The 63682-nt window shown below is 42.4% G+C and overlaps 1 protein-coding gene across 2 annotated transcripts; it reads right to left on the bottom strand.

Moving 5' to 3' along the window:
* Nucleotides 1–9614: 9614 nt before the first annotated feature.
* Tra2b (transformer 2 beta homolog) lies at nt 9615–28248 on the bottom strand. Of its 2 annotated transcripts, none has more exons than XM_028779677.1 (9): nt 28066–28248; nt 17479–17612; nt 16868–17030; nt 15096–15284; nt 14037–14152; nt 12384–12467; nt 11749–11808; nt 10899–10972; nt 9615–10632 (listed from the first exon to the last, which is right to left on the bottom strand). In XM_028779677.1, the coding sequence occupies exons 1-9, from the start codon at nt 28099–28101 to the stop codon at nt 10622–10624; spliced, it is 867 nt and encodes a 288-aa protein (XP_028635510.1). In that variant the 5' UTR covers nt 28102–28248; the 3' UTR covers nt 9615–10621. The 2 variants fall into 2 exon arrangements, with proteins under 2 accessions (XP_028635510.1, XP_028635511.1); XM_028779678.1 differs by having other exon boundaries at nt 10899–10969.
* Nucleotides 28249–63682: the final 35434 nt, after the last annotated feature.

Raw genomic sequence — 63682 nt, 5'->3', positions numbered from 1 at the left:
TTTTTTGGTTTTTTGAGACGGGGTTTCTCTGTGTAGTCCTGGCTGTCCTGGAACTCACTCTGTAGACCAGGCTGGCCTCGAACTCAGAAATCCGCCTGCCTCTGCCTCCCAAGTGCTGGGATTAAAGGCGTGCGCCACCACTGCCCAGCTTTTTTTTTTTTTTTTTGCCTATATGTATGTTTGTTCAAAGGTGTCTATCCCCTGGAACTGGAGTTACAGACAGCTGTGAGCTGCAATGTGGGTGTTGGGAATTGAACTCAGGACCTCTGGAAGAGCAACCAGGGCTCTTAATCACTGGAGCCATCTCTCCAGCCCCCAAATTACACTTTTTTGTTTTTCTTTTTTTTTCTTTTTTTCTTTTCTTTTCTTTTTTTTTTTTTTTTAAGACAGGGTTTCTCTGTGTAGCCCTGGCTGTCCTGGAACTCACTCTGTAGACCAGGCTGGCCTCAAACTCAGAAATCCGCCTGCCTCTGCCTCCCAAGTGCTGGGATTAAAGGTGTGCGCCACCACTGCCTGGCTGAAGATTCTTAATATAGTTTCTTACATAGTTTAATCGGTTTTCCTTCTTTAAATTTCCTTTTTATGTATGTGTATGTATTCCCCTCTGTGTGTAAGGGGCCATTCACGTGCATGTGTGTGTGCACGTGTGTGTTTGTGTATGTGTACATTTGTGTACCCAGAGAAGCCAGAATCCCCTGGATCTGTAGTTACAGGTGGATTTGAACTATCAGATGTAGTTCCTCTGAAAACAGAGGGCAAGCACTAACCAACGAAGCCCTGTCCAGCTCCAGGATTTATTTTTCTTCTGTCACGTTCCATGCATGTTCCTGGGTGTTCTAACTCATTGTTTCTCATGAGACGTTCCAGGATATTTTCCCACCATTTCCCCATGGGATGCATACCTCCTTCTCTGGCTGCTTCTCAACTGTCTTCCTGTGGCTTAAGTAGCTCACTCCCATGTCTCTGGCATGTTTCATTTTACTATTTTCTTTTTTAGGGCTCCTGGAGCTGCTCAGATTTGTGGGTTTATGTTTTGGCAAATTTGGGGTGTGTGGGGTGGTGGCAATGTTTATTCATGCTGTGACATCATTCAAGTGCTTTTCTTTTTTTTTTTTTTTGTTTGGTTTTGGTTTTTCCAGACAGGGTTTCTCTGTGTAGCCCTGGCTGTCCAGGAACTCACTCTGTAGACCAGGCTGGCCTCAAACTCAGAAATCCGCCTGCCTCTGCCTCCCAAGCGCTGGGATTAAAGGCATGCACCATCACCGCCCGGCTTCAAGTGCTTTTCTACCAAGAGCTTCTCACCTATTTTCCTCAGATCTGAACTAAAAGTGCAGTAGCTGAGTCGACTCTCAGCACAGAGAGGCCATGTGTGATATTTGGATAGGATGACCCCCCACAGACTCCTATATTTGAATGTCTGACCCCTAGTTGGTGGACTGTTTAGGAAGGATAAAGAGTGTGGCCTTGTTGGGAGAAGTGTGTAACTGGGGTTACGTTCTGAGGTTTCAAAAGCCCATGCCAGGCCTAGTGTCTGTCTCCTCTCCCCTTCCCTCACCTTCCACCCCTCCTTCTTTGGATCAAGATGTAAAACACTCAGCAACTGCTCCAGCTCCATGCCTGTCTGCTTCCCACCATGATAATGAACTAACCCTCTGAAACTGAAGTCATCCAATTAAATGCTGTCTTTTATAACAGTTACTGTGGCTGGGGGTGGGGTGGGGGGTGCATGCCTTTAATCTTTGCCCTTGGGAGACAGAGGCAGGAAGATTTCTGAGTCTGAGAGCAGCTTAGTCTACAAAGTGAGTTCCAGGACAGCCAGAGCTAGAGAGAAACCCTGTCTCCAAAAAAAAAAAAAAAAAAAAAAAAAAGAGTTGTCTTGGTCATAGTGTCGCCTTATAGCAACAGAACAGTGACTATGTTAGCAATTCAGGCTTTTTGTCATTTTGGATCTAAAGCCACATGTTCAGTTTGATGATTTTTCTTGTGGTTTAGTGTTTTATCAAATCTATCTGGTGAAATTTTTTTTTTTTTTTCGAGGCAGGGTTTCTCTGTGTAGCCCTGGCTGTCCTGGAACTCACTCTGTAGACTAGGCTGGCCTCGAACTCAGAAATCCACCTGCCTCTGCCTCCCAAGTGCTGGGATTAAAGGCATGTGCCACCACTGCCCAGCCAGTGAAATCTTTAATTCATACATTTTTGGTTTTGGTTGCTAGAATTTCCATTTAAAATTTTTTATATTTTGGATCTTTCAATTCTTTCCCACATTTCCTTTCACAATATTGGTCTTTTCCTTACAACAGCTAAATGTAACTAGAACAGTAGGTTTTTATGGTGTTGAGACAGGGTCTCAAAGGCTGGCCTTTGACCTCTGTGTGGGAATGACCGTTACCTTGAACTTCTGATCTTTCCTCCTCCACCTCCAGTGCATCAGGATGCAGATTTGTGCATCCCAGCTGGCTTGTGTGATGCTGGGAATAGAATGGAGGACTTTGTACACACGGAGCACTCTACTAAACCACACCCTCAGCCTCTCGATCATTTTGATGTGTTTCTATTGATTTTCTTCTTGGCTATATAGACCACACTTCCTTGTCATATCTATTATTTTAAAATTACATGCCAGACATTATAGGCACTACAGTGTTTGTGGTATGTGTAGGATTTTCTTTTATTGCTGTTTGCTTTTTGGTTTTCTGAGATGTGGTTTCTCTGTGTAGTCCTGGCTGTCCTGGAACTAACTCTATAGACCAGGCTGGCTGTCTTCGAACTCAGATATTTGTCTGCCTCTGCCTCCAAAGTGCTAGGGTTAAAGGCAATGAGTGGCCACTGCCTGGCTGCTGTTGTTTATTTTTAATAATTTTTAAAAAGTTTGAGTGTTTTGCCTGCATGCAGGTAAATGCACCGCATGCATGCTGGTATCTGAGGAGGTCAGAATTGGGCATCTTATCTCATAAAACTGGGGTTATAGATGACTGAGACAGGATGTGGGGACCAAACCAGAGTTTTCTACAGGTATAACAAGTGCTCTTAAGTGCCACCTAGCCAACTCTCCTCCCGCCCCTTGCTTGTTTTATTATATATATATATATATGCATGCATGCATGTTGGTGTGTGTGCAAGTGAGTGAAGGTAAGGTAAAATTAGTTAATGTTACAGGAACTTCTAAGGTACCCAATATAGGTGCTGGGAACCAAATTTGGGGCTTCTGTAAAAGCAGCAAGCACTCTTCTACTGAGCCCTTCAGCCTGTTTGTTTTTGTTTTTTAAAAATCTAGTTATAATAAATCAGCCTATTTAAGACTTTTTGGGCCAGGCAGTGGTGGCACACGCCTTTAATCCCAGCACTTGGGAGGCAGAGGCAGGCGGATTTCTGAGTTCGAGGCCAGCCTGGTCTACAGAGTGAGATCCAGGACAGCCAGGGCTACAGAGAAACCCTGTCTCGAAAAACCAAAATCAGAAAAAAAAAAAAAAAAAAAAAAGTTTTTGGTATATAGCCATATAAGCCCAGGCTAGTGCTTAACTCCTGGGCTCAGTTGATCTTCATGCCCTGGTCTCAGATGTAGACAATTTTGGGTACTTGTCACTCTGATTGCCTTTAACTCTCTTGGTGGGCTAGATTTTGTTTTAAGAAATAAGTTTATGGCTGGAGAGATATCTTGGCGGTTAAGAGTAGTGACTGCTCTTCCACAAGTCCTGAGTTCAATTCCCAGCAACCACATGACAATTATCTGATGCCCTCTTCTGGTGTGTCTGAAGACAGCTACGGTGTGCTTACATACATTAAATATTAGGAAGTAGAATTCTTCATTTTGAGACTTTTAAACTATTTAAGAGTGAATACAGAAAGAAAACCTTTCATTCATTAGTTGCCCCACAGGTTCTAGAAAGCATAGGGTTCAGCAGAGCTCTGTACCAAGGAGGGCCGCCACCTGAGAAGGGAGGGCTATGTGGGGGAAGGGACTGTGTGTGTGGTGACCATTAGTGGGGGCAGCAACTGGGATGTAAAGTGAATGAACGAATGAATGCATAAATGGATAAGCTGGAGGATGGCTCACTAGTGAGAGTGGTTGTTGCCCTTAGAGGCACCACATTCCCAGCACATACACTGGGCAGCTTCGTACTGCTAGATTAGGGCTAGACTAGTCCTTCCCATAAAGTGAGGTTGTGGAGACATCAGCCACAAGGTACTTCCAGTCTAGGGGATTAAAGTGTGAACATCTACCAGCCCTGAATGAGACTGGGTAGTTCTTCAGCTCACTTCGTTCTTGACCCAGCCTGCTGGGAGTCTTAATCTGTGTACACAGTTTAGCCAATGACTTGAGAGGTTCTCAAGCTCATTTTCTTGTTAACTTCCTTCTCCTTGGTTTACCTTTCCATGGTTTCTAGAGAGCCCAAGGACCCTGAACAGTCTGTCTTAAGCCTAGGAGTCGGCTGTGCTCAGAGGATGGCACCAACACCAGTCCAGAAGCTGGAATAGTCCAAGGCTTATGGGCCACCTTGCCTACTTCCTTTTCTTGAGGGCCACGGTTCTGCACTATCAGCACAATTAATTATGTAATTTCCAGTTGGATAGTTGTTTATGATGAGTTTATATCAGATGTGTAACTTTTAGATGATAGAAATATACTAAATTATAACACAGAGATTATAGGGGATCAAACCCAGGGCTTCACTCATGCTGGGCCATTCCACTCCACCTCCAGGCCTAACTTCTTATTAGTGTTTACATTGTACCTCATTAAACTTACTAAGAGCAAAATAAGGTATTTTGTGACATAGCAGCGTTATTAAATATTTCAGACACATATAAGAAACTCCTTTCTGATGATCATCTAGACCACAATACAACCAGAAGCCCCGTGTCTTGCTTACCCTCAGGCTTACGTCCATCAGCTTACTTGCTATATGAATTTAACATACATGGTGTTGGCTTTCCTGTTTTCAAGCTCTACACAGATGTCCCAACCATTTACAGTGGTAATAAGCAAACCCACAGACTGAGTTACATTTATATGACTTCTAGCCTTGGGGCTGCACAATGAAAATTTACTGCTGTCTACCCCTTTACTGTACTCGCCCCAGGAGAAAATACAAAAGAAACCACTGCTTTCTCTGTCTGGCATTGGGTTGAGGGTCACAGGAGAAGGGATGGAGACAGGGGATTACTGAACACTTCAATTGGCAAGTGACATGAAAGGCAGTTTGTAAGCCTGGTCCTGCCCCAACAGCCGCAGTAGACTCATGCATGCACAGGGTGACAGGGTTTGGATGCTCATACTGGCCTGAGTCAGCAGGACTGCTGGTGCCTGGTGTCATTGGTTCCTGGACAGTCTTTTTACCTTCTGCTGAATGGAGGTGACCTTGCCAGGAATAGTGGTTCCAGCTCCCAGACCTACTCTGGACCATTAACTCTACACCTTATTATTGCCACAGGAGTCAGAAACATGTCCAATTCCACTCCTCTGAAGCAACTTTTGATTAAATTTGACCCAAGTGCTGTTTCAAGAGGTGAAGACTCATGACATCCTTCCTGACACTGGTTCCGATCCCACAATTCAAAATTCACTTGGTTTGTAATCTGTGCCTCTTATCACTGTTAACTTCACCCTTTCTGTAGTTCCCCTTTCTCATTAGATGATGTTTTCCACTTAAAGCTACCAATCTCTGTATTGTCATACTAACCTCCCATGGCAAGTTACAGTGAAACATCCGACATCCTAACTGCATATTGAATACATGAGTAAAAGATACTAGGTTTTGTTGCATCAGATTTAAAATAAAATACCCAATCTATAAAACATACAACTATAGCCAGACACGGTAGTGCATGCCTCTAACCTTACACTCTGGAGACAAGAGTAGGCAGAGCTAAAATTCCACGGTCAGTCTGCTGTACACAATATACTTTCCTCCTCATACCCTTTCCTTGCTCTTTTCATTTTCTTGTTTTCAATAACCTCCTCTTCCCATCATTCCTTCGCTCCCTCCCCCAGTCTGCTTTGATCATTGCTGGAGTCAATCTTCAACATGCTGCAGGACAGAGGCAGACCACTTGGAACTCAGAAGCACCAGCTGGCTCCATTCTATCCCCTTTTGAGGTGCTTGGGCTCAGGGACCCAAGCTAGTAAGCATGCTACCAGAGCTGTACCCCAATCCCTTTAAAGACTTCAGAAAAATTGTACTATGGAGTGATAGGTATGATAGCTCACACCTGTGAATCCTAGCATTTGTGTTTCGCCTTTTGCTTCAAGCAAAACAGGATACTTTAACTTTCAAGAAAATCATTTCCTTTCATGGCATGGTGCTGTATGCCTAAACCCCCAGTGCTGAGAGATCCTTCCCTGACTACCCCATCTAGCCAAAACAGCAAGCTTCTAGTTCAATGAAAGTATAAAGGCAGCTGTCCCCTTCTCTGGCCTCTGAATGCTCATGTGCATTACATATTCATTGGTCTGCAACCCCCCAAACCCAAGGAGCCAAACTCTTCAGAAAAGGAGAGACACAAAACTGTTTACATTAAAAAAAAATATTTACTGGATGGTGGCAGCACATACCTTTAATCCCAGCACTCGGGAGGCAGAGGCAAATCTACAATGCGAATTATAGGACACCTAAGTCTGTTACAGAAACCCTGTCTCAAAAAATTCACCTAAACAGTAGCATCCAGTATTAAAAGTTCATGCTCATGTTCACAAAACTCTCTCACCTTCTGGTTAAGCTGTCAAGACCCTAGTTTCTTTTCCTATAACTCTTGTACCTAACATCAAGCATCAAATTATTGTACCGCTTTTACATGTGAATTAACTTCTCTTGCCCACAACAGCATGTATATGTTTTATAGCCACTCTTGCCTGACCTCAGACTTTTTGTAATTTTACCAAGGCAATAAAGCTGCTCTTAAGAAAAAACATGTGTTGTATGCATGTGTATCTGTGTGCTGCTATGTGTTGTATGCATTGTGTATCTGTGTGCTGCTATGTGTAACCTCAAGAGTCCTTAGTGTCAGGTCCTCTGTAAGAGCAAGTCTCTCCAGCCATGAAAATCTAGTATTCTTGATTCTGAGTGGTTACACACGGGGAGGTTTACATTGGTTAAACATGTCATACATGTTTATGGACACAGAACCAATTCAGAACCCATGCCCCCAAAGCATTCTAGTCATTAAATTCAGGCTTAAAATAAACCAATCAGCTCAAACAAAATTGTTACAGGTACTAACAAATGATGGTCTCTAGTCCAACTAGCTGTTAGAAGCCAGCCATAGCTAAGTGGCCATCACAATATACGCCGCCACCTCTGCAAACTAACATTTTAGTAAACTAGAACCTTTCTCTCTAGTATGGAACATCTCTGCACTACTCCAGTCTGCAATATTCCTGGCTGGGTTAAACAGCTTTCACAAGATCCTACTGATAACTATTTTAATTCAGCATTCCTTTACCAAACTACATTTTAGTCTCAGCCTGCAGTTTTCTTTTTGTTTTGTTTTTCGAGACAGGGTTTCTCTGTGTAGTTCTGGCTGTCCTGGAACTCACTCTCTAGACCAGGCTGGCCTCGAACTCAGAAATCCGCCTGCCTCTGCCTCCCAAATGCTGGGATTAAAGGCGTGCGCCATCACCGCCCGGCTGAGCCTGCAGTTTTAAGAGACAAAATCTTCCATTAATACTTGAGAATTGCTCAGGCACTTACAAGCGCACACTCAGGTTCATCAAGAAGAGGGAGGGCATGTACATCCTCGCCAAGAGAAAGTGGGAGGAGCTGAACAATGTGCTGACAGCCAAGTAAGACTGATGCACCCTCCCCCCAATAAAAGATCATTGTTCCTATTTTTAAAAAGTTTGTCAAAGCTGAGCAGTGGTGCACACTTTTAATCCCAGCACTCAGGAGGCAAAGGCAGGTGGACCTGAGGTAGAAGCCAGCCCAGTCTACAAAGTGAGTTCTAGGATAGCCAGGGCTATACAGAGAAACTGAGAGGTAGTTGGGTAGGTGTGCTGGGCATGATGGTACACGCCTTTAATCATAACAGTTAGAAGCCAAACAGGATGAATGCTGAATTTGACCCTGGTCTAGACAGCAAGACCCAGATTAGATCTTTGAGATCAGATCTCAAAGACAAAAAAAAAAAAAAAAAAAAAAAAAAAACCCCACAAAACCCCTAAAATTTCTTGAGGGGGCAAAGATGACATTTTGTAAACTGGGTAAGAGTATTGATTAGCAGATGAAATTTGAGGCTTTAAGGCTTACTAAATACCCACCCCAATTCAGTATGTACTTATACTAAAACTGCAGTAATTTTGTTCACTGAATACCCTGCATCTATTATTATCGGACACAAGAATGTTTAAACAGTTCTCAAAGCATGAGTGAACTGGGGCTCCTTTGGTAAGCAAAGGACCTGAAAATGTTTAGAAAATGAGCAGTCTTCATTCATGACACATGACATCTCACTCCATATTCTGAAGAGTTTGTTGCTCTTGAAAGACCTGGGTTTGACTTTCAGAATTAACATATTATTTCCAGGAGATCCAGGGCTTCTGAGCTCTGCTGACTCCTAGTCTGCATACATGCACAAGTTCATGCCACTCACTACCTTTTATTGTGTAGCTAAGAAAACCTAAGTTAAAACTGTGATCTAGAATTTGAATAGCATTATCTCATCTCGATGCCCAATTAGAAATTTAGTTCAATTTGTTATTTTACATTTAAAACTAATCTGAAGTTCAAGTACATTCATTACAGGCAACAACCTTGTGTCTTCCTTTCAAAGTATTAACTAGTTTTCCCTGGTAACAAGAAACAATACAGTAAGTAGAAGTGAAAAGCTACCTCATAAAATGGTCTAAATGAAACCTAGTTATCAAACATCAGCCTGTGCTTTCTGAGATGCGTTCACTGTTAAGTTTGGCTGTCCAAAAAGAAACTTGTGATCCTGAGCTCCGACAGAAGTCTGGAAAGGCCACTTTTAAGCCCTACTATTTCCTGTAGCTCCCCTACCGCCAAACTGGAGTTCCTCATTAGTTCAGTGAGATTTATACGGGGGACTTCCAGACATTCCCACAGTACAGTGCAAGTTTTCTTTAAACAAGACTGCAGTAGGTAGCACTGTGTTCCCTGTGCTTATACCAACCATGAAACCAAGATCAGTGCTGGGGCTGTAGTTCAGAGTGCTTACATGCTTGAAGCTCTCTAGGTTGACCCCATAATTAACAGGGTATCAGGGGAACTATAAGATAACAAAGTCCCCACATAGGTTTGAATTCTGGCACTGTATCAAATTAATCTAAGCCAAACTTCCTCTGCACATGGATACTACAGTAATATGTAGCACTTATGAAACACCTGTATATACTAAAAGCCCATGAGTAAGCCCTACATGTAACAGGCTTAAACAGAAGGAAACTGGTACCAAAACAAGCTTGTAAAATACCCAGAGATGTGGAGAGGTTAGTTATTTAATAAAACCTCAGCACCAAACAGAAATGTTCATTCCAGTATCTACTTGGCCAATATATTTGAGAAACACATTTAATGTTATCTTGAAGCAAGAACAATATTGCACCAGGCACTAAATAAACTACAGGACTTTAATTATAACAGTTAAAAAGAAAATCAACACTTCTTTGTAAAACAAGTTGCATCAGCAATTTTTCTTGCCTTTATTTAAACAGTTCTCAAAACATTTGAGTGAATTGGGCCTCCTTTGGTAAGCAAAGGACCTGAAAATCATATTTAAAAAATGAACAGGCAGTCTTTATCCATGACACAGGTGTGCTGATCCCTTCTCTCATTCCATACTTTGAAGCACCCAGTATTTTCATATAGTCTAAAAGCTAGAAGAACAAGAGTACATTTGTGGTGGAATGTATTGTCATTTGCTGATAATTAGTTGAAATACCATTATCTCCTTGTAACAGCTGTAAGAAACAGCCTTTTAAAGGCATGTATCTGTCTGCAGCTCTTATTCCCTGCTATATATAATACAGATTACACAAAGGCCGACAAATCCACATCAATGTAAGCATTAAGCATTTGCTGTATGGAAAGATTTTTGTTCTAATACTAGCAGTACAGAGTTACAGCGTATTTTTAACACTTATTTGCAGGTATATTGAATATGGCAAGTTTCATGGACTCCTGAAAGAAAATTATTTTTATTTAATTTTTAAATTTCTTACTGATAACTTAAGAATGTTTCTGGTTAAGCATTGATATTTAGGAAGAAAAGTAAAAATCAAACTTGTTTATTGTTGCTTTTTGCCATCTGGTAGCATTTTACACACAGGCTTCGATCTTCAGAATACCCTGAATTCAGTAGAAAAACCTTTTTTAAATGAAGTTTTGTACAATAGAAACTTCTCAGCAGTCAAAATTTGGACTGTAAAAAAATACATGCAAAACATACTTTTCTGAAAACACTTAACTTTGAACAAAGCACCGAACTACACAAATGCAGAATGAAAACAGCATTTCAACTCCACCAAAAGTAGTCATCATAAAAGGTGTAAAAGTCACCTAACTTCACTAGGCACTGTTCACTTTTTAAACAGGAGACAATAGAAAATATTGTCCACAAACAATATCCCAGCTCTATGGCAGGTTTCAGAAAGTCTTCAACTTCATGCTTTAATAGCGACCTGGAATGAAAACAAACCATCTATTAAAATGGGAGGTTTTTTTGCCCCATAACCTGAAAAATCTCTCACTCAAGCATTAATAGATTAGTTTATAAATGGTTAATAATTAAAATTCAATTTAGTAAGTTTATATTTAAACCATTTATGTATATCACATATGAAACTATACACAGACATAACCAGTGGGGATGGAACAGCATGGACTTGCAAATTGTAAGATTCAGCAAATCAGGTTACAACAGATAAAACCCATCCAGGTAACTTACGAGGTGAGTAGGATCGTGATCGAGAACGTGACCTGTATCCTCCACGACTGTAGTAAGGAGAAGGTGACCGCCTTCTGTAAATAAATTAAGATTGCATCTACATCTAGATGATACTGGGCTAATAATAATAATATAAAGACCAATTTTTGCCAGTTCCCAAGCTAGAAGATTCTGATCCTTTAAAATGCAGCATATTAGGTTCAAATACCAAATAAACATTTTAAGTAAAATATCTGTTTACTTTTAAAAATGATGTTTCACAACAAAAAACCATTCATTCAAGCCATTTTCATGAACACCCAAAAGAAAATCCACTAGTGGATAAGCTTTAGTTTCCTGTTTTCATTTTCTTGTTGTGTAAATTAGAAACAAAAGAAACCTTAAGAGAACAGGGACCTAAAAAGCACAAAGTTTTAAACATGATTCCTCATGTGATTCAAACTTACAAAATGTACTATCTAAAAAATGGTATTATCAACTAATTATTAAATCCTGTGGCCAGAAAGACAGGTAGGAGGAATGGCTACTCTAGCAGTGTGATTTCCAAAACCTACAAGCCAACTCACAAAACGTGGAGACCCAATGTTCTCTCCTCCAAGGACACATCCAAGCATGAATGTAGTAGAAATAAATACAGGCAAAATACAGAAATAAATTAATCTTTAAAAATGTAAGAAGCTAGTTATGATAGGGGAACACATGGGAAACAGAACAGAGACAGGTAGATTTCTATGAGTTCCAGGACCCTCCCCTCCCTGTCTCACACTAATAGGAAAGCTGTCTAAGTATCAAGCAAACATTTTTTACAAGTTTTCTACTGTATCCAGATTTAAAAACCCTTTTAGCACACCTGTAAATCTGATCCCTGTCTTGAGCTGCTCTCCATCCACCTCCTCCTCCACCACCTCCTCTGTAAAGAGAATTGTTTAGTTAAAACAATTGCCACAAACAATGAACAACAACAACAACAAGAAAAACCAGTTTCTTATAGTTAACATGCTAAAAAGCCCTTTCTGAAATAGCACAATTGTTCTCAACAGAGACCTTTAACTTTGCAGTCCCAAGTACCACTAAACAGAGTAATGATTATGGGGGTGGGGAGATGTCATTTTGGTAGAAGGAAGTCTGGACTTTAAATACTAGTGTCTTCCATAGAAAACAGTATAGTATGCATACCACACCAATAAGAAAGCCAAGAGTTGTGACCCATACACCTAATTACACAAGTTTACACTAAAGGTTTAGCATCACTGTTTGGTGACTGATTGATGCCATACTCATATAAAACAGAGAAACAAAATTAAGTTTCACTTTTGTACTGGCTAAATTTTTCTTCATCTTTAAAAATTAACGAGACATCCAACTATATACCAAATTAGACAGAACTATTAAATTTTGCCCCAAATTCTGGCTATTTCTTATATTCTAAAAGCTTAGGTTTTTTTTGTAATGCTTTCAGTGTCAAGTGACTTCTATACAGCTTACCTGTATGATCTGCTATAATAGTCCCGGTCATCATAACCTCGATCATATCCTCTGTCATAATAGTCTCGGCGACGTGAACTGCCACTATAAACGACAACATGTATCTTTTAGTAATTTCCCTCTTGCTAAAATTGGTCCTCATAGGCAGCAGCAGAGAACTCAACCTAATACCTTGTATATGATTAAATGTGCCTTTGGCTTTCCTGCACAAAAACTAAAGATGTCTACTAATAGACCCCCTCTTTAAGTATGTTAACTGAAAAATATCTCTATATTAACTTATCAGTGTCAATACCACGTTCTCTTTTCCCTTGTTACACTTTATCTGTGTGTGTATAATCATGTGCAATGTTCTGATTTTAGGAGCACACATCCAACAGACTTATTTAAAAAAGTCAATCAACTGCTGGGCACAGTGGCACACATTTCTCTCCACCACCAAGAAGGCAGAGGAAGGCAGATGCCTGTGTGTTTGAGACCAGCCAGGGTTGTATGGTATGGTGAGGATCCTGCCTTTGTTGTTTTGAGACAGTTTTCTCTGTGTAGCCCTGGCTGTCTTGAATTCAGAGATCTGCCTGCCTTTGCTGCCAAGTGCTGGAATTAATTAAAGGTTTGCATCACCAGGGCTCCATTATTATCCTACCTTAAAAACATCTTTAAAAAAAAAAATTGAAGCTGAGACTAAGTGAACTAAGATATTCTCTAACATCTGCAATTGAACCCCCCTCATGATTTTTAAAAATTAAATTTTATTTAAAGATTTTGAAGATGGATCACTGGGTAAACTGCTGCTCAAGTATGAGGTCTGAAATGGTTATCAGCACCCACATAATGTATGGTGACATATAGGAAGGTCACAGAAGCTCACTGCAGCCAGTCAGTAAACCCACTGAAACACTGTTTCAAAACTTAAGCCGAGACCTATGATTTGGAGCAACCCAACCCTAAGAGAAGCTTCTTTTGGCATTGGACAGCAGATTAAATGTATAGGAGTGATCAACCATAAACAATAAACAGGACATCAATATTGATTCCCTACTCCAGACTCAAACATCAGAGAAACAGGAGAAAGATTCTAAAGCTACAGATAGAGAACTGCACTCTTGAGTTAACAGTAACTGCAGTCTAGTTACCTGTATCAATTAACATTCCAGCATGTGGAGGTGAGGAGATGTTCCTACCAAGGCCCTACCCCTACCTAAGGAACCAGCTAGATGTAGCTGCTGGCTGCTGGTGAAGAGCCAGTTTTCTAGGAATATGTGAAGCATGGTAGGTTGAGCTTGATCCAGTAACATGAAGCATATGGATGTATTATTAATGACGCTCGGTGTATTTTTAAAAAAGGGAAAAGAGGACATGAGAATGGGAAGGGGAAATATCTGTGGGCTTGAGAGTTTTACATCTAGGGGAAGATGACATGAACAGCAAGGTTGAAAATGAGATCATCTCCAGAGCTCATGTATGTGTAAGGAAGGAATCATCTCCACAAAGTTGCCCCCCTGAACCTTACATGCATGTGTGGTTGTGCATACAAACATTATTTTCAAGAGATTGGTGATGGTGGTGGAGAAGAAGCATGGTAGAGGAAGATACCCAACATGAACCTCTAGACCATTCAAGTACCCACCCATCCTCACACCAAGTTAAACTTACTAAGTGGGTCTCCCCATATAAATTCCTGGTGTTGGGGTATGGGGTCTTTTGGTTATAGAGAAATCGACCCTAATTCGTCGTCCATCAAGCTCCATTCCATTGGCACGTTCTTTAGCCTTCAAAAGATAAAAATTGTCACATCCTGGGCAATAAATCTAATTATCCTAAAGCTATTTTTGGCCAGGAAATAAATAAAAACAGAGCTCAAATGTTCCCCTTCACACACCACTGTTTGGAATTAGAAGAGGTTGTTTATATGTTGTAGTACAATACAGGTTCACAACTACAAACACTGATACTGTCAAAGACTGCCAATTCTATTACCTATATCTTATATCTTTTGGCATATTAGAAGACTCTTTTTGAATTTTATTAAAACTTCAATGCCACTTTTTGTAATTATTTAGATTTAATTTAAAAAATAAATATTTGAGAACTCCCAATTTCATGAAGAACATTGTATTAAAACTCTAGCAAAAGCTTAATTCCTGGTCTCAACAGCAATCAATGGACCTGCTATTAGCTCTCTCTTTACACTAAAATGAGCATGGACTGGAGTTCAGGGCTGGCTGCATTTCCAGAGGACCTGGACTCAATCCCCATGAAGAGGTACAAAATGGTCTCTAGCTCCAGTTCCAGGAGCCCTGATATCCTGATGGCCTCCACAGATACTGCACACACTATACGAAGACACTCATGTAGGCAAAACACCTAGACATATAAAGCCTTTCTAAACAGACAGTACATTCTCATGTTCTACTGTGTCAGGCAAGAAATTCAAATAATGAAGTCACTTGTTTTCCACCATGTACCTTCTTAAAAAAAGAAAATAGCTTAGTGTATTCTTTACCAAACTTATCAAAAAATTTTGTACAAGGTTAAGAATGACTTCAGAATATCACTGAATCTAACATGTTCCAAGTAGAAGTTGTTTTTGACCCAAATCTATAATTGCGTGTCTTAAAACTTAAATTTATACTATAAAACAGAAATCACTTTGTTATCAGAACAGTTAACAGGATTGTTTTTTAACGAAAGTGCAAGTAAGAATTTACTTACTTCCTTGGCATCATCTACATTTTCAAAATATACAAAGGCAAATCCTCTTGAACGTCTAGACTGCTGGTCATACACAATAGACACATCCGCAATGGGGCCATATTTAGAGAACACTTCTCTTAGATCTCTTTCTGTGGTGTACAAGCTCAACCCAAATACCCCAAGACAACAGTTGGGGTCAGGATTTGCCTAGAAAACAGAAATAAGAGATTTTTAACCTTTGAAAATCTAACATAAGTCTGACTAGTATAGAAAAATGATAAACAATTAAATCAAGAACCATTGTATCGCCAGGCGGTGGTGGTGGCGCACGCCTTTAATCCCAGCACTTGGGAGGCAGAGGCAGACGGATTTCTCAGTTCGAGGCCAGCCTGGTCTACAGAGTGAGTTCCAGGACAGCCAGGGCTACACAGAGAAACCCTGTCTCGAAAAACCAAAAAACAAAACCAAACAAACAAAGAACTGAAAAAAAGAACCAAAAAAGAACCATTATATCTTATAAAAAGCCAACCAAACAAAAACCATTGTGGCATAGTGCAATAACCACAAAGGGTAGGAAACCCCACAAGAAAACGAATAAAAGCAGTTTATTCCCTATCAAGGGAAAAAAAAAGTGGACCATTTAGTTTATAGTCAGGGTCTCACACAACTCAGGCTGGCCCCAAACTCATGGCAACTCAATTCCCACCAACAAAATGAGTAAAACCCCTTGCTTCGTTTTTAAACCCCGCTAGCCCAACAAACCAACTCATTCACATTGGTTCTATGTGTGTAGCATACACCCACCTCAAAAAGGTGATAAAAAATAAACTTGAGCTGGGTGTAGTCATACACACCTTTATTCCATCATTCAGCAAGAAGCAGCAAGATCTTTTTAGAGGCCAACCTGGTTTCAGGACAGCAAGAGTGAAATACTACAGTGAAACCTTGTCTTACAATGGGAACCAGCTGTGTGGTGGCAGCATACACCTATATCTCAGCACTCAGAAGACACAGGCATGCTGATCTACAGAGGACAAGAGCTGTACAGCATATGCAACAACTGCTTAAAGATCATTTTAAATGATCAGATATTGTAAAAGTTGATTTGCAAACTAAGGACATTAAGAGTAAAACCAGAGCCAGGCAGTGGTGGCACACGTCTTTAATCCCAGCTCTTGGGAGGCAGACAGGCGATTTCTGAGTTCGAGGCCAGCCTGGTCTACAGAGTTGAGTTCCAGGACAGCCAGGGCTACACAGAGAGACCCTGTCTCGGAAAAAAAAAAAAGATTAAAAGCAGCAATGCTGCTGCTACTACTAATAAATGAGGGTGACAGTGTGGAACAAGAAGTAAGGATGAACCAAACATTAAGCTTCATAAATTATTTGTATGCTTTTCCATTATTCCTTCAGAATGTCTAGCAGCTGAAGTCAGAGAGGGAAATTATGTTGTATATTAATTATCATTGTATATTAAGCAATCATAGATGAAATCCACTAGAAAATGTAACATATTAAACAGCTATTATCAGTAAAATTAAACCCCCATATTACAAGCATTCCAGCCAAAATGAATGTCCAAAGGTTCCAGTCATTTTACATGGGAGATGGGATCAGAGTTATTAGGGAAAGTACATCCCAATATAAACACTCAGTTGTTAAACTCCACTGGCAAAACAAAGATCAGCTAGTACAAAGTTCCAAAATAGTCTTCAGACTGGGGTCTGCATCTCAGTGGTAGAATACTGATTTGCTCAGTGTGCACACAGTTCCCAGCACTTCAGAAATCTTACCCGGTTCCCAACATGACGCCTTCGAGTAGACATGGGAGAATGGCTGTGGCTGTGTCGCCTGCGATAATCTCGGCTGTAAGACCTGCTCCGGGATCGTCTATGGGAGCGAGATCGTGATCGTGACCTTGTATAATGCCTTCTAGAACTTCTTCTGGATCTAGATCTGCAAGACAGAAGTCTTTGGAATTATGACTGAATAACAAACAGATATGATGTTAAAAAAATTCTTTTGAAAATCAGACCACCATGGCACATTCCTAGTTTGGTGTCAACACCTCAATGCTTATCCTTTATTCTGTATTTCTTATTATGCCCACTAAGAATTTAGGCCATCACAAGTAGTTCATGGCTTTTGACTAGAGTGTTTGCTTCTGTATAAAGTGGTCACTAAACCACAACACAGTGAGAGAAGAGTGCTGGTGCTGCAAGCATCAAGTTCAAAAGGTTAAGTGAGCAAAAATAGGGGAAAGATCTGAACCCCAACTCTAAAAGCACAAGTTGTTTCAGTCTTTTGGCTCCCACTGCTAATACCAACATGTAACAGACCTTCGCTAGTTTTTAAACTCTACCACATCAGCAGAGTTAACAGATCTCAAAATGCCCTTTCTTACCTAGATTCAGATCTGGACCTTGACTTTGATCTAGAACGCCTCGAATCTTCCTTGGAGCGAGATCTTGCAGGTGTATGCCGTGCAGATTTCCCCGATCCGTGAGCACTTCCACTTCGGGAAGCAGAACGGGATTCCTACACGCAGATGTCAAAAGTTTTAATTTGTATACTGTTTTGAAAACTTTAAAAAACAAATAAGCTTCTGTGAGATAAATGGCCAAGGAGAGCAATCCTTTTCCAAAGAAAACATTTGTGAGGGCAGGAATTGAGTATACCTGGTATAATGGTTTCATTGCTTCAACTGACATGAATCAATTGGTTGTCTTCCACCTTTCTGGAGCAGGGATAAGTAGTAACTAACTCTACTCCCTTAAAAGGTGTCCAAGTCAGATTGCTAAAGAACTGCCCAAGGATTATATTTGGAGAACGATACTACATAGACTGGGAACAAACTTTAATCATGAAATTTATTCTACTCCAACAGCAATGAAAACACCCTAAAAAACTTATGAAATTCCAAGTTTCAGTTTGTTGAATGAGAGCTTGAGTTTCACGCTCTGAAAGTAGAAGAAATCTAGCTAGGTTTTAGTTTTAATGTTCATGGGGACCTCCTACAAATTCAAGAGCAACCAAAAGGAGCTAAGAACAGAGAAAGGCAGCAAACAGTATTTAAGAGTAGAGAAAAGTAGCAAAGATCTAGCGTTATTGACTAAACTGACAAGAACCAAGACAAAATACAACAGGTAACTGAAAAAAAGTAGAAATATGTCAAAGGCACATTCAAACAAGAATAAAATAAGAAGCTCACTGTCTAGGAGCCCAGAAGAAAAATTCTGAAGATGCCTATGCAAGTATCATACTCCAATCAATTGCCAGTTAGCCAACACAAATGAAATCTCAAAAAAACAAAACAAAAAAGAAATGGCTAAACAGAATAACCATTTCATAAGCCAAAGGCTTGTGTCAATTAGTAGAAAAAAAAACCATGCATATATATAGCAATAGAATGCAAAGAAAAACTCACAAAAGAATTAAAATAATAACCCTAAATGGGTAGACAGTACTAACTCTACTAGACAGCTAAGCTTTAACCACGCAGAACTTTTTAGAGCAAAACTAAAACAAAGGACATGAATCTAAACAGACACTTATAAATAAAAGTAACCACAAGAGCTCTCCCTTGACAGAATAGTGTGGCCATTTTCAAAAGGATAAAGATACAGAATTAATTTATATACAGAATAAGGGAGACAATTTAGAACATTCCTCTCTCTGTGCTTAGGACATAAAAATATGTATCAGTATACAACACAGAAGAGAGGGGACCTCAAATAAAAGATATAAACAACTAGAGGAATGAGTTCAGCTTTCAAGGCCCCAAATCATCTAGAAAATACCTGAATGAAACTGAAACACAGTGTGATGTCACATGTCATAGATAGCATCACCTATCAGACCTTCCTTAATCCCCAAGGAGTGACTAAAAATTAAAATAAGCTGTGTGAGAGAACAGCTGCCTTTAATACCAAGATATAGTTTAACACTCATTGCTGCTGGTGGGAGACTACTCCAATTACCCAGCCCCTGGATTTCTGTATCAAATGCTCAAGCAAACATTCAGCAAGGCAATAGAGTAGTGGTTTTTTCACCTTTACTATAGGGAAAAATACCTGATAGGCTAATAAAAATACCTTTATTTTAATCCTTTAAGAATGCTTCACAGAACAATTAGAAGCTTTAAGAGAAAGCAAATGAAGCATCTTCCCAGAAAGAACATAGTATACTGCCACATAGAATAAAACAAAAGGTGAATTTGGCTAACAGAAATTTGTCTAGAAATAAAGAGGTAGAAAATAAAAATTTCCTCCTTCAGACTTGCTGCTGTTAGCTAAAAGGAAAAAAAAATTTCTAGTATGAAAAATTAGCCGCAGTAAGGATTCTCCTTAAAACTCGAGTAAGCTAAAGGGGTCTAAACAGATGGCTTAGAATGCTCCCAAGCCTCCACTCAACCTCCCTATAGGCTATGTCACAGATGTACTTCTTGAGCAACTATTTCTTCTATTAGAAATGAGGGGATTCCCCAGAATACAAAAGATTTCACTTGTCTGTATACTGTCACCTTGCTGGACTAACAGGGGTGGGGACAACAAAAAAACACTTCTAAACATTCTTAGAGTTTAAAGATGTTAAATCCTTCCAGTTACATTGACCACCTTTAATCGGTTAAAAAAAAGGGGGGGGGCGGTTTGTGTGTGTGAAGAAATGAGACTTGGATTAGCTAAATCCAAAGCTCTATGCTAATCTTAAACCTTAATGCACAAACAACTCTGAAACCAACTAGGAAAACCCTTTATACATAATACTTCTAATTCAACTGTGTGAGAAAGCTATAAAAAAAAAACTATAAAGAATTACTCTCTGGAGAGTCAATGTTGAAAGGAAAGAGATCATGAACATAAAAGCATAAATAAAACAAAGCCAGAAATTCCCAGAAAAAATATAAAAAGGTTCTCAAATAAATCTTAGGTATTGGGCTGGCGAGATGGCTCAGTGGTTAAGAGCACTGACTGCACTTCCAGAGGTCACGAGTTCAAATCCCAGCAACCACATGGTGGCTAACAACCATCTGCAATGATATCTGATGCCCTCTTGTGGGGTGTCTGAAGACAGCTACAGTGTACTTACATATAATAAATAAATAAAAAAAAAATTAAAAAAAAAGAATCTTAGGTATTTTAACTAGTGCACAAGCTATAAGGAACAGGTCAAGTTTAAAAACAAAATCTCAAGCATTCTTTATCTCCTATAGAGAATAGCAGCTCAAAATATAAAGTCCTATATAGAGCTTTTAGTTAGGTATCCTAATCCTATGCTATTTAAGGCCTCATAAACTCTATTAAGAAGTTAAATCTTCTATGATTCTTTTGAATAGTAATCATCCCTGATTCCAAACCCCATTTCAGCCGATTTTAATTCCATTTCCCCTGTGAACAGACCTAAAAGCATCACCCTCAAAGGAGACACAAGGTTCAAAGAGGAAATAATAAAACAAATGGGAAATGCATACTAACATCAACATTATTTTTACTTTAAGTGTATCCAACTTGGGCTATAGAGTAAAATTCCAAATTCACATAAGCTTGAGTAATAACAAAAAATTAAAACCACTCAATTATCTTATTAGTTTTACAAAGCAACTGTCTTCTATAAGAGAGTATTGTGTTCTCTTTGCAAGATACAGAAATAATGTAAAAGGCACTGACAATAGGTTGAAGTGTACCAACACAACATGCAGACTTGACAGTCATTCAAGTCATTTTTGCCAGTAGCTCTAAAGACACTGACAACACTCAGAAAAAAATTTAAAGTTGCCATAGCTTTAAGATGATAATCTAATATTCTGCATTGAAGACAACTATTAGTTGTTTGTGGATTATGTGTGCTTTGTATTAACATATGCTAATCATCTAACTATATATACTCAGTCAAAACAGACAGGAATTTTGTGTTTATTTTTCTCAGTTGGAGTAGCACACTATAAGAAAACAATGTTTACTTTAGGATCATTATAATAAATAAGGATAAGAGAAAAGGCACAAAGTACCAGCTACTATCACTTTGAATTAGCTCTCATTTCACTTGTAACCCATTTCTTTTAGGGGAAACTACTATATACTTCAGCAAAAACCCTAATTCAGTTGGAACAGGCGTTAAACTGAAACAATATAAAGAACCATCCTTATTTGGCACATGTAGATCTCAACATTTGGACTTAAATAGTTGTAGCTTTACACAAATATGTGAAAACCTAATGCTTTCATCACAATATAAACAATGATGTCGGATGCTTTGCTTAGATTGTGGGGGTTTAGTCCCATTATCACCCTGGTAACAATCTTCAATTTTTCCAGTAGAAAATTGTACTATACACTTAAGCAGAAAATAAATATCAGTGCATGAGAGTCCAAAGGGCATTAAGTAAGAGACCACCAGTTCCAACTCATACTCACTTGTGCCCCAGAACCAGCAGAATATAATAGATGAAAGGCCTAAGGCAAAGTGGGAGGCCATTTACCCAGGATGGATAGCACAATGCTGCAGCCTATTTGACTACACAAATAGTTATTTTCAAAGAATTGCATTTCCATCATTTGACTAAGCAGTTAAAATTAGAATTATTACCTAATTTAAACGATTCCCTTGGAAGTCACTTCTTTACCCTGTATATACTTTCTTCTATTAAACAAATAATGCATGCATGTTTAGCAAAATATACAGGGACACATAAACAGACTAGTAATTACTTAGCGTAGTGCTTTCTGATTCCAGATTACTTCTTATCTTAACTTCATTTTTATTTCTTTTCTTCATTCTTCCGTTTCAAATTCTGACTTCTTTCATCTTCCCCACTTCACACAAATTGCTCAATATTCTACAAGTGGGACTTCTGGTCTGATAATTAGCATGCATTCTTTCTTTTATATTTTCAAATTTCAGCTTCACTTATTCCTGAGCTTCAAATACTCATTTATAAAACTTGTCAAATGACGACTTCCGCATTTTCCTTCTTCAACATTAACCTTAATAGAAAAAGAACAGGATGAAGAATATTTTAAAACTCCAGGATAAAATCCAGTGCCAAAACTGAAACTAGAAAAAAAATCCCTTTTTGTAGTTTTGGATTAAAAAAAAAAATACTAAATATGCAGCTCAAAAAACTGAAACTACATAGTTTCCTTTTGGTATATGGTAATCATTTGTCTATTCCAAATAAATTTATCATGCTTAATGTGAAGTGCGCCACTGAACATTTACTGTTCATTTAACATTTTTACAAACTGTAATCACATTTCACACTTCTTATTGTATTAAAGAGAAAATGCTAAGTGTCAAAAGCACATCTCTAGTCAAAAAAAAAAATGACACATTTCAGTACAAAAGTGCAAGAAAGAAAATCATGGACAACTCAACTGTGTAATAATGACAAAGGCTGGGGTTGAAGAGGTTTACATATTGTGACTTGTCTAGATAAGGAAATGGCTATTTAATGCCACATTACTGTGTATTTAAAAACAGCATTGTTAAACAATGTCAGCAAACCTGACTATTTGGATCTGTTCAACCCACCCTTGGGACATCTGCATTTGCAAAACTAAGAGCAGTTTAATTACTAAATTTAGAACTGAAATCCTGATACTAAGTAAAGTTAACCAACTATTACATGCCAAAGCTATAAAGAAAAACAGAGCAAACTTGATTCCAACAGTGGTTATGTCCAAAGAATTCTGTAAGTTTTCCCCTCTATTAACAAAATATTAGTCTTCTCGATGTCCAAAGGAGATATCCTACTTGAAAGGTTGGTTATGAGAAAATTATAGTTAATCTTCTCAAATTATTAAAAAGGCCCATTTTAGCAGATTAGTGAATTTTAATACAAACTGGAACACTGTTGGAACACTAAGCAAAATACTGTCCATGTAAAACAGTCTAATTTCCCCTGTTACCCTGCTAAATATTTATGCATGCTTACTATTTCCTTCTACATTTTCTTCTGATAAAAATGAAAAACAAATTTTTTCTTTAAAAAACAAAACAAGTCTTTATTTTTGGTATAGGCAATGGCTATAGTAGCATCTTTTTTAACTAAGGAAAAGCCTAATTTTATAGTCAATTAGCGCTTAACCTAGAAACATTTTAATGGCTTTTATTTTAAGGGAGTCACAATAATTCATTTCCTTGTAATATCCATCACTAAAATGCAATGGGAAATATTTACTAGAAACACAAATGTAATCATGGAATCAGAATGCCCAAGCACGTTTTCTTAGTGCCTGGCCTCCCTAAAGGTTATTTATGTATATATACACAGGGCTTAGATTCAGAAAACCCTAAAGCTTAGGTACTATGACTTTTCAACATTGAGGCCACTTTGGTATTGCTTCACTATCACTTTCTAAGTCTTTCTTCTCTTATACTCAAAAGAACAAAATCACTGCTAAACAATATTTGCATTTAGGATTATTTGAACTCAGCTAAACTGAAGCAGCCACTTCATAAAACTACCAGATCAACTACTACTGGGTTAACATACATTTGGTTGAAAAAGGATCCTACTTAGAAAAACATTTTACTGGGGGAGTAGATTATTAACAAAATGAGATGAACAAAGGAAAAACTCCACCTTGCTAAAGAAAGAAAAGCTCAACACAGAAATGAATAAAGGGCTTTTTTGGAGCCAGTCTCATGTAGCCCAGAATGGCCTCAAAGTCACCATATAGTTTTAGATGACCCAATTCTCCTGTCTCCACCTCCCAAATGCAGTAATTACAGGCTTCTACTTTTTTTCTGCAAGTATTAGAAGGATGGGAGAGAAAAAAACTCTCAAATGCTTAAGTAGTTTCTTTAAAGGGGGGGAGGGGCCTGACACACCTATACTAGCTGTAAAGTCTGTGCATTTTATAAACTTGCAAAAATACCAAAACTTTGTTGATAACAATTCTTTCCCTCAAAAGCACATATATGTTTTGGTTAGAAAGTTCTTATCCACTATCTAAGCACAAAAAATTTAATTTAATGCAGAAGAGGGCCCCATCCCATCCAAACTGCCACGTGGAAATCCATGCCAATAAGTAACCTGAAAATAGCATCCAAAACCCAAATCAAAGCAGTGATTTGGGGACTATAATTTGCTAGTCAATTGTGACCTGAAACTTAAAAAACAATAATAATTCTATATAGCCCACATCCTACAGTAATCTGTGTAAAAGCACCACTTTCTAAAATAAACACGACCTTCTTAGAAAACAATAGCTATGTATAAATACTAATCAACAATAAAATGCTGGACACATAAACCATAGCTCCAATCAGTGATGTGGCCAAATTACAAAGTCAAGGTTAAAAGTATTCATTTTTAGCATTTAGGTTTGTGGTCTTACTGAAAAGGAAAAAAAGGCTGTACAAACAAGACAAATTCCTCTTCGAGCTTTCAACAAAACCAGTAGTACTTACCTTGTAAAATCATTAACTTTGCCCTGAAAATACCACTTTCTATTTTGACCAATAGCCACATTAAAGCATTCTTATTTAAGCCAAAGGAAACAATTCAACAGTTTCAAGAGACTTATACCTGTCTAGTCAGCAATGAAAAAAGTATGCAAAAAATTTTCTTAAACTTGCCATTAATTCAACCCCTTCTCTCTTAATGAAAACTATGTGTGAAGGCTACAATTATTTTAGAAATGTTTTAGTTTTAAAATCGAGAATTTAGAGTTAAGGGATTAAAAAAGGAATATGCAAAGGTGTCACAGGATAAAAAAGATTGCAGAATCTGAAAGGCAATTTGATGGGGGTGGAATTCAAGCTACTACTTGATTCAGATGGCTTATTATGTTCCAAACACTACTTCTAAATAAACAGCTACTATCCTACCAGAATATTTGCTAATTCCAAACTTTTCTTTAGCCTCTTGGCTACTATTAACACAAAATAGCTTAATATAATTTTAAATTATCTAGCTTGTGCAATCCTTAGCTTCTGGGTTGTCAGGACAAAGACTTACATGCACAATCTCAAAGAAGTTAGAATTTTATGCTAAGTGGACGATCAAAATGAATAAATAAAAGCCTTACACCCTATACTGGAACTATTACTGGGTTTTCAAATATTAACACCAATTTACACTTCTAAGAGTGGCAGTGGTTTTCCTTCAAAGAAAAGTGCTTTACAAAATAATTTTTGAAAAGTACTAGAAGAGATTTTATCACATCAACTTTAAGTTAAAAAAATACCAAAACAACCCAACCCCAACTCAGTAAGTCCTACAGATAGTAAAGAATGAGAACATACAGCAATAGAGCTAAATGCTAACATCCATCCAATAAATTTTGTGACCAAACTAAACACTATTTCACACACTCAATTATAATCTGCTTAGGAAACAACTTTGAAAGAAGTGTGGGAGTGTCCACAGGAAGAGAAGTAGTCACTACTGAGCCTCCAGGGAGCTTAACAATTTATACCATTACAACATTAACTCCAAGAGTTTAAGGGTCTAGAAGTCAATGAAACTCATTTTCAGGTTCCAGAGATGGGTGGTTATACCAGGCATATCCAAGACTATTACTTTGAACATGATTTTTACACTTATAAAAGGGAAGGTGAATCAATCAGATCTGGCCATATTACTTTGCATTTACAGCTGTGACTGGTAAAATACAAGGGAGGATTTGAGCTACCTTGTACTATATTGTGTGAGCCTACATGGCAGGCAAGCATTCCGAGTTACATAACCAGTCTTTAAAGTATCCCTAATTCCTTTAGAGGAAAATGTCTAGTCTTGCTAAATAATTTCGGATATCTTGAACTCTGGATCCTATCCAGGATAAGTAGCTAGGATTTACAAACCTGCAACACTCTGCCCAACTTACCCTTAAGTATTTTTAAACCTCTGAACTTTGTTTTGGCAAGCCTTCTTGAAAAGTTTAGCTAAATGTTTCAGTTTTCCACTCATCCCAAGATTCCAATTAAAAAGTAAAAAAATGTAATTACAGGGCTGGAGAATTGGCTCAGCAGTTAAGAGCACCTACTGCTCTTTAGGGAGAGACCAGGTTTGTGCCCCAGCACCCACATCAGGTAGCTCAAAATTGTACACATAGGCTAAAAGGTATTTTAGGCCTTTAACTCCAGCATTCAGAAGTCAGAAGCAGGAGGATCTCAGGAGTTTGAGGCCAGCCTGCCTGGTATACATAATTTGAGTTCCAGACAGACAAAAAAAAATTTTGAGCTATAAGTATTCCACAACTTTCAAGTGTAGAAATAAACCAGAAAGTCGTTTTTTAATACTTTTCTTTCCAATTAAGTAGTTAGGTCAGCAGGATGTGGTGATTCACACCTTAAACCAGCATTAGGGAGGGAGGTAGAGGCAGGCAGAAGCCTGGTCTACCGAGCCAAGTTCCAAAACAGTCAGGGTCATAGAGTAACCCTACCTCAAATAAGATCACCAGAAGGTGCCCTCAAATTAACAAAAGCAATGATTTCTCAGCTCTTTCAAAATGGTACCCACTTTCATTCAATTGCTTTTTTCCTTGAGTAATGTGACCCACTGCTAATACTATGAAAAATTTCCTCGGGCATAATGATGCATACCTATCTAGTTCCAAAACAACAAAAACATTTGCTTTTAATTCTAAACAGACTAATTTCAACTTCAGGAGGCAAGGTTATGTGTGAGCTACAATTTAGTAGTAGAGGCTTGCCCATCACTGAGACTAGGTTCCATCTCCTTTATCCCGAAAACAACATTCTGTCCCATTCCCCCATCGGTTTCTTTCCTTAGGAAAGGCTAAAATGACAAGTCACTCATTGGTTGAGTATATTAAGGGACTCATCTGGGCAAGTAAAGATCAGATCCGTTCAAACTACTCTTTTTGGGTCCAAGTTCACCATGGAAAAGTCCCAGAATATTCTCTACCAAACCGTCAAAGGCCTTTTAGAGTTTACTAACCAAAAAAAAAATGTTTGACCAAAAAGTAAACTATGATCTTGTGGTTAGGAGTTCCTGTGAACTTTTTGTGAAAATAAAAACGTTAGTACCGAGGAGCATCATTCTTATGATGCTTCTAAGCAGTTTTTAAACTGTAATTACTTGTTCACTGTGCCCTTACTTCCGCATCTTCACGTGATAAATTTAATGCTCGCCACATGCGAGTGAGTTTTAAAGCCACGCCACATGCGCTTTATTTGTTAAGCTTCGGGACTGGGTCTAAACCAGGCCCGTTATATACAATCTAATCAACTTCCACCGATTTTCACTCTATGGAAGGTGGAAGTTTAAAAAATAAAACACGTCGATTTCAGAGTTTAATGGCGCCATAAATTGTCGCCACTGGTTTCTCCTTCACAAGTCCCCCCGGGGGTGGGGAGGGAGAATCCATACAACAACGTCTAATGACCTTGCCTTCTATTCCAGTAAGATCTCAACAATGAGAAAAACGCTACAGCACAAAGCCCTACAGCTAACCAGCACCAATTTCCCTCAGCGGTTTCCGTCTCCCAGATGCTCCAAGAGCATCCTAGAGCTGTCCCTTCCCGGGACCAGGTGCCCCCCCCCAATCAACCGAATGCTCCAGGCTCTTTGGGCTCCCGGTCACTTGTGGTCTTTCTCCGCTTCACCCTGGAGCCCCGGGGAGAGGCGGCAAAGCCGGCCTGTAGGGAGCGGCAACGGCTCCGCCATTTTGTGCCTCTGGCAGCGCGCCCGGCCCGCGAGCCCAAGATGGCTGCGGAGCGGCTTCGCAGGAGAGCAACGGCGAAATAAGATACCGTTCCCATCCCCCAACGCCGAGGGACGCCGCGGCCATTTTTAATCCCCCTCCCTCCCGTAACGGGAAGAAAAAAAAACGGTCGTGGCGGGTGCGAGGCACACATCCCACTGGCGGCCTCCCTCCGACCAGAGGCGCCGTCCACCAGGCCCTTAGGCGCCCCGGCTCCCTCTTGACGTCAGGCTCCCGACAGCCGGCCGGGGTGGACCGAGAGGCCTAGAAAGAGAAGCAGGGTGGGACCGCGGCCGCCCGCGCACCCCCGCGCTTACCCGCTCGCCGTAGTTCTGCTCGCCGCTGTCGCTCATGACTCCGGGTTTCTGTCACCACTGCTGGCCTTTACTGAAGCTGTCAAGCTCCCGCCTTCCTTACAGAGGCTCCGCCGCAGCCACGCGCGACGCCACACTTTGAGAGTAGCTGAAAGCCGACACGCTCCGCACCACCTCCGCACCGGTCTAACGCTACCGGATGTGACGCCACACTCTTTAACTTGGTCCCACCCACTCCCCCGAAGGCGCGCTTTCCTGGCTCCGCCTACTTCACCGGCCTTCGAGCCGCTTTCTCCTGCGGAGGCGCTTCCCAAACCGGACGTGACGTCTACCTTACCGCCCTGCGCTGACCCGCCCCTGGTTCCCTGCCACAGCGTGGCGGGAAAGTGTGTGCCTGCCTTTTGGCGTCTGTAATGGTCTCCATGGGACACCGTGATGTCGGTAGCCTTTCCACAGTTGTTTCTGGAACCTTTTAGGGAACCGTCCTGGGTGGGAGAAGAGAAGAGATGGTTGCACTTTCCTCCATGCCTTTGTTCTGCCTTACTAGTTTCCTCTTCTTTTGTTCTTTCTCTTGATCTAGGAGAGAACACAGCCACACACTGGATTCTCACCTCCCATTTATTTAGACTTAATTCTAGATCTTTCCTTAACAAATAAAACTTCCATTTAAAACTTTTGCAATTTAAACTGGGCATGGTGGTGCATACTTTTAATCTCAGCACTAAAGAGGCAGAGACAAGCAGATCTCTGAGTTTGAGCACAGCTTGGTCTACATAGAGAAACCCTGGCTCAAAGGAAACAAACAAGCTGGGCAGTGGTGGCTGAAAGATTTAGTGGTGCACGCCTTTAATCCCAGCACTTGGGAGGCAGAGGCAAGTGGATTTCTGAGTTCGAGGCCAGCCTGGTCTACAGAGTGAGTTCCAGGACGGCCAGGGATATACAGAGAAACCCTGTCTTGGAAAAAAAAAAAAAAAAGAAGAAGAAGAAGCAAACAAAAATTGAGGTTTGAGACAAAGCCTCACTGTGTGGGTTGACCTTGAACCCATCATGTATGTAGCCTAGGCTGATGTTAGGAATGTATTAACCCTTCTGGGTCAGCCTCCTAACCTGGGGTTACAGTTATGAACCATCAATCCTGTGGCCTGGCAAGGTAGTGCACGCCTTTAAGGCGGATCTCTGTGAGTTCCATATCAGCCTTATCTACAAAGTGAGTTCCTGGGTAATCAGGATTACACAGAGAAACCCTGTCTCATACCCCACCCCCACCCCTACCCAGGAAAGGAAGGAAAGAAAGAAATGGAGAGATGGGGAGCCAGGCAGGGTGATGCACATTTGTAATCCTTGTAATCCCAGCATGAGAGGGGAGCCCAAGGACAGTTAGCTATTTAAGGCAAAACAGCGCACAAAACAGCAAATAAACCAAGAGAAAAGAGCCTGTAGTAATGGATTTCTGTTTGAGAGAAGCCGCCTGCCCTCTAGCTTCTAAGGATGGCCTGAAAGAACACTGAAGAAAACCATGACAAATAAGTTCTCGAGATGAATACCATTTTTGGATGAGCAACAGTGACAGTCTTGATTAATACATAGCTTTTGTGACTATTCTGAGCTACAGGATGACCCAACACTCTTAGTTTTAATGAATAAAACAAAAGCTAATTAATGAAAGAATTGTTGATCTGGTCAGCCCAACTTTACACAGAATTCAGTCACCAAACACATCATCATTTCAACCTGAGACCATTTCCACCAGACGGTGCCAAACTTCAACAAGACCAGATAGTCCTGGGCAGCAGCTCCACATCTGGGTCTGCAGCACTGGCCAACATCAGCTCCCTAATATTTATTGTCTATGTTTTCTTCTTCCTGTACTATGGATCAAACCCACAGATTTACCATTCCAGGCAAGCACACCACAACTATCCTGTGGCATCAGTTACATGCCCTTGCATGTTTTGGCTGCAGATATTTTGGATTCCACTTATTGCTATGGTTTTCCCATTTGAGTTGGGTGTGGTGGAACACCTGTAATCCACCACTTGGGGAGTAGAGGCAGAAGAATCAAGAGTCCAAAATTAGAGCCAGAGGTGGTGGTGCATGCCTTTAATCCTACCATCCAGGAAGCAGAGGCAGGCCAATCTCTGAGTTGAAAGCCAGCCTGGTCTACAGAGTGAGTTCAAGAACAGACAGCCCAGGGCTACACAGAGAAACCCTGTCTCAGGGTGGGTAGGGTTTCTCATTTTCCACAGTTGCCAAACTTTTTTAGATTTTCTTCATGGAAATTCAATGGCAGTGTTAGTATTGTTTTACATTTGTTCATTCAGGGTGTGTGTGTGTGTGTGTTCGAATGAGTGCATACATGTATGCCAGGAGTGTGTGATATGGTGGTCTGAAAACATCTTGTGAGAGTCAGCTCTCTCTTTTACCAGATGGGTGGGATCCAGGAATCAAACTCAGATCAGGGTTGGGAGCAAATGCTTTCATTCACTGAGCAACCAAGACTTTCATAAACATTTCCCTAATTTTATCCCTTTATCCAGTGTCTCTGCAAATAATAAATTCAACCAATAATCAAACTAAGTTTATTATCAGATGAATTATCAAAGAGTTCCCACCTTATTTATTTATTGGGATTTTGTTTTGTTTTCTTTCTTTTAGACAGGGTTTCTCTATATAGCCCTGACTGTCCTAGAACTCCCTTGGTAGACCAGGCTGGCCTTGACCTCAGAGAGATTCACCTACCTCTGCCTCCCAAGTGCTGGGATTAAAGGCGTGCCCGGCCATACTTTTGTTTTGTTTTGTTTTGAATAAAGTTAAGCACATTTGGAAGAAAAGTTTTTTCTTAGGTGTACCTTTGAAAGTACATTTGAAACCCTTAGGTTTTTTGGTGGCTGGGGTGAGGGAAGTCCCAATCCCAGGGCACAGGAGAGGAATCCCACTCTTTGAAATAGGTAGCAAGTGGGAACTTAGGCTATTGAATGGCAGGTGTACTTAGCTGGACAGAGTATATTTGGTCCATGAGAGGTAGAGCTGAATGGGTCTCCTGTAGCTTATAAATTTACAAAAGAGGTAAATTTGTTAACAACTTGAACAGTCTCTTTCAGATGAGGTTAGGGAAGACAAAAATCTTTTGTGGAGCAGAAGGAGAAATTAGGGCTTTTCTTGTCTGTCTAGGGGGCTAAATATATTGAATTTGAAAGGCTATTAAAGGAAATTTGCCAGAAGCCAGGACCCTCTCCCTTACCCTCACCCCCTACCTTTCCCCACCTGCACAATGTCCCCTGCAACTTGGCAACCGCAAGATCCTGCTTGGCAGCTGCAGATAGATTCAAGGCAGTGTACTGTATCTTCTGAGGAAAGCAGGGAGACCATAACTCAAAGCAGTGTACCATATCTTCTGAAGAATAGCAGGTAGATCATAATTCAAGGCAGTGTACCGTGTAGACCATGAAATGTTTCAGAGCACAGGCCATGAAGATTCTGTACTTTTCCACCACCTGGCCCCTCTTAGCCCCTCCCCTTGTAAAGCATACTATAAAAGGGGGCTTCACGTTCAAATACACAGCTCTTGACAAGCAATTGCTTCCTTGAGTCCTTTTTCTCTCTCACCCGTTCTTTTTTCAGGTTGTGGTCCTCCTCAGCCCCACAAATAACTAGGACCCGCAGGTCGGGTCAGAAATTCAGAAATGTGACAACTTTGTGAATATAATAGTTGATCATGTAGTTTAGCATAAGAAACACTTTAAGTCCATAGTTAAAAGACAACCAAGGGAACCTTATATTTGAACATGATAGCTTATAGTGTAGATTTATCGTGAGAAGCACTTTAAGTCTATAGTTAGAAGACAATCAAAGAAAACTTAAAATATGAACTTGTGATCATATAGTTGGATGGTATAGTGGAATGTCTTATTAGAGCTAGGCTAATTTTGTTTGTTTGTTTGTTTGTTTGTTTTTTGTTTTTCCAAGACAGGGTTTCTCTGTATAGCCCTGGCTGTCCTGGAACTCACTCTGTAGACCAGGCTGGCCTCAAACTCAGAAATCCACCTTCCTCTGCCTCCCAGAGTTAGGCTAAATTATATTATTCTAAGGGGGAAAGGAAGGTCATCCAAGGGTCGAAGTACTAAACTGGGGCGTCGGCTGGGAGGCTAGTCATAGGGACTGTGGAAAGTCTGTCCCTTATATTTATAATTGGTATAATTTATAAGAATTATACCAATTAATGTTAGGACAGTGGCATAGCAAGAAATATGAAGCATTTAGTCGCTGGGAACTGAGTTTAGATAAGGAAGTAATAGAGGATTACATCTGTGAAAGCTTACATCTGCACTTGTGTATCCTTTATCATGAAGTCTGTGAGCAAGGAAAACCTGTCTGTCTTTGGTAAGAAATCTGGCAGTCTTAGCTAGTTAACAAATTGACTAATGAGCTAATAAGGTGGTGGATTACCTTGGGGGAAGGAGCTAGGTCTATTTTCTAGCTGTCAAGCTACAGTTAGCTTAGCTGTCAATGTAGTCAGAAATCTGGGAAGAGTAAATTATAATCTAGGAGTCGTGTATTAATTAAAATGACAGAGGCTGGTCTCTACTCCACTACCTAAACAGTTTCCAGGTCCCTGTGGTCTCCATGACAACTTGGGCAGAATCAGAGGACCAGTCTGACCATCAGGCCCTGAAGACAAACAACGTTTATCCTGTGGAGTAGATACGTGTGAAATGAGAAATGAGCCATTACCTTGACTTAGGCAATATGAGTCATTTAACTCTGGGTATCCTCTGTTTGTCAGCAGTGTAGGCCAAGCCCTGGCAGAGGGCAAGTCAATGGCAGTGTTTCTCAGTGGTCATCATACCACGATCCAGGCAGTCTATCACTGATCCTATTAACTTCTCAGAGACCTTGTTGGGGGCAGGGAGGTTCACTGTTAGGTGTTGGGAGTCTTTGTCTGTTGTGATAAGTTTAAACATTTAATGTTACATTTAGTAGATTTCTGACAAGATTGAGAGCCAGTATCTATTAAGTATATCTGAGTTAGACAACCTGTGTTTAATTATTTGTCCTAGATGTATCTAGGACATAGAGTACACTGTGACTCAATGACAACAGCAAAGACAAGGCTAAATATATATTTAAGGCAGTGATCGCTAACTTTTTACCATTTGGAAATCATTATTTACCAAGGCAGGGTAGAATGAAAACCTTGTCTTAATTGTTAAGTGACTTTGACAGGCTGTATTCCTATTGGTTGGTGGGTATAGGGGCCAAGTGAATTAGAATGGGAGGTGTCCCAGTAGGGACACAGCTGCAAAAACCTTCCCTTAGGTGAGGGGTGTTATTAAAATATTCCTACTGACGTCCAGAGCAGCCAAGTGTATGCTTACCTGGTCATCACGCAGAAGCTAGTGGTTGAGTGGACCCTGGGCCCACAGGAGAAGGTTTACCTAAGCTTAGGATTTTTCTTCAGCAGTGAGAGAAAACCACTTCTAAGGGGGAAAGGAAGGTCATCCAAGGGTCGAAGTCCTAAACTGGGGCGTCGGCTGGGAGGCTAGTCATAGGGACCGTGGAAAGTTTGTCCCTTAGGCCTGTAGAGGGTGGCCAAATCTCTTTGGGAGAACAGGCCCTGCCTGCCAAGAATGGGACTCTTACAATCTGCAATCTAATGGCTGTATGGCTGTAATTCCATGTGTCAGTAGAAATGTGAACCTGCGAGTTTCTAAATCCCAGTTACGGCACAATGTTGTGTTTTATAAAAAAGAAAAGGAAACCTGGGATATGTTTAGTAGAGGCACTCGGTATGGTGAGGTGGAAGGGGTGCCTCTGCAGAGTCAGAACGAGTCAAGTAAATGGCAGTAACCGGGTGAACCTTACGAGGGGGAGGGGCCACACAAATGTGTAGTCATCCTTTAAGAAGGCCTTAATGTAGCCGGGCACTGGTGGTGTACACCTTTAATCCCAGCACTTGGGAGGCAGAGGCAGGCAGATTTCTGAGTTCGAGGCCAGCCTGGTCTACAGAGTGAGTTCCAGGACAGCCAGGACTACACAGAGAAACCCTGTCTCAAAAAAAAAGCCTTAATGTGCAGCTTGGTAGTCATGTGGGTCCCTTCACAAGTAGCAGGAGAGGGGATTCTGTCTCTGTCTGGTTCTCTGATCCTTCCCCTCAGTGGGAGTGGATGTGCCTAGTTCTGCTGGGACTAGATGTCCCAGAGTGGGGTGGTACCCAAACAGGGCTCCCCTTCTCTGAGAAAGGGGAGGAGGCAGTGGGAGGAGGAGTTTGTAAGGTGGTACTGGGAGTCGGGGTGCTGTGATCAGGATGTAAAGTGAATAAAAAAAATAGTAAATTCTTTAAAAAAAAATGAAAAAACAGAAAATTGCCATTTGGTTGCTCAGAGGACAGCTGCACTGCCTCATCATCACCCTCTTCAGGTTGGCTTTGGCAATGACTGCCCCGACCCTTCCCAAAGATTCCAATCTGGGCTCTGAGCCTCTCCCCTAGGACCCACTTTTCCTTAGTACTGCAGGGTTGGTTGGTTGGTTGGTTGGTTTGACACAGAGTCTATGTAGTCCTTCTATGTAGTCCAGCCTGGCCTGAAACTCATAGATCCTCCTGCCTCTGCCTTCGAATTGCTGGGTTAGAAGTGTGTGCCAAAACATTTATCCTTTGCTTTTGATGTGTGTGTGCGTGTGCGTGTGTGTGCATGGACATAGGCACGGACACATGCGCACACACACTTTCAATATCTTCCTCTATCATTATTTATGTTTTTAAAGGGACTTATTTTTATTTTATGTTTATGGGTATTTTACCTCCGTGGATGTCTACACCACGTGGGTACTTGGTGGTTGTGAAGGCCAAAAGAGTTACAGTTGGTTGTAAGCTGTCTTGTGGGTGCTGAGAATTGAACCTGGGTCCCCTGCAAGTGCTCTTAACCAGCCCTTTCTCCACCTTACTTTTTGAGACAGGATCTCTCCTTGAATTTGAAGTTCATCATTACTGGCCATAAATCCCAGAGATAAACTGTCTCCACTCCCAACACTGTGGTTACAGGGGTGCCACCCATGTCTGGCTTTTATGTAAGTTTGGGGATAAGAACTTAGTCTCATGATTGTTATAGCAGGCCCTCTACCCACTGAGCATCTTCCCAGTCCTGTTTCTGGAATTCTTTTTTTGAGGGGTGGCCTTCACCATGTAACCTAGACTGGCTTCAAATTCAGATTCTCTTGCCTTAGTTTTCTGAGTATGGGATTGCAAGTATGTACCAGTATGCCTTGTTGTAAACAAACAAACAAACAAACAAACAAATGTTTATTTAGTTATTTAATGTATTTGGGTATGATGCTGGCATGTATGTTTGAGCACTATTTGTGTGCCTTGTGCCACAGAGAACACAGGAGGGCATCAGATGCCCCTCAAACTTGAGTTACCGATGGTTGAGGGCCTTCATGTGGATGTTGGGACTTGAACCTTTGTCCTCTGGAAGAGCAGACAGTGCTCTTTCTGGCTGAGACAACTCTCTAGTTCTTGTAAAGTTTATTTATTTACAGAGTAGCCTCTTCACTGATCCAGACCAGTGTCTTAGTTAGGATTTTACTGCTGTGAACAGACACCATGACCAAGGCAACTCTTATAAAGGACAACATTTAATTGGGGCTGGCTTACAGGTTCAGAGGTTTAGTCCATCATCATCAAGGTGGGAACATGGCAGCATCCAGGCAGGCATGGTGCAGGAGGAGCTGAGAGTTCTATATTTTCATCTGAAGGCTGCTAGCAGAAGACTGGCTCCCAGGTAGCTAGGATGAGGGTCTTAAAGCCCGCACTCACAAGGCCACACCCACTCCAACAAGGCCACACCTCCCAGTAGTGCCACTCCCTGGGCCAAGCATATACAAACCATCACAACCAGCAACAGAAAGTGATAGAGCAGAAGAACAGTGACAACATTTGCTAAGGGACAGGATGGAGTCCAGGTTGAGCTGTAGTCAAAGGATGGTATGAGAAGGCAGCAGGCTGGTGTCTTAAGGAAACTGCCCTCACACCTTCTCCTAGTTGAGAGCAACCGCTCCCACCCTCAGCAGGTGGTGCTCACACTCCTGAAATTCCCCATGTCTGTGCCTCAATTATTAGAGCCTTTTGTGGTTTCGGCGCTGGTTTTAGTGTTCGTTCCCAGGTGTATACTCAGGCATTTCCTGACTACTGTGAAGTGGAAACTTCTAGTTTCTTTGGAAAATCAGTTATGTCAAATGATGTTTTGGTGGGCCACACAGGTGAAAGGAAGTATGATGTTTAGAAGGACTATAAATATGACCCCTTAGACAGTGGGAGCTCGAGCATTGGTTTGCCTTGTTCCACCTTGCTAGTCTTTGCTGATGACATGTACGCATTGGTTCACCTTACATTGCACTGCTAAGCTTCTCTTATGGTGACATCATAGAAAAAACTCACCAAAGAACTTCCCCTGAGGTTCCTGTGGCTTTTTGCTGCTTCCCAGACTCCAGCTGGTTGGCAAGCCTTGTGTTTTTTTCTGGACTGAACTGTCCTTGCTGGTTCATGTTTGGTGTTTGCTAGTGGACTGGCCCAAGAACAATGAAGATTGGAATTCCAGCCAAGAAGTATTTCTAAACAGATTTACTTCCCTCATATCCTAATAACCTTTCTTTCCACTACCTCTGGTGGGTGGTGGGTTAGAGGGGAGGTTGAACCCTTATTAAAATAGACTGTGAAAGATCTATGCCTACACAACTGGGCCTGGGTCTTTGCACTCCTCAGGCACCAGCTGGACTGGAGCGTTAACTCAGAGCAAGCAGGCCATTCGAATATGTGTGCACGGTTCTCTTTCTTGGGCATGGAATACACAAGTACCCTGCCCACTGACACCACTGCTTCCATGAATCATTACAGGAAAACTGTAGAGTCAGAAGTTAGTGTGAGGGGTGGAGAGATGGCTCAGTGGTTAAGAGCACTGACTGCACTTCCAGAGGTCCTGAGTTCAAATCCCAGCAACCATGTGGTGGCTCACAACCATCTGTAATGAGATCTGATGTCCTCTTCTGGTGTGTCTGAAGACAGCTACAGTGTATTCATATATAATAAATAAATAAATCTTTAAAAAAGAAGAATTTAGTGTGAACAAGAAAGCTTTACAAGAGAGAGGCCCGATAAAGGGGTCTGATGCTCCTACCAGGCTTATAAATCTCAGGCTAGAAAGAAACTGCACTTCCATGTCTGTCTCTGCTGGTCAGCTCTCCATCACATCTTTCTTTGCCTTAGAACATGGCTAGCAGGAAAATAATCACAGTGTTTGGAGCAACAGGTTAAAAAAAAGTCTTTTTCTTGTTTTGTTTATCAAGATAGGGTTCCCCTGTGTAGCCCTGGCTCTTTTAAATGTATGCTAACTTTACTCACTTTTCTGACTTCTGGATTGTAACTCCAGCAGCCCACAGTGTGAACAGAACACCCCCTAGGAGTAAACTGAAGGGCATCTTGTGCTTAGTGTTTTTGCTGTGAGCAGGTTGTCTTGACTTACTTTGTAAAAACTACCTTTGAAGAATAAGTATAGTTGGTGGTCTGTCTTCTTCCATTTCTGCCTAACTTTTTGGTGCAAGTTTCTTTTGAAACTGAGTTCTGTGTGGGTTATCTTTGCTAGTAATTACCGGATAAACGTCAGAAGCAAGCAAGAAGGTGAGACACAGGTGCAGGTGAGAAGCCTCTCTCACCTGGATGAGTGCCTGAGCCTTTTAACTAACCTCTCCTTGCCACTTGTCCCCAGATGCTTGGGCCATCTTTAATCAAGTCCGGCTAATCTTTCCAGTCTCTTAAGGATCCCTTTGAAAATATCAGCATGTAGTACCTCTCTCCACTGTAAATGAAGTCTTGGTTAATGTCCTCCCAAAACCCCTCCTCAGGAGAACTCCTAGTACACTGGCTTTCCTTGTCGCTCTTTTTCTTTTAAAATGTTTATTACATTTTGTGTGCGTGTGTGAATGAGAGGATTGCGTAGGTTGTGATCCCGGGAATAGAACTCAGGTCCCCAGGCTTAGCCGCAAGCACTTCATCTCTATCATTCTCCCTTGGCGTTGTCTTCCCTTGTCACCCACTCCGTTTTCTCCCTCTCAGCATCCAGGCCTCCGCTCAGATATAACTGTTTCCACTAGACATTTCCAGACCTCCATTTAAAGCATGTGATTTGGCCGGGTGGTGGTGGCGTACGCCTTTAATCCCAGCACTTGGGAGGCAGAGGCAGGCGGATTTCTGAGTTCGAGGCCAGCCTGGTCTACAGAGTGAGTTCCAGGACAGCCAGGGCTCCACAGAGAAACCCTGTCTCGGGGGAAAAAAAAAACCCATGTGATTTGTTTCACCCCAGTCACCAATTGGCTCCCTTCCTTACTTGACCTCTGATCTGTCTTTCTATACTAGAAAACAAGCTCTGCATGGCTGGCCAGAGAGACAAGTTACTAATGTGCTAAAAGGAAAGAAAACAAAGAAACAAGAAAAGCAGAATGGGGACTTTTTTTTTTCTAAGATAATTTCTACACTTTCATTTTGAAATTCTTACCTCTCCCACGCCCTTCAATTTGGGGCAATGTCCCAATTTCATGTCTCTTTAGTATTTTTGTTTGTTTGTTTGGTTGTTGTTGTTGTTGTTGAGCTTTTTGTCTTGTTTTGTGTGTGTGTGTGTGGGGGGTATGTCTGTGCGTGTATGTATTGCGATAGGTCTCACAGTCTATGCTAGCCTCAGACTGGCAATGTAGCTGAGGCTAGCATTGAACCTCTTGCTGCTGCTTTCTGAGCACTGAGTTATAGATGTGCAATATCATGCCCTATTTCCAACTTTTTTCTTTTGAAACTTTATTTCTGTTATAATACTCGAAATTTCTCAGATCCTTCTTGCAGATACACCCTGCTCTTTCCCCTTGTATGTTTTTGAGACAGGATCTCTTGTAGCCCAGGTTAACTTTAAACTTACTGCGTAAGGGTGACTTTAAACTGATTCTTCTGCTTCAATCTTGTTAATGCCTGGATTACAGACATGACCTTTCCACGCCCAGTTTTATGTGGTGCTGGGGACTAAACCCAAGGCTTTGTGCAAGCTAGGTGTCTTAGTCAGAGTTAGCATTGGTGTGATGAAACACCATGACCAACTTGGGAGGAAAGAGTTTGTTTGGCTCATTGTTGATCATCAAAGGCAGGCAGGGCAGGAAACCCAACAGAACTAAGGGTGTGTCTGTATTCCAACCAGAGGGATTAAAGGGGTCTGCTAAATTAGGCTGAGCCATACCACAACTAGAATGGTTTTTTTCAGTAAATAACACAATCTCAGGGTTCAATGTGATCAAATATCCTGCAACAAGTCTCCCTCCTCTTCAAAGACAAAATAGACATGGAGTACCATCTGAGCTACATCCCCAGTTCTCCAGAGACTTAAAAATGGAACTTCAGAAGTTTGCCTTGGGTTTCATAGCATTGTTTTCATATATATGTCAGTATACATTTTTCTTATTTACCAATTACTTACCCATCATCTTTACTGTGTGTCCGCGTGTGTGGTGTGTACATGTACTCACATGTACATGTGTGTGTGTCTGTGAGTGCCTGTGAGTGCTTGTGTTTGTGTGCATGTGCCACATGTATGTATGTGGGGCTGTGTGAGGCAGCAGGGTACCTGGTCAAGCAGGCTTTGAACCCTGGAGACCCTCAGGGACAGTAGGAGTTTGGCCTTGCTCATGGGTCCCTGGCTCCTTTCATATAGTTACAGCCCCTCCCACAGAGAGGTCTCTGGCCATTGGTCAGGTAGGACAATGTCCCTACTAGCCCCTCCACAGGTACAGGGCACGACTACAGGCCACAGAGCCTCAAGACAGATCTCCATATTAATGAGATACCTAAAGGCTAGAGGGCGGAGCCAATTAAGCATTCCTTCCCAGACCCTCTTCCCTGCAAAAGGTATTTAACCTCAGGCCTGCCCTGAGAATACCAGGGTATAGCTTCATACACTTTCCACCATGACAATAAATATCTTAAGACCATAGCCTATGACCATGGACTATCTCTCTTCTTTGGGGCCCACAGTGGAGAGCCATGGAAAAGGTCTTCAACTAAAGAGTTGCTATCTAATCTCCTGTAGACAACCTCTCTACACTTTTAGCCACAGAGGCTACCAACTCAAGCAAGCGAGCTGAGCCAGCCATGACCCAGCCAAGTGAGTCACCGCAACCAAGAGTCTCATCCCTGTGAGAAGCAGCCAGAGCTTCTCCCCCTCCCCCTTTGGCTGTGGGTCAATCCAGCCTGGACACCCCCCCAATCTCCTTCTGGGGCCTTTCAGTGGTCCCTGAGAGTCCAAGAGCCTGAGAACCAGTCAGTTCCTGGCCACCTCCAGGCCCGAGGACCCCCAACTCAAGAGCTCTGGACCCTGTGGGACACCATACTGTGTTTCCTCCCACCCCCGGAGTGGAGTCCTGCAGCTTCTCATAGCCCAATGACTGCCCATGGAGTGAACACAGTCAACTTCCCACACCTCTGCCTCTCTGAGTCTCAGCCTCAGCCCCTTGGAAGTGGCAGACTCGGGACCCACGCCCACACATGCTACAGCCCACCATGTGTGTGCATGTCTCTATGTGAATGTATGTGCGCCTGTATATGCAAGCAGGTGTGTGTGTGTATGAGTAGTACAGCAATAAACATGGATGGTAAAGGTCTCAAAGCATGTTGACTGTGTCCCTGAGACGTATATTGAGTAGTAGTACAGCCGGGTAACATGATAGTTTTATATTTAGTTTCCTTTCAACTAGTTCTACTTATTTATTCATTTATCTTATGTATTTCTGTGTGTGCACGTCAGTATGTCCATACCACATGGCATGTTTGTGGAAGTCAGAGGACAACTTGTAGGAGTCAGTTCTCAACTTCCACCATGTGGATCTCTGGGTTTGAACTCGGGTCATCTGGCTTGTTGGTAAGTACATCTAGCTGCTGAGCCATCTCACCAGCCCCATTTTCACTTTTTTGATAAACCTCTATACTGTTTTCCATAGTAGCTATGCCAGTTTACATCCTTCCCAATGGAGTATAATTGTTCCCATTCCCACATCCTGTCTTAAGCATCTGTTGTCATTTGTTTTCTTGATAATAGCCATTCTCACTGGGGTGACACGGAGTCTCAAAGCAATATTAATTTTCACTTCCCTGATGGCTAAGAATGCTGAACACTTTTTCAAATACTTACTGGCCCTCTGCATTTCTTCTCCCATCCAAGTACTAGTCAGGCCCCATGATGCTTAGCTTCCAAGATCAGACAAGATAGGGTGAGTTCAGAGTGGTGTGATTGTAGACTATTTCTTCTTCTAAGAACTGTCTTTTCAATTCATTAGCCAATTTATTGATTAGATAGATTTTGTGGGTTTAGTTTTTTGGTTCTTTATACATTCTAGATTTTAATTTCATCTGATACATAGTTGAGAAATATTTCTCTTTCCTACTCTGTAGGCTAATAAATGTTTCTTTGACTACACAAAAGCCTCTTTAAACCTTGTGGTTATCCTGGCAGTGGTGGCACACGCCTTTAATCCCAGCACTTACTTGGGAGGCAGGCAGATTTCTGAGTTCGAGAGTTCGAGGCTAGCCTGGTCTACAGAGTGAGTTCCAGGACAGCCAGGGCTACACAGAGAAACCCTGTCTCGAAAAACCAAACCAAAAACAAAAAAACAAAACAACAACAACAAAAAACAAAACAAACAAACAAGTTTAAAAAAAACCTTGTGGCTATTTATTTATTTTTATTGGATATTTTCTTTAAAACCTTGTGGTCTTCTTCATTGATTATTGAGATGAGGTACTATGCTCCTGGTAATCTTTGCAGAAAGTGTCTGGCCTTGAACTTAAGAAATTCTAAAGTATAGGCAAGCACTACTATGCTTGACTTTGGTAAAATTGTTCTTAGCTCTCTTCTCAAGGTACCTATCTAATCCATCATGACCAAACCCTAGAGGAAGAACCACCACATCACAAACGGGCTTTACCCGTGAGCCTCAGCTAGTGGCAAGGAGTAAGCTAAGTAGCCACAAGTTTACCAAATGTTTGAGAAAATCCTCCCCATGAAAATCAAAACTAAAATAAACCAATAAAAAAGGAAATATAAATAGTACAGGGAAGAGAATAGTTGAAAAGAAAGGGGAATTTGCATCCCAAATACTATATCTGCATTGTGGGGTAGTTTTTGGTAGAATATTGAAGTCTCACAGTCAGCAAGGTATAGTTACACATACCTGTAATACCAATTTTTGGAAGGAAAGAGGGTCAGGAGTTCAAGATTAGCTTTGATATATTATGAGTTCAAGGCTCTTCTGGGCTACATGAGACCCTGTCTCAACAATTACAAAATAAAAACAAAATCCCTAAAGCAACAAACAAGCTGAGAATGTGGCACTGGCCTAATTCTAGCACTTAGGAGGCTGACACAGAAGATGATTAGAAGTCCAAGGCTAGTCTAGGCTACATGGTGTAGGGCCATTTAACAAGATCTTCCAGAGGAGGGGAGAGGGAAGCTGGGTGTGGTGTTGTGTGTCCTTAATAACAGCTATTGGTGTGGGGATGGGAGAGCAAGGCAGGTAGATCTCTGTAGGGGATAGTTCTGATGTTAAAGTCCTGTTCCCCAATTGGTTCTTGATCTGTCAGTAAAGAAAGCCATGGTTTCAATTGCTGGGCAGAAGGTACAGGCAGAACTTCTGGATCCCAGGAGAAAAAGGCAGATGCAAGTAAGGAGAGGAGAGGTTTTTACCATGCTTTGGAGAGAGAAGAATCCAGTAATTGTGCCCTAAGGCAAGTTGAAAAGGAACAAACTGTGCATGTGTCTTTTGTCTGAGGATCCAAGGGAAGCCAGGTGGGGGGCTGGTAGCATAGTCATTTCCTGGAACTAAAGGCAGGTAGAGCATAAAACTAAATCAACAGATGATGTGTAACATGGAAGGCAAGAATCCACTGTTAATTTAGGAATTCTTGGATTGATCACAACACACTGTGATACAGGTCTAGGAAGAGGGGAGAATTGGTTTCGCAGAGTGAGTCATGTGGTGTCTCCAGCACACAGGAAACTTAAACAAAGGAACACAGGGAGAGCCTCAGCTCACAGATGCTGAGATCCCCTGCTGTGAAAAGAGACAGGATGGTTGCTCTGAGGCAGAAAGCCAGACAAAAGCTGCCTGCTTCCTACAAGCAGGTAATCAAAAGATAAAATTCTAAAGTTTGGTTTAATTGTTCTTAAAGATAGAAGTGAGATGAATGAAAAAATACTTTAGGAAAGACTTGAAAGGGTCTTGCCAGAATATACTCAAATTCTGTGAATGTGGGCTGCATGGGAATTCTGGGATCAGTATTCCTGGCATGACAGATTAAAAGCCTAAGAACAGGCTTATACAGTAGGCAGGAAATAGGATGCCTAGCCTATCTCAAACAGTAGGAATTTAGGCCTTGAAAATTAATAAAGAGAGAGCCTGGAAATAGGCTCATGCAGTAAGTAGACAGAGATACTAAATAAGTAATTGAGGCCTTGATCTCATGGAAGGTCGGGGCAGGGGACAGTAGGAGCACTGTCTCAACAGATAATGCTTGTTTAGATTGCTTTATTTGCTTTTAATTGTTTTAATTATCAAGATTAGTGTAATTTTGAGTTTGGTTATACTAAAATTCCTCTGGGAGAGAGGTCAAGCTAAAGGTTTAATGACTTCCTGTTACTGGACCAAGGACAATTTGGGAGAAAGGCTCTGCACTTGTGTTGACAGGAAAGGAGAAGGCTCTGGACCCCTTCCAGAGTGATATGGATCTGATATGACGGGGAGACCCTCTGATGAACTAGAAATATTCAAGAGAATCAAATAGGACAGGTAAAGATTCTTTGTGCTATCCCTCACATGGCATGAATGAAGACTTATTATAATTGATTATTAATAGCAGTAACTCATAGAAAAAGCAGCTGTCTTCACATACTCAAGGAGCAGAATTTCATCTTTAACTAATCTGTGTACCCTGGACAATTCATATGGATATCTTAATGGTACTAAAATTTTGGCTGAGATTTATGTATTGCAGAATGTACAGCTTTGATGAGATTCATCCTAGAGATGCCGAGCTGACCGACTTGGACCCCCTGTGTCAAGGATTCCAGGTCATCCTGCCTCATTCAACCTTTCAGATGGATCCAGTCAGAACTTCAGTCAAGCCCTGAGCCTTCTAAGCATACAGCGACTGGATAACAGATGCTAAAGTTAGCTTTCTTAAAGTCTAACCAAATTTTCTAATTTTCCTACCCCTATCCCCTTTAAAGAATTTTTTGTTGCCCAATGTTTAGCCAGAAGAAGTTATGAAGAGTCATCAGCCAAATTCCCTGGGTTTGGGGTTCTGGTAATGGTTATTTTACAAATTTTAGAAAAGTTGTCATTTAAAGGATAATTTGGGAGTGGTCATAATTTTGAACAAGGAGGAAATAAGTGGGATTGAGTGTGTAGCCATAATTTTAATTGGTAAAAATCTTTATAATTGATGTAAAGTTGAAGTTATAATTCTTTTACATAGGTACAGAATTTATTTTGATACAGATTTAAGGTTTTCGTTGGTATGAATTTTTTATATTGTTACAAAATTTCTGATTGATATTGTTACTCTTAGACAGGCAGAGTGCCTGTGTAACTCATTTAAGAATACAAATCTTAGACCCAGTCCTCCTATAATTGTTATGATGAACTGTATTTAGATGATTAAGCAGTATGAGTTAAGGGCCAGATAGCAAACTCATGGCTATGTAGATTCTGATTTAATTATAAAAGAGTGTTTTCAATATATTTCAATTAGAAATAGGTAAGAGTAGTCAAGGTTTAACAGTTCACATTACCTTATATATAGATAGATAGTCTTCAAAAATATCAGAAATCCACAGAATGTGACATTTAATGTTATTTAATCATTTGACAAGGAGACATATCTGCTCCTGACAGCACCCGCTTCTTGGTTCAAAGAAGATTTTGAGCATCTTCACCTCCAGGTGAGGTTGCTTATCTTGGCAAGGTAGCCACTGAACAGAAATTGCCTATTTCATCTGCAGACAAAATACTTTCCAGGAAAATGACGCATTATGCAGAATGTCTGTTGGCTCTGCCAAGACAGAGTAAGCAGTCTTTAATGATTCTGCTTTGCAGGGGTCTGTCAGATGATCCTGGGCCAGAAGGCTAAAGACTGATGCTCCAAGGTTTTGAGAAATTAGGGGACTGTCTAGGTAGTCATGTATAGCAGTAATTGTTTAAGTTTGAGAAGCTATGGTTGGTGCTTCCAATACACTCAGGTAATGTTTAAGTCATTCTCAGATATATGATAGGGTTGAAGACTAGTTTTAGTCTCATAATCAAACTCAAGTTGCTTAATATTGAGAGAGATTATAGATTGGAAGACATGTTTTTCAGATGACGTTACAAGCTAAAATCTAAACATAATCTAGGGATAGAATCATAATTCTTTCAGATTGGAATGATGATAGAGTGCTTTATCTATTGACAAATATGATGGATTGGATGTCATCATTGTGTAATATACATGATTGTTATGGTTTTGTTCAATTTATGACTAGGCAAAGAGTTTGTCTTTTTTTTTTTTAATTTTATTGGACAGAAAAGGTGAGTTGTAGGGAGAGGTTATGATGCTAATGTCCTGTTCCCCAATCGATTCTTGATCTGTCAGTAAAGAAAGCCATGGATCAATTGCTGAGTGGAAGGTACAGGCGGGACTTCCAGGTCCCAGGGAGAAAAGGCAGATTTAAGGAGTTTTTTGCCTGTCGGGCGGTGGTGGCGCACGCCTTTAATCCCAGCACTTGGGAGGCAGAGGCAGGTGGATTTCTGAGTTCGAGGCCAGCCTGGTCTACAGAGTGAGTTCCAGGACAGCCAGGGCTACACAGAGAAACCCTGTCTCCAAAAACAAAAAAAGGTGTGTGGTTTTGTTTTTTTTTGTTTTTTTTTGTGTTTTTTTTTGTTTTTTTTTGCCATGCTTGGGAGGGAAAAAAAGCAGCAGCAGTCTTGGGAAGAGCTGGGGCCTGGGCCCACTACTGCAGGCAGGTGTCCATGGATGTTTGGCAGGGGCAAGATGGGACTAGCCACTGAAGTTTAGGGCAGATGGGAAGAGCAGAAATAAAAATATCAAGGGCACACTTTTCCAGGTCGGAGATAGTAACACCCAGCAATTGTCCCAAGAAGGCAAATTGTGTGTGTGTGTGTGTGTGTGTGTGTGTGTGTGTGTGTGTGTGTTATCCTCAGATTCAAGGGAAGCTGGGAGGGGGCTGGTAGTGCGGTCACCTCCTGGAGCTACATGCAACAGATCTCTGTGAGTTTCTGGTCTGCCTAGTCTACATAGCTAGTTTCAGGTTAGCCAGAGAGCTACATAATGAGAACCTGTCTCAAATACCTGAATAAAAAGAAAGCAAGTCGAGCAAGCCATGAGGAGCAAGCCAGTAAGCAGCATTTCTTCATGGTTCTGCTTTGTTTCCTGCCTCTGGGTTCCTGGCCTTGAGTTTCTGCTCTGACTTCCCATAATGGTGGAATTAAGATTTGTAAACTGAGCCAGCCTAGTGGCAGCTGATAACTATGTTTAACTCCAATCCCAGGAGATCTAACACCCCTTTCTGGCCCCCAAACACTCATACACATAAAAATAATACTTTTAAAATATAAATCTAACTGAGCACAGTGTTTTACAACTTTAATCCCAGCACTCAGGAGGCAGTTGGGTTTCTGGTGACTTCAAGGCCAGTCTGGTCTATGGAGTGAGTTCCAGGACAGCCAGAGCTACACAGTGAGACCCTGTCTTGAAAAAAAGTTGTAAGATGAAATAAACCTTTTCTTCCCAAGCTGCTTTTGGTCATGGTGTTTTATCACAGAACTATAAATTCTTATCGAGTCAGGTGGTGGTGGCATACAGCATTAATCTCAGCACTGAGGAGGCAAGCTGATCTCTGGGAGCCCAAGGCCAGCGTAGTCTACAAAGCAAGTTCCAGGACAGCCAAGGCTACACAGAGAAACAAAACAAAAAACAAAACAAAAACAAAAAACAAAAAACAAAACCCAAAAAACAAAAACAAAACAACAAAACAAAACAGAAAGGAGAAGGGGAGAGGAATGGGAAAGGAGAAGTCAACGATGTCAGAAATTGGTACCGGGTTTTTGGAATATTACCATGACAGATTTGGTCATAGTTTGGGGATGATTGTGGAAGGAGTTGGAAACTTTTGGCTAGAAAAATTATTGAGTTCTCTGAGCTTAGGGAGTGTTCATTATGGAAATCTAGAAGATAAGGCTGAGAACAGCGACGATAATGGAAGCCCATCTTGTAAAATTTCAGAGGGAAGTTTGAGAGTTCCTTAGAGACTATCAAGGGCCATCTGATATTTTTAATTAAGAATCTGTGGTTTATAAAAGGCAAGTCGTATCACATACCTTTAATCTAAGCACTCTGGAGGCAGAGGCCAGCCTGGTCTACAACCAGAGCTAAACAAAGAAACCCAGTCTTGGGGAAAAAATTCTGTGTTTTTGTGATTGAGAAGAGACCAGTATCACTGAGGAGAAATCTTCAAAATGTTTCCTCATAGTAAGCATAAAGAAGCTGTGGTCCAGAGGGGTCAAGGCTGTACCTTATGCTGATAGCCAAACTTGGTATTGTGTATGATTCTCCAAGGAGGTATTAGTCTTCTTTGTTTGTTTGTTTGTTTGTTTGTTTGTTTTCTGTTTTTTTTTTTCGAGACAGGGTTTCTCTGTGTAGTTCTGGCTGTCCTGGAACTCACTCTGTAGATCAGGCTGGCCTCGAACTTAGAAATCTGCCTGACTCTGCCTCCCAAGTGCTGGGATTAAAGGCGTGTGCCACCACCGCCCGGCTAGGAGGTATTAGTCTTGTGAGAGGACAGCAGAGGCCATTTGTGAAGGTGCGCCTCAGTTGTAGTTTGAAGCCCCAGGATTGAAGAGGTCATGAAGAAAAGTTGAGGCTTGACACTATGTGGCTGGGTCAGAGTTCCCGAAGAGAGCCCCCAAGAGGCTGTGGGTGAAGTGCATTTTAGGAGGAGCACTGAGCATAGGAGCAGCTGTGGAACAGTACATTTATACTTCAAGAAGAGATATAGGATGAGTTAGTAAAGGGTAAAAAGAAAAAAAAATAAGCAAGCAGGTAAATCCAGTAAGAGTTCCAGGGAAAGAGGAGCTTGTGGGGAAGTGAGGACACCAGTAAAGTGTGCTGTGACTCACACATCTCTGCTGTGTGTCACACCAAGCCAAGGTCACACCATGGGAGTGCATTGGGGACAAAGTAGATGGTGCCTTTGTATGTTAGTAGAAGAGAGTTTTATGTGCAAGCTTGTGTGTGTTGAAGAGGGATATGGAGAGGAGAGATGATGACGCTAAGTCTTTATTGTTAGGAACCTACTAGGTAGCTGAACAAGGAAACTGAGGCATGCAATAAATGTTTTCTCAGAATTAAGGAAAGAGGGGCTGCTTTCTCTGCAGGGTATTGATCAGCAGGTAGGGAAAGGGAGCTGGATTCTGCTTGGTTGGTTGGTTGGTTGGCTGGTTGGTTGGTTTTGGTTGTGTGGAATCTGGCTTTGTACTCACTTGGTAGCCCAGGCTGGCCTCAAATTTACAGCAGTCCTCCTGTCTCAGTCTCCCAAATGCTGCAATTATATAGGTGTGAGCCACTATGGCCAGCCAAGAACTGTTCTTTTAAATCATAGGATCTATTCTTTGCCAGAAGCCAGGACCCTCTCCCTTACCCTCACCCCCTACCTTTCCCCACCTGCACAATGTCCCCTGCAGCTTGGCAACGGCAAGATCCTGTTTGGCAGCCACAGATAGATTCATGGCAGTGTACCGTGTCTTCTGAGGAAAGCAGGTAGACCATAATTCAAGGCAGTGTACCGTGTAGATCATGAAATGTTTCAAGGCACAGGCCAAGAAGATTCTGTATTTTTCCATCACCTGGCCCCTCTTACCCCCTCCCCTTGTAAAGCATGCTATAAAAAGGCGCTTTGCGCTCAAATAGATGGCTCTTGACAAGAAATTGCTTCCTTGGGTCCTTTCTTCTCTCTCACCCGTTCTTTTTCAGGTTGTGGTTCTCCTTGCCCCCATGAATTACTAGGACCAGCAGGTCGGGTCAATTCTTCTGTGAAAATTCCCTCTCCCTATCCTCCTACCCTGTGTGTGTGTGTACATGTGCATGTGCGTGTGCGTGCGTGCTTGCACGCATGTGTGTGTGTGTGTGTAAATTTAAAAAACTTATTAAGCTTTTACAAAGTTATGGATGGCATCAGCTATTTGCCAAAATAGCACAATTCAGAAAAGTAAATATAGGACAGACCTGTTTTGGGATATTTGCTGAACTGGGCATGCTACTTACTGTTTTCTGGATTAATTTTTGGGTGTCCTATCTGGAAGGGGTGGTTAGAATCCTGCTGTTTTTTTGTAGTGAGGACAAACCCAGGTGTAATAGGTTTTTTTTTTTTTTTTTTTTTTTTGCCGAACTCTTTCCTCAGCCTTTTTCTTTTTTTTTAACTGTTTTTTGTTTTTTGCTTTTTTGTTTTTTTTTGGACAGGGTCTTAGCAAGTTGCTCAAGATAGCATGGAGCCAGTATGCAGTCCAGGAAGACTTTGAATTTGTAATCCTTCTACTGCAGGCTCTCAAGAAGTTGTGATTTCAGGTCTGTGCACTGGGCCCAGTTTCCCAGCCCTGCCTCCATCCCATTTAAAAGTATTTCTTGAATTCTAATTCTGACATTCACCAATTCAGATAAAACCTGAACCCAGGATTATCCATCATTTCTTAGCCTCACCTCTCCTGACTGTGGTTACATGAGGTTTTCTAGGTAAAATCAAGACAGCAACAGGAAGAAAGGAAGGCAAAAGGGAGAGAGGAGGAGAAGGGAGGACATTTGGAACTAAACCCAAAAATGAGAATCCACAAGCCAGGTGTAGAGAGAGAAAAGGGAAGGAGAAGATTACATATATTTACTTGTGTACATATTCCTCCATTTTGCCCACAAAATCCAAATGGTATGCAGACATCAGGAAAAAATGTAAATGTATATTTGTGTGCAAAGGCTTTAATTTTGTCCATCAGGGAAAGCTAGTGGCAGATGTTGCCAAGCACCTGGGCCTGAAGCATGTGGTACAGGGCAGGTTGGAGAACATGGATTGGTCAAGTGGGGGCAGGCTGAAGGCGTTGCACCTGGATGGGAAGGGAGGAGTGGGGGAGGATTTCCGGTCCGTTGGTGTTCCCATGACCAGCATCTGCTTGCCAGCTTACTTTGACAACTTTCTTACCTATTGGAAGCCCGTGAAAGCGTCTGACGGTCACTAGACTAGGCAAATGCCAGGTTGCAGTGAAGGTCTGTGAACAAGCTGATGGCAGCCTCCTGCTTCACTCCTGTGTCCTCCTTCCCCCTTTCCTGTTCCCCTTCAGAGGACACACTGGTGTTCTAGGCTCTACATGACCAGTTGAAGGCCACAGAACCAGTCTAGATTTCCTTGTCCCAGTCACACCCCAAAGGCCAAGATTGGCCATGGGAAGCACACAGGTTATTTTTCCAGCACCCCCACCCCACGCTGACATTTCCCCACACATGTAGTTAACTCTGGGTCCTGTAGCCTCAGTTTCCCCATATCTCTTGGGAAAGGTGAACAAGGTGACCACAATGAGTCTTAGCAGGTTTATCTGACTCACCGTAGCAGGTGAGGACTGTTGTGAAATATAACGTTGCAAGGGGGCACCTGGTGGGCCCATGCTAAGCTGTCCCCTGAGAAACTATGCCATGCAACAGATCTAGTAATGAGGCGGTTTACATGGGGGAAGGGAGAAGAGTGAGGGCTTGGAGAAGGGGTAGAGGCAGACAGACAGGAGCAGAGCTATGGGGACAGAGGAGGACAGAAATGAGAAGAAACAGCTTGGAACAGGTGTGTGTGTGTAAGAGAGAGCGAGAGCGAGAACGAGAGCGAGAGCGAGAGCGAGAGCGAGAGCGAGAGCGAGAGCGAGAGAGAGAGAGAGAGAGAGAGAGAGAAGAGAGAGAGAGAGAGAGAGAGGGGAGAGAGAGAGAGAGAGAGAGAGAGAGAGTTGGGAGGGAGGGAGAAGAGAGAGAGAGAGAGAGAGAGAGAGAGAGAGAGAGAGAGAGAGTTGGGAGGGAGGGAGAGAGAAGACCAGGGCTGGTGAGAAGACTTTTGTACACTGCCCACACTTGGTAGCAGAGGTAATGGTGTAAGCTGTTGCTAGATCCCTGGGAGGAGCCCAGTGGAATCCCCTGTAAGCTAACAAGGACAGGATCCCATCATCAGAATTAGTCTCCAGGAACCAAAATCTCCCAGGAGACAGGTCCTCAGCCTGCTCCAGCAGACAGCAATCTGTCTACAATCTGGGTGAAGAGTTAATGATCACTCCCACACAGGGCTCCCAAATACTCAGGCTGCAGCGCTGGGTGCGTCTGAACCTCTCTCCAGGAACAGCTGGCCTTTACTAGGCAACCATAGCTTTCCGTATCAACCCTGTGAGAACCAATACCTGCAGTTCCTTCTGTGTCTCCCCGTGCCTTAGGAGGGATCCGCCCTCAGTGACTCTCAAGCACTTTTCACACCTCTCCTTTAAGTGGTTAGATTTGATGACGTCACTAGCTTGGGGTGGAGGACCCGATGATACTTTGCTGATGCTACTTTTGTTTGTTTTGTAAGAGTAGCGCTGCCTATGGGGGATGTACCAATGAATGGGATCTTGGTAGCTGACTGGAGAGTTCTCTAACATCAGTTTTCCCTAGTGTTTTCACTTCTCCAGGGGAGAATGTAGGCAGAGCTGTGGGCCTTGGGGCAGAGGCTCTAACAATACAGCAGTATGCAGATGTTTTGTCCAGGATTTTGGGGAAGGACATCCATGATACTAAGGTGAGTCTACACACACACACACACACACACACACGCACGCGCGCGCGCGCACGAACGCACGTGCCACATCATACATGTATATGTCAGTTCTCACCTTCTACCACACACATCTTATAGGAAACACTCATATTTCAGCTTCCTGGCAAGTGCCTTTACTTGTTGAGCCATCTTATGAACCCAAGTCAGGGTTCTTTAAGTAGCCCAGGCTGTCCTCAAGCTTGAAATAAATACCCTGCCTCAGACTCCAGTGTCCTGGCAGGCACCCTCGTGCCTGGCTCCAAAGATGAGTTCTCTGGCAACTCAGTGCGATCACAGGAGACTACCTTGGTTAACATCCCACTGATCTATTACGTCATTAGCTTTCTCAATGGTTTCTGGGGAGGAGGAATTCACATGGTAAAATAAATGAAGGTGCCACTCTGACACAACTCTACCTCCCTTATGGCTTTATTTCTCTGACTTAAGGTTAATTGGCTTGTTAAGTAAAACAAATCACTTTTTTTTTTTTTCGGTTTTTCGAGACACGGTTTCTCTGTATGGCCCCGGTTGTCCTGGAACTCACTCTGTAGACCAGGTTGGCCTCGAACTCAGAAATCCGCCTGCCTCTGCCTCCCAAGTGCTGGGATTAAAGGGATTAAATCATTTTTGTATGGAAGAAATTTAGAGTTCAAAGATCAAAGTACAACTTTTTCACATACACTGTGTTAGTAGAAGTCCGAACTCAGTGACGTTACATTCAGGCGACAGGCGACTTCTACATCGTTGCCAAGGCAACCGATATACACTCCCACAATTCACCTGGCTACCTCACCTGTATCTGGGAAAAGAGCTACGTCATCGTCCGTACAAATAGGTGGAACTCCCCCAACCTCTCTCTTCTCGTCTTTCCCCGCAATCTTCTCCCGCCTCTCCCCCCACCCTTCGCCCTGAATAAACTCCCTCCTCCCGTGGAACCAGCTGGTCTGCTGTGGTCTGTTCTAAGCTGTGTGCTGAAATCTTTCACGCCTCCCCAGCTCCCTTCATTGGCTTTTAACAGCTGATGTGGAGAAGCAGACGCAGGTGGGGCGGGGAATACAAGGTGTTTTAGTCTTTCAGCTTCAGCTTCCTGGATTGTAGGTTGGCGGGTGATATAGTGCCCGCTTCAGAGTGCCCTTGTGAAAATGAGACAATATATTTAAAGTCTACCTTAGTGCTTAGTAGGTATCTAGTGTTGGTATCTAGAGCCAGTTTGGCAAACTGGCTCCAAACTCAGAAATGTCACACATAGGTGACATCTGTTGCCACGACAACCCTGCATACCTTCTTAGAGCCCGCTCCTCACACTCACCTGCCTATATCACAGCCTAGATAAAAGGCAAACCTTCCCCCCACCTTCAACCCCCTTTCCCCTTGTTTTCCCCTCTCTCCTCTTTGTCCCCGGTCTTTCCTAATAAAACCTTTGCCATGTGGAACTGCTTTGGCCTGGTGTAGTCTATCCTGACGCGAGCCGCCATCCAACATAACACTGGTGCCGAAACCAGGGAACTCAGCGGGAGCCACCAGCAGCTGCAGCGGCCACCAGCAGCAGCCGGGAGCAGGCTGGGGGTTGGGGGGACTATGGCCGATTGCAGCCACGTGGACCTTTGCCAGCTGGCTGCTACGACTGAACCATGAGCAAGAGCCAGCCACCGCTGTTAAGCTACAGCCGCTGCTGGCGGAGCTCCAAGACCCTCACCCACACCGCAGCTTCAACCATCGCCCGGCGGAACTTGTGCCCTGGGCCTGCTGCTCGCTGTGCTGGGGTCTGAGGAGCTGTTGGACGGGCCGGGAACAGCAGGCATCCCAGCCCCTCAGCTGCACAAGCACTGCCTAGGCCATAAGGAACTGACCGAGGCCGTCCGACGGCTCCCAGCCCTACCGCAGCCCCGCTGCTGCAGGACAACTGCCACCTGCTGGTCGCTGCAGGATTCACAGCCTTCCACCACGTGAGCTGCTGCTGCCACCACCATGGGACATACGAACTTCTACCACGTGAGCTGTGCCTCCCTGGTCTACCCTGTGGGGCTAGCTTCTGCCACGTGGGTTACTCAGTTGTTCAGGCCCACATCAGCCATTCAGTTCCACATTTTCCTGCTACCAGATCACTAAAACCCTCACACAGACACCGACTTATTGGACGGTCAATAGGTGGGGAGGACCCTAATTTCCCAGATATGGCCTGGCCAGTCTTTCTTTTGGGATAAGGGGTTGGCATTTCACAGCCACGGTCCTTATGACTAGCCACCCAGCTGACATACAGGATAGGACATCGACCCTTGGGTGATCACACACCTCGAAAGCAGCTCTCGCATCCCTCCCCCTCTGGGCTCTTGCAGCTGTTTAAGAAATCCCTAGGCCTAGGGTAGAGAAGCTTTCTAGTAAGTCTGGGACTTACTGTGTATAGCCTCTAGCCTTAGTGATGACTTAGGCCTCTAGCCTGGCTGGAATTTTTGGTTATTGAGTTATTCTTGGGATGCCAGTACAAATAATCCAATAACTCCCCAATGGGTGATTCAATGTCTTCGACTGTATCTCCAGACACTCCACTGGGATGTGTCCTGGAAAATCTCAAATCTCTGAAGTTAACGCCTGCTTTGAAGTCATTAAAGCTAGTTCACCTCTGCAATAAGGTCTGGCTTCAGTACCCATTAGATAATGGCTCCCAGTGGCCACACAATGGCACACTAGACCCAATTATTGTAAGAGATCTTAGATTCTGTCTGTGTTCTGGTAAATGGAAAGAGGTCCCATATATTTAAACATTCGTCTACCTTCACTCTAATCCCTCTATGTGCTCCTCTTATTCCCCAACCCAACTTCTCTTCGCCATGAAACCTATACAACCTCCACTAGATGACACTACAACCCTGGATCCAGCTAAGGAACCACCTCCCTTCCGTCGCAGATTCCACACCGCCGAAAACCCAAACTGCTGCCTCAGTTTCTCCTTCTCACTGGAATTCCCCAGAGCCTACTAGTTCAATCTCTCCAGACCCCTCCCTTCCTCCTGTGGCAGCTGCAGGTCGATCTAATCGCCCTGCATTGTCCCTGACCTTTCCCCCTCCTATCAGATGCTCTAAGGCCACAGCCAAACCCCCAAGTCCTTCTCCAGAGACACCTGACCCAGCACCATCCTTCCTCTAAGGGAAGCTGCTGGGGTAGATGGCCTTGTCAGAGTACATGCTCTTTTCTCACTGAATGAACTTTCTCAAATAGAAAGCAGACTGGGTTCCTACACCTCTAACTCCTCTGCCTTTATTAAAGAGTTCCAGTACATTACTCAGTCTTATAGCTTGACTTTCCATGATGTTCATATGATTCTCACTAACAATTTACTTCCTGATGAACGCAGGTGAGTTTGGGAGCAGGCAAGAACGCATGCAGATCAGATTCATCAAACAGAGGGAACATATCCAATAGGATCTGAGGCAGGACCTGACCAGGATCCTCGATGGAATTATAATTCCGCAGGTGGTATTTTAGCCAGAGATAGATTTATAACATGTCTCTTGGCAGGCCTAAGGAAGGCACCTTAAAGCCAGTAAACTTTGAGAAACTCCAAGAGGTTGTCCAGGACGAACAGGAAAACCCATCTCCGTTTTTAGAACACCCCACAAAGGCTTTATTGCAGTACACTAATCTGGACCCTGAAAACTCAGAAAGCAAGCAACTTCTGATGACGTACTTTTTTTCCCAGAGCTACCCTGACATAAAAGCCAAACTTAGAAAGCTGGAGAGGGGACCCCTAACCCCACAGGCAGAAGTCTTAGTGCTGGCTTTCAATGTGTACCATGAGACAGTTGAGAAAATCTGCAAACAAAAATACCATATGCTGGCAAAGGCTGTGTGATCAGCCCCAGCCACTGCCCTGGACTCCTGGTCTTCTAAGGCTCAGAGACCACCAGGTTCCTGCTACAAATGTGGTCAATAAGGTCATTGTGCAAGAGCTTGCCCTAACTTCTGCAAACCAAGGGGGCCATGCTTTAGGTGCCATCAAGAGGGACATTGGGCTGTTGATAGCCTTAATGTCACTGAGAACAGAGGGACATCACTGCCAGATAACTCTCCAGCTGATCTCCTAGGCTTGGCTACAGTTGACTGAGGAAGCCAGAGCTCCCTTGACCCAACCACAGGCATCACTAGCAGGGAGCCCCAGGGAGCCATTGTGGTTTGGGTGCGGCCCATCTCCTTCCTCTTGGACACTGGGGCCACTTACTCAGTCCTGACAGAGTTTTGGGGGACCCACTTCACCTTCGTGTTTTCTTATTGTTGGGGTAGGAGGACAGCCTTACCTTCCTCATCAGACTCCACCACTCAATTGTATTTTTAGGGGTGTACCTCTTACTCATTCCTTTTTGGTAGTGCCAACACGTCCTGTCCCTTTATTGGGAAGGGATCTTTTAGCTAAGTTGGGAGCTTCTATTTCCTTTGCTCCCCACACTTGCCTAAACCCAAGCTCGCCAGCAGTTCCTCTGCTTCCTTTTCTAGCCAATCAACCTACTAACATTAACATTTGTTTCCCTTACCAGCTTCTCAGATGGACCCCCGAGTCTGGAATGTCCAGAACCTCTCTGTTGCTAAACATCATTCTCCTGTTGTCATCCAGTTACTGGACTCCACCAGTACATAACTCAACCTTCTCTCTCCCCAGAGCCTCAGGGGACTTAAGCCTATCATTTCTAACCTCTTGAGGAAAAAACTCCTTCACCCTACCTCTTCCTCCTTTAACACCCCTATACTAGCAGTTAAGAAACCTAATAGTACCTATGGCCCAGTTCAAGACCTCAGGTGCATTAATTCTGCAGTGGTTTCCCTCCATCCTGTGGTGGCTAACCCTTACACACTTCTTTCCACTATCCCCTCAGGGACTTCCCATTTCTCAGTCCTAGATCTCAAGGATGCATTTTTCTCTATCCCTTTAGATGCCAAGTCACAAAACATATTTGCCTTAACCTGGACAGATCCTGACACCCACTTTTCTATCCAACTTACCTGGACTGTTCTACCTCAGGGATTCCGGGACAGCCCACACTTATTTGGCCAGGCTCTGGCTTCTGACTTACAATTTCTGTCTCTCCCTAAATCTAAGATTATACTTTATGCACTTCTCTGTAGCCCTTTTCTAGAAATTAGCCAAGCTGACACTTCTGCTCTTCTAAATTTCCTTTCCAGTCGAAGCTACAGGGTCTCACCTTCTAAAGTCCAACTGTCTACTCCTCAGGTCACCTATTTGGGACTAACAATTACCCCAACCCACAAGGTTCTTACCTTAGAAAGAATCTGATTCAGTCTCTAACTGTTCCTCCTACAAAGGAAGAGATTTTATCATTCCTAAGAATGGCTAGCTTTTTGCGTTCCTGGGTTCCTTTCTTTTCCCTCCTTTCTCGTCCCTTATATGAAGCAGTGTTAGGCCCCACCCACAAACCTCTTCTCAAACCTGTCACTAAGCCCTTTCAAAGGTTCCAACAGGCTCTCCTTAAGGCCTCACCCTTACATCTCCTGGACCTGACTCGTCCTTTTTCCCTCTATGTAATTGAAAAGGGGGGATTTGCCCTTGGAGTCTTAGGTCACCAACTGGGACCCTCTTTTGCACTCATAGCATACTTGTCAAAAAAACAAGATCTAACTATCCAGGGATGGGCACCCTGTATTTGTACCTTAGCAGTCACTGAACTCCCTATTTGAAAGTTAAAAAAACTAACTTTTGGGTCTCCTATAACTGTCTTCTCATAGCCTGTCACAGCTCCTAACTTATAAAGGCTTACAGACTCTATCTCTTTCCAGGGTTCTTTCTCTTCAGGTAGCACTAATAGAAGACCCCACCCTCACCTTCCAATCATGCCCACCTCTTAATATTTCCAATCTTCTTCCTCACTAAATACTAACCACTCCCTATCTCACTCCTGCACTGAAACTTTAGAGGAACTATTACCTCATCCTTCACACATACAGGAGAGCACATTGCCTCAGGAAATCTATACCTGGTATACAAATGGTGGTTCCTTTCTACATGAAGGAGCCAGAAGAGCTGGCCATGCCATAGTGTCAGGTAGCGGAAACACAGGCCTTTCCTGCTCATACCACCAATCAACAGGCTGAACTAATAGCTCTTACCTGTGCCTTCCAACTGACACAGGGACAATCCTCAACATCTACACAAATTCCAAATATGCTTTCTATATCCTCCTGTTTCTTGCCACTATCTAGAAGGAGCGCTGTTTACTTACCACTAAAGGAGGATCAGTAACTAATGCAAACCAAGCCGGGCAGTAGTGGCACACACCTTTAATCCCAGCACTTGGGAGGCAGAGGCAAGTGGATTTCTGAGTTTGAGGCCAGCCTGGTCTCCAGAGTGAGTTCCAGGACATCCAGGGCTATACAGAGAAACCCTGTTTTGAAAAACAAAAATATCCCCCCAAAACAACAAGCAAATAAACAAACAAACAAAAAAACAAAACAAAACAACAACAACAAAAACCCTAATCCAAACCAAATTATGGCCATGCTAAAGGCCTCCCATCTCCCCACAGCTATTGGGACTGTCCATTGCAGACCCCAGTGGACAAATGACTCTATTGTCTCCAAGGGAAACAACTGAGCCGATGAGGCAGCTAGAGCTTTGGCCCTTAGGGGCCTAGACTTGCCTCACTCTCCTCAGGACATTCTTAAACAACAACCCACATTCCCACCTACACCCCCTGATACTTGTCAAACTGTCCTATCTTCACCAACTCTTTCATCCTAACAGCCAAATGTTGTCTTATTTTGTTAAGACCCACCTACAGCCTACTCCTGAGGACTTAAGTTTCCTAAAATCTATCACTGCTTCTTGCAAAATCTGTCAGATGTCAGACTCCAACTCTAGTTATCATAGCACCCCTCTTCCTACCCATCAGGCTAGAGGTTCCCTTCCTGGAACTGACCTGCAACTTGACTTTACCCACATGCCCACTGTCAAACATGCCAAGTATTTCCTGGTCTTAGTGGACATCTTTTTGGGGTGGGTGGAGGCATTTCCCACAACTAACAAAAGGGCTCAGACAGTCTCTGATCTCCTCTTCTGAGAGATCATCCCCCGATTTGGTGTCCCAGTCTCCCTCCAGTCAGACAATGGTCCTGAATTTACTTCCCAGATTTCTCAAATTCTATCTAAGGCCCTAGACATCCCCTGGCATTTTCATATTCCTTACCACCTCAATCTTCAGGTAAGGTAGAAAGAAAGAACCAATCGCTCTTTAAAAACCACTCTTGCTGTTACAGGAACTTCACCTTTACTGGGTAAAACTCCTACCTCTGGCTCTTCTCAGGCTACGAGCTCTCCCCAAGCAGCCTCTCCTCATCTCACCCTTTGAACTCATGTATGGACATTCAGTCCTAACTCCTGGTCTTTCACCTAAATGTTCTCCCCTCCCAGACCATCTACTCACCCCATTACTTTGCCACCTCTGTTCTCTCCTATGGAACTTTGCTGACCACCATCTACCTCGACCACACACTGTCCCCTGTCCACTGCCTGTCAACATTGGAGACCAAGTCCTTCTCTCCCCTCCAGACCATCAGCCCTCACCCCTTTCTCCCAAATGGCAGGGCCCTTTCAGGGTAATTCTTGTGATTCCCTACAGCTGCTAAACTCGAGGGACTCTCTCATTGGTCCACCTGTCTCATCTCAAACCTTTCATTCCTCCACCTAAAACTGACTCTTCTTCATTCACATCGACCCTAACAGGAGGGTGCTCTGTTAAGCTCCAGAAGATGTTGAGATCACCCACCTTGTCCCCAATCCCAGAAAATGAGACTCCACTCCAGCAGCTGTGCTCGACCTCACTGGATTAGATATGGGTTTCTCATCTTCCCCTTCTGTTTATTTCCATCCAGGGTAGCCCTTACATCTAGAAATTCAAGGTTCAAGAAACCCCCACGGATAACAAACAGTCTTTCCAAATAGGGTCAGGAAACTGCTCCATAGCTGGATGTCAGGAACTGATCCAAATTGCTGTCATCCCTGTATCTGTTATCCCATCTAAATATTATGATCTCTTTACTTGCTTTCCCTTTGACCAGACAAAAGATTATCGCAGAAAATGGCCAGACGAATATGGGGGCTGCCCATATTGGTCTTGTCAGATACATATGCTAGGATCACGGACCAATCACTTCTTCTTTCAACACTGCAAGGCTTTCTCTCTCTCTCTCTTTTTTTTTTTTTTTGGTTTTTTCAAGACAGGGTTTCTCTGTGTAGCCCTAGCTGTCCTGGAACTCACTCTGTAGACCAGGCTGGCCTTGAACTCAGAAATCCACCTGTTTCTGCCTCCCAAGTGCTGGGATTAAAGGCGTGCGCCACCACTGCCCGGCTGCAAGACTCTTTCAACTCTTCTTTCAACACCATACAAGACCCATGGAATCCCAGGTGGGAGGCAGGAGTTGTTGGTAAGCTCTACTGCAAAAATTAACCTAGGTCCCCAGTAAGTAATATCGCATCCAGAGGAAATATGTCTCAATTGCCAAACCTCTAGATATTAGGAAAGTAGGAGAAGTAATCAAACACTCGTCCGAGGTCCTTACCTTTTTGATATCACCCCTCATAAATGGCATAACTTGTCATTTCGTCTTTTGCTTCAGACCTTGATCTCAGCATACCGACTCCTCAATGTCACTAGACCTGGTTGCTTTAAAAATTTCAGGCTATGTGTAACCCCTGGAACTAACTTACAAGTGCCACTTATAGCCTCTCCTGTGATATTCCCAAGACAAGCCCATATTTGCCCTCAGGTAGCAAAATGCTTAGGCACTATGTTGATTTTGGCCACAAGGTGGTGCTCTAGCCCTCCCAGTTTGGTACCCTCTGGTCTCCAACCTGCCCAACTTCTCTCTGCTCAGAGGGAGTCTGTGGGACAAACTGGTTCAGGCTAGGCAAAGTCCACCACACCCTCATTAGTTGTTCAGGGCTGGCAGAACTGTTTGTCTAACCGTCGAGAAAGCACAGCTTTTTCAAAAAGTGAGTTTTGAGAGAACAGATTTCAGAAATCTTTAAAAAACCTTCAGTAAGAGATCTCCATTTGTAAGATTTACTAGTTGTCATAGTTACAAGATGACGGTGTGACTTAGAGACAGCTTTTAAGTCACTCCCCATGCTTCCTACATAAATTATTCTGTTTCCAAATTCAAAGTTTTGCAGGGCGGTGGTGGTGCACACCTTTTTTTTTTTTTTTTTTTTTTTGGTGGTGCACACCTTTAATCCCAGCACTTGGGAGGCAGAGGCAGGCAGATTTCTGAGTTCGAGGCCAGCCTGGTCTACAGAGTGAGTTCCAGGACAGCCAGGGCTACACAGAGAAACCCTGTCTCGAAAAACCCAAAAAAAAAAAAAACCCACAAAACAAAACAAAAAATAAAACAAAACAAAAACCAACCAAATTCGAAGTTTTAAATATTTTTTCTAATTGTAAAATACAGTTTTTAAAATTTGCGTGTCTACGTGTGGCATGTGTTTGTATGTGCACATACATGCAGGGGCTCTAGTTTTCTGCAAGAGCAGCACACATTCTTAATCTCCAGCTCTTGTCTTTTCAAACGCTTATAACATTAACGGAGGCCATAATTAAAAAGAAAATGAAAGCCACCCAATTTAATCTCTGAGATAACAAAACCTGCCAGTTTCTTCCAATTCTTTTCTAGTATATGCAATACATATTATTTTTGTATATATATAAAATTTATATATTAAAGCAACATGCAATGGTCATTTTGTTTTATGCTGTGAATACTCCCATTTTGCTAAGTTCTTCAAATATATTAATAATACTTTATAATTCTTTTTTTTTTTTTTTTTTTTTTTTTTTTTTTTGTTTTGTTTTGTTTTCCGAGACAGGGTTTCTCTGTGTAGCCCTGGCTGTCCTGGAACTCACTCTGTAGACCAGGCTGGCCTCGAACTCAGAAATCCACCTGCCTCTGCCTCCCAAGTGCTGGGATTAAAGGCGTGTGCCACCACAGCCCAGCTATAATTCTTTTTTTAAAGATTTATTTATTTATTTTATGTATATGAGTACACTGTTGCTGTCTTCAGACACACCGGAAGGGGGCACTGGATTCCATTACAGATGGTTGTGAGCCACCATGTGGTTGCTGGGAATTGAACTCAGGACCTCTGGAAGAGCAGTCAGTGCTTTTAACCACTGAGCTATCTCTCCAGCCAATATTTTATAATTCTGTTGATGGGCATGTATGTTGTTCTTGAACTTTCTTTTCTTTTCCCTTTTGTTTTTCCTATGAGACAAGCTGGCCTAGCATTTGCTGTGTAACACAGACTACCTCAGACTCACAGCAGTTCTTCAAGAGCTGGAATGGAGGTTTTAGTATTAAAAATGGCTTGTGATGGCCTGGGAGTGGTGGCGCATTTCTTTAATCCCAGCAGGGGTAGGTGGATCTCTGAGTTTGAGGCTAGCCTGACCTATAGAGTGAGTTACAGGACAGCCAGAGCTTTGCAGAGAGAGCCTGTGTTGGGGGAAAAGGCATGTAACAATCATGGTTTTATTGATTTTCTTTGAATTCGGAGGAAGTTTATTGCCAGGTACACTCAAGGGACAAGTGAGGCTTGTCAAACCACACAATCCTGGTTTTCGTGCACTCTTCTTTTTCACACATTTTTCTAAGAACAAGTGGAGGCCCAGTGAGGTGGCTTTGCAGAGGAGACAACTGACACCAGCCCTGATGACTGGAGCTTGAGTCCCTGTACTTATGGAGTGGCAGGAGAGAGCCAACTCCAGCAGGTTATTCTCTAACCACACACTGATGGTGTGTTTGTGTGTGTGTGTGCAGACATACAAATAAATAGATGCAATTTTTTTAATTGAAAAAAGCAAGTAAGCCGGGCGGTGGTGGTGCACGCCTTTAATCCCAGCACTTGGGAGGCAGAGGCAGGCAGATTTCTGAGTTTGAGGCCAGCCTGGTCTACAGAGTGAGTTCCAGGACAGCCAGGGCTACACAGAGAAACCCTGTCTCGAAAAAACCAAAAAAAAAAAAAAAAAAAGAAAAAAAAGAAAAAAGCAAGTAGAACTGTAAGGTCACAGCTCGTCTCTGCAGGGAGGGCAGATTATATTGAGTCAGATCTTAGAGAGGATACCTGGTTCTTCAGTAGAGGCAGCTATGCATCTAGTTAGTGTCAGGCAGGAGTCAAAGACAGAAGATGTGTTAGTAAGCATGGGATGGATGTGCACCACTGTTTGGGCTTGCTTCATCCTGGCAGAGGCTAGATGGATACAAGAGAGAAAATAAAACAAACCATAACTCTAACCACAAAGGAAGCGGATGGGATATCCCGTAAGTAACAAGCCAGTGTGATGGGGTTGTGTGGAACCAGTTATGTGGAACAAGGAAGGTAGACTATCCCAGAGGCCTGCTGGAGGATCTCGGGAGAAGGGAGATGAAGCACTCTGAAGATGCTTACATCTACCTTATCCAGGTGCCCAGACCTTAGACGGTTGGGCCTTGAGTGTCTGCCAGCTGCCACATGGGTGTAACATCACCAATAGGGCTGTGGCTGGTACCTGTGACCAAATGCATCAACAGCTCCACAAAGAAGTACTTCTTATTTCCATGGAATGCCATACTTAAAGACTGTATATAGTTTCACCCAGTTAGTTCATCAGATTCCTGACAAACTGTGTGATGATTACCTGAAGAGTTTCTTA

Source organism: Grammomys surdaster, unplaced genomic scaffold, assembly GCF_004785775.1.
Source record: "Grammomys surdaster isolate TR1022 unplaced genomic scaffold, NIH_TR_1.0 361, whole genome shotgun sequence".
NCBI classification, from domain to species: domain Eukaryota; kingdom Metazoa; phylum Chordata; class Mammalia; order Rodentia; family Muridae; genus Grammomys; species Grammomys surdaster.
The sequence above is the reverse complement of the archived record's forward strand: the minus strand, read 5'-3'. Positions and strand labels throughout refer to the sequence as shown.

Bases quoted from the DNA above. Each gene is read 5' to 3' on its own strand.
- Tra2b (XM_028779677.1), bottom strand. From the start codon at position 28,101: ATGAGCGACAGCGGCGAGCAGAACTACGGCGAGCGG. The intron at 17,613-28,065 runs GTAAGCGCGGGG...ATCTGCGTGTAG, and splicing joins AGCAGAACTACGGCGAGCGG to GAATCCCGTTCTGCTTCCCG. The intron at 17,031-17,478 runs GTAAGAAAGGGC...TCTGTCTTGCAG, and splicing joins AGGTCCAGATCTGAATCTAG to ATCTAGATCCAGAAGAAGTT.